Source organism: Schistocerca nitens, chromosome 7, assembly GCF_023898315.1.
Source record: "Schistocerca nitens isolate TAMUIC-IGC-003100 chromosome 7, iqSchNite1.1, whole genome shotgun sequence".
Taxonomy (NCBI): Eukaryota; Metazoa; Arthropoda; class Insecta; order Orthoptera; family Acrididae; genus Schistocerca; species Schistocerca nitens.
Window position 1 is genome coordinate 145,469,757 of NC_064620.1, and position 72,089 is coordinate 145,541,845.

The window sequence follows — 72,089 nt, forward strand, 5'->3', positions numbered from 1 at the left end:
TAGTTAGCAAATGAAAGATATTAATAGAGAACAAACAATGTATTTACCTTGATATCATGACAAATTACAAAACTCCACCATCTCTCTCCCCACATCCACCACTGCTGGCGGCTCACCTCCAACTGCCCAGCGCTATGCGCTGTTCACAGCCAGCTGCCTAACACTACAATGGTTGAGTATTACAACAATGCAAAGCAGCCACAGACTGCACACGGCACAGCCGGTGATTTTCATACTGAGGTGGCGTTATCAATAAAAAAACCTAAACAGCCTACTTACATAGCCCCCATGCTCCCCACAAAAAATTTTACAAATTTTGTTGGGCACTGGCCAATACATATTTCTTAAAATTTTTTTTTCAGAATTACAATAACAAAGAAATCAAATGCACACACTTATTGATACAATGTTGGTCAAAAGCTAAAATTTTCTCACAGTCCATAAAGACAGTCCTGATCATTCATCACATTGCAGTGTTTTTCTCAAAGTCTGAGCAGTAAAAGAAAATGCACACGGAAGTAGTGGATTTCCATGCAGTCTTGAAGAAGTATCGTTGTCCTTCCAACGGAAAGACAGTGCTGACTCTCGACATGCTGACAGGTAATGGGCCACAAGAGAGCAAACTCACAGCGGAGTCAGTCGAAGTTTTGAAGAGTATTGGTGGGTAGGTCATCACAGAGCAGACCCACTGTAGTCCTGGTAGAGATTACGGTATTGGTGGGCCACCAGAGGTGCAGACCCACTGCAGTCCTTGTAGAAATAATGGTATTGGTGAGTCATCAAAGGTGCAGACCCACTGCAGTCCTTGTAGAGATATAATGGTACTGGTGGGCCACCAGAGGCGCAGACCCACTGTAGTCCTTGTAGAGATGGCCAGCAGCCATCTGTTGTGACTGTGCAGGTACACAATCACCATTGAAGAGTCTTGCGGATAATATAACAAGTCCATAACCACCACTTGTGCACTCACAAAGTTGTTGGAATTGTCCTTAGAACAAGCAATGCTGTTATCCAGTCCCTTGCTGAATTATTAACACACGTGCAAACACTAACAGTCCCTACTTGTCACATATTGTCCATATACTATGACCAACAAAAACGTGTGCAGTGAAATGTAACTTACAAGTTGCTTAATTTGATGACCTGGTGTCAATTACAATTTTATAACATAAGAACACAATAACAAAGATACAAAACACATCATTCAAGAACATAACAATACAAATAACAGTTGCGGTAATAGGGGCTTTACAAAAGAATAGAAATAAACATATACATCAGTGTTACAAAAATAATGACATAAGTACATACATAAAGATCAGAATAACTTTTGGAACATCAACATCACACATGAGCATTAAAACAGAACAGATAAATGTCTAAACATCTTTACAAAGTAAATAACATAGTATTTGAAAAATTATACAACATAAATCTTATTAGCTAAACACATAAAGACAGGAAAAACACAAATATAAAAGAGTACACAAACACATAGTGAGATAACACAAAAGGAAAGGACAGGGTTCGTTTTCAGTGTAACTTTTGGTACTGCAGTATTTTGCGAACAAAACCTTTTTTGTTCTTGGAGATCTCCCTTCGTTCATCATTATTCCCAAAAAGTCCTATCTGTACCTCTTTTCTGTGTTCCAACCATATTTCTTTCAAAATAGTTAGTTCTTAGTGTTTTTGCCAAATCTGTTTCTTATATAGTCTACCCCTCTTACGCTAACTTAAATCTACTGAGCTCAGATGCTAAACTAAGGGACGAGGCAATGCAGCATCACATAAAACAATTAATATAAACAGCAATGAAAAAAAACGCAGATTTGCGAAGCAAGCAGCATTAAGAAATTAGCAAAGCAATTGTAATATTACAACTAATCTAAGGCAATGTGCAACAAATAATAACAAGAAATCATTAGTAAAACTGGCTTAACAGAATAATACAAAGTCAAATTCAATAACACTATGCCTGGCAAACAGCAGCAACTTATACCTAAACATGACATAGCTCAAGCAGAAAAAATATTACAGTAAAAATGGCCATGTTTAAAACTTACGTCACATCTTAACACTAGAGTGATGCATCACAAAAACTTACTCTACGAAAAAATTAACAAGTAGTTGAAAAGAAAATTATGTATGCGGTTCCTGTTATTAGTCCCTTCTTATTGGTCTTTCCATTCCAAGAGCTCCTTTTTCGAAGAATGTGGGTCATAAAATAATTATTTAATAGATCTGTTGACAGAAAGTGTCCACATTAGCAAATGAATTTTTTTTTTTTTTTATAAAACCTATGCTGCAACACAGCTGGAAACTAGATATCAAATGAAATAAGCAACTATGAAAGGCAAAGCATAAAAATATCATTCAATAGTCATGTGACATTTCATAAGTTAGTGGAAAAATCTCTCAACTAGAGAGACAGTAGTCATAATCAGGTGTATAGACATAAAAATATTTCTCGTCATTTCATTAGGCATCCAGTGTAATCATATGTTTTCAAGTTCGACGGTGTCGTTTTTGCGATGCTTTCTACAAAAGAATGTCAGAAGCGAGGTTAATGGCCTCCCTTTTTGTTTTTCTACCTGTGCCGCTGGAAGGCTAATGGCCTTTTTTTTTTTTTTTTTTTTTTTTCGGGCGGCTGTCGCCCAGGTGGGTGCCCGCGATGCATTACGTGCAGGTGGTCACTTAACTTTCGTACGGAAATATTTACGACAGCAGTTTTCGCTACAATGGCAGTCTTATATAAAAATTTCATAGGTCAAGCATTTGTGTTACAAATCTGTAGAAACAAAATCCTATAAATATAAGTGTCCAAAAAAAATATTCGTCAGCATTGTGATACATTCACGCATTTACACACATTTCATAATTCTAAAAGTACGATTCTCGGTTTCCAACATCCTTTTCCACAAAGCAGAGTTCCTATCCACTATTCATTACTCCTTACCTTATTATACATATACATATTCGTCGACACTTCAATATTTCATCGTAACATACGTATCATAATCAGATTCCTCATATAGCATCATCTCATTGATAATAAACATACCTCAACAACATAATACACATCGTCGCCGTAAAAATAACATCATAACACCTCAGTCAACTCTCAAAATCGTCGTAGCTTTCTAATTTCAAAACCTAAAAAAAATTCTCTGCTCATGTCAAAAGTGTCATCTGCCTCAAACATACTTTAAAAATCATGATTCCATACCAAACACATCATTCAAAGCTCACATAGTATCACAATGGTTCCAAAAAAATATGAACAGTTTACAAAGTACAAACAAAATACAATTTCATAAGTGTGAAGTTATTCAACTGTGTAATTACGTAAGCATCTGTCACTAATGTAGTAAAAAAAATGTTTGTCTCTCTCAGTTAAATGATCTGATAGCTGTGTAATACTGTGTTGGAGAAATATGGTACCGATGTGTAAAGTTGTATAAGCAAATACCATATTAGCTAGGGTTCCTTGTGGTTGCCACACACATGGTACACAAAGTAAGCGTGTACCCCCCTGAGGATTAATGTAATTATACCCTCAGGTGTTACAGATTACAGCAATGGAATGAAATGTATCACGGAAAACTTTCTTTGTAAAAAAAAATCTTTAATATAAATGTTTTAAGTATAAAATTAATCACTCAAATACGTGTCCTGTAGCGCTAAACTGTGCGTCATGTTGTAAGATAATTCTATGAAACTGTCGTAGTTATCGTCCTCTGTAAGCAAAGTTCTGCTAAAGTCAATGTACTTACCTCATGATACACAAAAGTGAAATGCTTTGTGTATAGATATCGTAGTTATTACGCTTATTGTTGTGATGAAGAAAGTACTGTACTGTAACGTATTGTTGTGCTACGAAAAAGGCTGTCTCATTGTAGCTATACCACAAAAGTTACTACTAAAACATGTTTTACTTTCCAGAAGAAGTCAGAAAAACTGTGCAGATATAAAACAGATACACCGCAAAAGCAACAAGGTAAATTGTGTCACACATTAGTAGCGTCGTGATATAGTCGTGTAGCTGTCAAATAAACTAACCACTGTGTCACCTGGTACCTCTCAGAAAGCACCTTGAAACCATAATGTATTTGCAAGTAAACCAAAATGTTGCATTAAAAAAAAAAACAGATTATCTTTCAATAAACGGTTTTACGTGTGAAATGTGGTGTAAACCTTTACTCTTCCTAGTACGCAGAGTTTCAACTTCAACGCAATTATCATGTGGTATACGTCGGATTCTGTAAGGTCCATTGTAAACTAGAAAGAATTTGTGACTCAAGTGTTTCTTCTTATGTGACAGTGAATGAGCTTTAATGAGAACTTTCTGACCAATATACAATTTCTTTGCATTTGCTTCACCGTGTAGTTTTCTCCTTTTATCTGCTGCATATTTTATATTTTTAAGAGCCAAATCAATTATGTCTTTGTGTCGAAGTTTACGTGTATTCGGGAAAGGTACAAGCTCTCTGATTCTGTTCGGTGGTTTTTCATTCTTCAGTACAAGAGTAGGTGGTAAAGCAGTGGAGTCATGAGGCATTTCGTTCAGGGTGGATTGCGTAACACTGTCCGACCCTGTTTTGCGGTGTGTTCAGCAGTCCTAAAACTTGTGTGGGGCCGAGCGTTATCGTATTGCAGCAAAACGTCTGTTGGGTTGCTGTGGCGCCGAAGTCGCTGGAAGTGCGTCTTGAGTTTTGTTGATGTGTTGACATGCTTCTGAATTAATGGTACCGCCTCTTGGCATCACATCAATGAGAATCACACCTTCACAGTCCCGGAACACGGTGATCATGACCTTACCGGCGGAAGCAGTTGCTTTGTGGAGTGGGAATGGCGCCATTCCATCGACTGTCGTTTTGTTTCGGACTCAAAATGGTGGAACCAGGTTTCATCACCTGTCACATTCCGGAACGAAAACGCCTCCCCCCCCCCCCCTGCTCAGCTTCAAAACGTTGCAACAAATCAAGACAATTGGTTTTTTTTTTTTGGCGATTTGTGATCCATCGTTAGACACCGCGGGAATATCCAAGAGTGCGGATAATAGCATCCACAGTTCCTTTGTTGATTGCTAGATGCTGCGCCAACTGCCGAATCGTAATGCGTCTGTCCTCGCGAATGACATCAGCTCGTTGCAACATGTGAGGTGTGACAGCCGTGGTTGGTCTCCCCGACCGCTGCATATCGTGGAGATCCGTCGAACCGCCTTCTGATGACCTCACCCTCTGTGCCCGGTGACTAACTGTACTTCTGTCGACAGCAGATGTTCCATAGGCTTTGCACAAGCGTTTGTGAATATACTCCACAGTTTATTTCTCTGCAGTGAGAAATTCTATGGAGGCACGTTGCTTGTAACGTACATCACCAACATACGCCATTTTGAAACTTTCCTGCAGCTACGCTATCTGTCGGAAGTGATGGAAACTTGGCGCACTCACTCAGGAGACTTCAAGTAATACATACGTAACGCTTCGCATTTGTAGCATCGTTTTCGGCTGAGAAAAAAATGCAGTGCATTACTTCCTAGGCAACCCTCGAACATACCTCCTTCCTGTTTAATCTACCTCTTTCCCTAGTATTCTTAGCTGTTGCGGTTTTCTCCCACAACTTGCTAAATCAGAGAGCATCTATTTTGGTACACCTGTAAATTCTTTTTATGTCTGCCTCTGTTGTGATAAGTCAGAAGACTGGTTTGATGTAGCTCTCCATGCTACTCTATCTTGTGCAAGCTCCTTCATCTCAAAAGATGCTTGCTCTATTCATCTCTTGGTCTCCTTCTAGGAATTTTACCCCCCCCCCCCCCCCCCACTGCCCTGCAGTATTAAATTGCCGTTCCCTTGATGTCCCGGAATGTGTCCTACCAACCGATCCCTTCTTTTAATCAAGTTGTGTCACTAATTTTTATCTCTATTATATCCAGTACGTCGTCATTAGTAACGTGGTCTACCCATCTAATTTTTATCATTCTTCTCTACCACCACATTTCAAAAGCTCTGTTCTTTTCTTGTCTGAACTGATTGTCGTCCATGTTTCATTTCCAGAGCAACACTCCACACAAATACCTTCAGAAAAAGCTTCCTGACACTTAAATGTATATTAGAGGTCAACAAATTTCTCTTCTTCATAAAACGCTTTTCTTGTCATACCCATTCCCCATTTTATATTGATTCTACTTCAGCCATCGTCAGTTACTTTGTAGTCCAAATAGCAGAATTTATCTACTGTTTCAAGTGTCTAGTTTCCTAATCCTTCATCGTTACCTGATTTAAATCGAATACATTCTATTTTCCTTGTTTTGCTTTCGCTGATGTTCATCTTATATCCTACTTTCAAAACACTGTCCATTCCATTCCACTGCTCTTCCAATTCCTTTGCTATCTCTGATGGCCTTACAGTGCCATCGGCAAGTCTCAAAATTTTTATTTCTTCTCCCTCAACTTCAATTCCTACTCCAAATTTTCCTTTCTCAATTTAGAGACTGAATAATAGGGAAATAAGCTACAACCCTCTTTCACTCACTTCTCAACCACTGCTTCCCTTTCATGGCCCTCGACTTTTGTAATAGCCGTCTGGTACGTATACACACTTTCGCTCCCTCCATTTTACTCCTGGTACCTTCGGAATTTCGAAGAGAATTCTCCAGTCAACATTGTCAAAAGCTTTCTCTAAGTCTACAAATGCTGTAAACGTAGATTTGCCTTTCCTTAACCTATCTTCTTAGATAAGTCGTAGAGTCAGCAATACCTCACGTGTTCCTGCATTTCTCCAGAATCCAAACTGATCTTCCCCAAGGTTAGCTTCTACCTGTTCGTCCACGTGCCATTATCATTATTCTTATGACAGTCATAGCTATTGACATTACTATTATTATTATTATTATTATTATTATTATTATTATCACAATTAGTGACAGCACCAGTAGTACAAGTACTGCCAATATTAACTTTTCAAGATCATAGTGAGTATTATTTATTCACCTTACCAATATAGACACTCAAATCATTTTAACACTATTTGTCATGTTACAACCGTCATTTGTTAGGTAACTATGATGTAAGAGAGGTATTGTACTCCTGAAACCCTGACCAAAATTGTGTTACATTTGATGTAGATGAGGGAAGTAGCAGGGAAATAGTTAAATGCCAACAAAATATTTGAAAAATCAAAACAGAGCTCTGTGCATGAACCGGAGGAATGGGAAGCCAGTAAACCGTTGGTCCATTGCCCTGGGTGGGAGTCAACAATACAGGCCCACCTTGTGCGCCTAAAAAGTACCGGGGTCAAACGAATCACAGCTATGCCTTTCAATTGTGTATTTCCTATTTATTATAAAGCTGCTTCCTAAAATCAAGACATCAAGATGAAGAATTTTAAATTTGTGGTAAGGCTCTAAGGGACAAAACTGCTGAGGTCATCGATCTTACACACTACTTAATCTAACTTAAACTAACTTACGCTATCGACAACACACACACACACACCCGAGGGAGGACTCGAACGTCTGACGGAGGGAGCGGCTTGAACCGTGAAAGACGCCTTTGACCACGCGGCTACCCTGCGCGGCTAAGTGAATACAATCAGCCTCCCACCAAGTTATCTGGACAGACTAATGTGTTCTTCAGAATCGAAATTAACATGAAATAGCACTGAAAGTCACATACTCTTTATCTCGACCACAGCATTTAATTGAGTTTATGACATCTCTTTAAGTCAACAGAATGCTGTGGTTGAGGGAAACAGATCCATCCCGGTAATTACTCCCTTTACCGCAATAGCTTCTGGGATGGGTGGCATGTCGACCTCGAATCAAATCAGTTCGGCACACTGCTTCCGTCCCAAGGGCTGAATAGAAGAATGATGACATTCGCTGTTTGGTCTAGGTAAACAATTACTCAGCAGCAGCGGCAAGACAAATAGTGTTATTAGGTCTACAACTTTGTTTCCACCGTTTTGCAATAGATGGCAGCAGCTGCAAGTGGTTGTGCAGGTGGTAGATCGTGTCATAGAATAAGCTTAGACATCTGTAAACATAACGTCATCAATATATTGGTCGATTTGTGGTCGTATCATAAAGGTATTCTCGACTGAGTGTCTCAATTGACGAGCCCAGTACTCGTCTCTCGCGAGATGTTTTAATTTTCTGCTTTAAAATAAAATAAAAAATCTCCGACACACTCAGTCGAGAATAACTTTATGATACGACCACAAATCGACTAATGTTTTGATGACGTTATGTTTACAAGTGCCTAAGCTTATTGTATGACACGATCTACCACCGTCACCACCACTTGCAGCTACTGCCATCTATTGCAAAACGGTGGAAACAAAGTTGCTGAGTAATTGTTTACGTAGACCAAACAGCGAATGTCATCATTCTTCTAATCAGGCTCTGGGACGGAAGCAGTGTGCCGAATGTGTCTACGTATAGGGTAAATGTGTTTTAAGCGTTTGCATAGCATATATCTGAGACGGAACATGGGAAACACCCCTGAATTCACCTAGCGTGATGTGTGACACCACTTCGAGGTTGGCTGGTACACCAACCACTCGTCGTTGATCCGGGATGATGATTATGATGTTGTGAAGCGCTCAACTGCGCCCTTACAAATTCCCAAACTTTGTTCAGTCCAGTCTCGCCACTTTCATGAATTATGAGGAAATCATGAGGACAACACAAACACCGAATCATCTCGAGGCAGGTGAAAATCCCTGACCCGAAAAATCTCCGACTGAGGCTAGCAAAATGGTGGGTAAGACCTACGGTGAGGCACGTATTAGTGAAAGAACGTGAAAAAAATGGTTTCAACGATTCAACAACGGTGAATATGACGTCAGACATCAGCATGGCAGTGGGAGGAAGGTTCTTGAAGCTACTGAAACCGACAAACAGTCACAGGAAACCGTTATCGAAAGCAGCTGAGCACTGAAAGACAAACTGGCACAGTGCGGAGACAGACGAGAAAACGTGATTCTTCAGCATGACAGTGCTCGACCCCATGTCGCAAAATCCGTCAAACATACTTGGCAACTTTGAAATGCTGTTCCACCAGCCGTATTATCCAGACATTGCTCCCTCTGACTTCCACCTTCTTCGATCAATAGCACACCGCCTAGCTGATCAGCACATCTGGTCATATCCAGAACTGAAGACATTCACAGAGCTCCCCAAAAGACACAATTCTTACGCAGCGGGATTCGTATGCTGCCCGAAAGATGGGAAAAGTAGCGGCTACCGAAGGCCAATTCTTTGAATAATACAGTTTTGTGTAAGTTTTTTCACAATACAGCCTAGAACCTCGAGAAAAAAACAGTGGAAGCAAGATTGTAGATCTAATATTATATTGGAACTAAGTGACTGTGACATCTCAAAAGCATTTATACAACATATATCAAAAGCGAAACTAGTGTATAAGGCATGCTCCTGATTGTTTGGTAGAAACATTAATTGTGCGATCTTGTCCTGGGACAGTGATAACCTGGAAAGCATTTTGTCTTGGGCACTCGAGAGCGGTGGACATCAAAGATTTCTTCCTCGGCATTTGCGAAGCAGCTGAATACGTCTGGCTGAAGTACGTCACAACACTGATGAGAAGTTGTGTAACGATGACGTAGTTCCATTGGTGTTAATTTTCCCTCCCCGAAAATAATTCGTGGTCTAGCCGTTTTATGAAAATAACGGTAGCGTAAGATACAAATGCTGCTCCTTCAAAGTTTATCAGAATGCAAGTGGTGGGTGACAGTTTTAACCAATACGGTTTCATCCTGACCTAACGGTGTTTATTCCTGATTGGTAACAAGATGGCGACCTGTCGTTGTTATGCTGTTCCTTCTGATGTTGGTACATATGTTGTACACTGACTGTTGGAGGCATTCGTTGTACGATAGGACACAGAGATGAAGATATACGTGGGGGCGAATAGTTTTTCAGTACTAAAAAACAGATTTCACTTCGCCGGTTTCCGTAGGACGCTGAATACGTATGCACACACAAGATAAACATAACAAGAATCTTTTAATTCCTTAGTGCATGTACCTTATACCATCGCAATATCTAATCTAGTTAAAAAAAGAAGCAATTAAAATTTTTCAGCGTAAGTAGTGTGGGAAATTTACAGCAATATAATACTAGTAAATAACCTAATTTTCGCTTAGCCTAGGACTCAAAATCCGTTTTCCAATTTCGTTCGAATTAAAATAATACGGTAATCCACGAATTGCAGTAAAATTTACATAAAAAAATCCACAATTCAGAGATGACGCAGTTGGCATAGAAATTTACAATGTTTAATTAACATAGTGACGAAAAGGATCAATTTGTAAATTAATTTCGCTGCAGTATGCTTTACTCATGTGTAAACAGCAGAAATCCCCGCATATAAAGACTGCGGTTAGTGTCGTGAAGAAGACAGCTAGCTGGTACAGCCATTATCTCGACTGGTTTCAGTGCTGAATTTACCGGACGAGCTAGAATGGAGGTCAATCGGCGCACTGGAAGGAGGTCACATTCAGGCAGATATAGTCAGAAGCTTCATTGTTCCTTCTTCTGTTATTCATAAGCTGTAACAGCAAATTTCTGTGCACAGATTTCCAGCCTGCTAGGTTCAGCATAGTAACAGCAATGGCGACAGAGTAACAACGGCTGAAATTTGCTGCTATGCGCACTCGGAAGGAACAGGACATCAAAGCCATTATAACAATCCTCCAACTATGTCGCAGCCAGCGGGAAGATGATGCTATCGAGTTCTGCCTGTGGGAATTTCATCCAGGCGGTACCCACCATGTACATATCAATCGGCATTCGTCACTGGATGGAACACATGTCACTGTATACATCAGACTGCCTGATCAGTGGAAGACATATTCAAAGATGAGTCCCTGTTTAGTTTCCAAACTGAAACAAAAACATTAAGTTTATATTTATTTTAATATAAATCCAGTCAAGGACGATAAAAGTTTAGTAATCAGGCAATTAATTTCGGTCCACAATGACCACCTTCAGACCTAAGTATATCCAGTATACTCATGTCTGAAGATGGTCATTGTTGACCGAAAGTATTTATCAGATTAATAAACTTTTGTCGTCTGTGACTGGATTTATAACAAAATAAATATTTCCTGGATCGCTGTGCAGCCTTACTGCAAATGTGTTGCAGCTGAAATTTATATGGCACATTAAAATTGTGTTCCAGCTGAGGTCCCAAATCAGGATTTCTAACATTAGCAGGCCATGGACCAGCAATTGTGTAAGGTGGCAGATTGGATGAATGTCAATTTCGCACCTTACATAAGAGATTTTATATGGCATAACAAGTAATATGTTACCTGACGTACTTTGGTGATGATGAGCATATTTTCCTATCAAAATGCACAGTATATAATTCAAAGGGATGACACTCAATCTGACGGTATTCACACACCAAACCCATATCCTGCATGTCAATGAGCAAAAGGTGAAAAAAGCGGCAGTAGGAAACATTGTAGTTGGGTGAGGAGGGGGGGGGGGGCAGACGTGAGTGGCACCGTCACGGCCCAAGTGCAATGGAACACTTCTAAATAGGGGTTGGTGACCCATGGCGAGAGGGACAACGAACGTACCAGGCGATACATTGAGGGGAGCAGGTAGCGGCGCAGCGCTGCTTGCTAAGGAGAAATTCTTTAGAAAACCGCATTGAGGAATTTCCAGATGGATGCAAACAGACCGGCAACACAGTTGAATGCTTGTGATGTGTGCGTGTAACTATTAGGCGTCAGGAACAGGTACAAAATGTCCTATTGGCTGAAATAATCTCGGAAGGAGTAGAAAGGGGCGATATTTCGATGCAGTTTACAGGTAGGCCCTTAGCGATTGGCAGGGGTAGTTTCCACAAGATGAAAGGAACGCTCCAATTGGTTTGAAAAAGCCTTGATACGAAGGACAAAAGGCTATAGGTGGGGGACAGTTTGCTACGAAAGACACAAGAATGAAAACTTCGGGGACTCTCCTCTGAACCAGCGTCAAGTGTAGAACAGGGCGCATCACGCTGTGTAAGACGCCAAATGAGGAATTTTGTGTGAACACTGGGTTCACTTTGGCTGACATTCAGCTAGAAATTAGCTGAAGAGTCGTTCAGCTCCAATAGCGGAGAAAGGAAACAGCCACGTAGCTAATTGTTCTTGCAAGAACTGAGATGGCATTGAAGTATACACACTGCACCATCTATGCACGTGTATATCGCCATATCTTCCAGACTACGGATAAGTGCATGTTTTCTCGCCTAACCACAAATATAGGATGTTTCAGCTGATAAAATCAGTAAAGATTTTGATTAGCTTTGTATAGGATTTCCAGAGGGCGAGAGCAGCCATGCAGCCGACACCACATCACAGCTAAAGGGTAATTGCCGCTGGCAGACGCGTAAACTTGTTGGTTCACCAGCTTGCGTCCACTGTAAACTCTGGCAACCTTGAGTAATCTTTTGCTCATCTTGTCACAAAAATTTACCTTCCCCCGTAGATTTGATTTTGATCCGTAATAGTACCGAACTTAGAACCGGAATCAAATGATTTGTTGTAATATTGGCCAACTTCACAGCGTAAAAGTAAGAATAATTTTGTAGAGAAGCTTCTATTTATGATTGATATTGTTGTATTCAGGGTTATTTATACCAAATAGGACGTAATGCGTTATATTGACAAATGTCCTGTAAGTGTCATGTCACAATCTATGTAAATTCGTGTACTTACTTAACAATATTTCTGAAATTAAACCTTTTGTGTACAGCTAAACACCGATGTGCTCTGTCATAGAATAAGGCTCCACTCCTAACCCCAGTCATGTATTCTACTGATGCGAACGCACTTACAGGGTGTTTTTGCTGATGTTTGACGAATGTGAAAAGGAGTGGATTGTCAGATAATGGCGACCCTGCCAGGATAACAATTAGTGTGCCAGGATGACAATTACTCAAATTAGAAAGAGTAATTAAAATTTGGTATTTAAGAATTTAAAAAAAAAAACAAAAAGTGACAAGGTTACTCAGTGTATGTGTCTGCATAGTCATCAGATTACTGTAAATGTGTGATCCACAGAGCAGAAAAGGTTGTATTAATGAGTAAAGAAAAATTTTTGTGTTTTGTGTAAAAGTAGCCTTTGCATAAAAGTAGCCTTTCTGGCGTCACGCGAAATTATTCATAGCGTTGTTGAGTTGGTTTGATTGCCCAAAAACTGTTAACGGCGATTGCTATTGATGTGTTAGTGGCATAAGAGACTTTCTATGGTATTTTGGAGACGTGTCAGGTCATATAGCTTCATGTTGACTAGTGCTCAGGCTCGCGCAAATCGTGAAAGACAGAGGTTAGTTAGACGGTCTGAGATGGAGGATGGACGTAGACCATCGCATATAGGGCAAACTGAAGGGCGTGATAGGATAGAAATTGACCTAAATCAAAATGTATCGAATGAAGGTCACGAAACTGAACGAAGTGACAATGCAGAGGGAATGGTGGCAGTTTCGCGATCGGTATCTGAGGCTGCGACCTCACAAAACCGAACAGATGACGGATCTAGTGGTTCAGAAACAGAATCAGAGGACGCGCAACTTCGGTACGTCGAAACAAATGTAATTCTCAATCAAACGGGACAGTTTCCTACGGAAAGACTGCGTGTAAGTGCGTCAGCATTATGCACAGAAGTCGGTGAGACGTCAAATGAATGACACGAACGGTAAAAGTTACACCAAAAGGTGACCCATGACTACGGCGAAGAGTTTGATAGTATATTCGCGATGTTGAAGCAACTCAGTATTGTTATCAAGCAAACAACAATCCATGACCATACTAATGTCGTGACTATTTATTACTGTCACTACTCGCTAACGTATAACTTGATACAGTACAGCCGGCCAGGGTGGCAGAGCGTTTCTAGGCGGTACAGTCTGGAACCGCGCGACCGCTACGGTCGCAGGTTCGAATCCTGCCTCGGGCATGGAAGTGTGTGATGTCCTTAGGTTAGTTAGGTTTAAGTAGTTCTAAGTTCTAGGGGACTGATGACCTCAGAAGTTAAGTCCCATAGTGCTCAGGGCCATTTGAACCATTTGATACAGTACAACATAATATCTCTTCTGTCAAAGTACAACTGACCATAAATCCTGTTGCATGGTTCTGTCTAGTTCAACTCTCACACTGTTGGCTCCGTAGTGAGACGACGATCGCAGAACGGGCTGAAAGGCACTCCAGTCTGACGTAAGTAAGCGTTCTCCAGCGGTGGCGTACGGAAACTCCTCAACGCTTGTCCACGCCGACTTTGCTCATTCGTCGTTGCGTCTGGCAACGACTGTGCTTACTTTTGTTTCCGTCACGAGGTACCAACCCTTGCTTTGGAAATCGTACTTCGGACGACACCGCAAGTTGACCATCAACATATCATCTGTCACCATTACCTACACTTTTCATCATTCTCTGCTCAGTGATGTCTGTTTATCTTTCTCGCTAAAGTTATAAAGAACAACAAGTAAAACGTGTACACACTGTAAGCCAAGTGCAGTGTTGAAGTGATTCTTTTCCCGAAATAAATTTTGTGACGTGTGTTCGATTTGTCAAAACACCACACTGCCATCCCCTAAACACGCGTAGATAAGTTCTTCCTGATAATGATGATGATGAAACAGTTAACTTCCAATGTGGAATATCAGGCTGGTGCATAAACTATAGAGTATGTGGATGTGGGTATTCCGGCTGCTACGGGTTTATTTATCAATTGTCATACTTTATTTGTACTTCTGTGTTGCTTTTTGATTTAACATATTGTCATTTTGTCATTTAGAGATGGCGAGTGGAGCTGTGGAGCCCTACCAATGGGAGAAATCGGGACATTTCCCACATATTTTTCTGTTTGAGTACATTAGTGGGATGACTACGGCGGAGGCAACCAGACACATTTGCGCCGCGTATGGGGACAAGGCCACTGGACAGTTCACAGCAAGGAAAAGGGTTCTTCCTTTTAAGGAGGGCTGTTTAGTTGGTTCATTTGAAGGAGGGGACGAAATAGCGAGGCCATCGGTCCCACTGGGTTAAGGAAAGATGGGAAAGGAAGTCGACCGTGTTCTTTCAAAGGAACCATCCTGGCATTTGGCTAAAGCAATTTAGGGAAATCACTCAAGGAGGTACGTTTTGACATTAGTAACTTTCCATGTTGAGGAAGACGTTAGTGGTTGATTAAGATCGTTTAGACACAATTATCCACAATGATGCACGTCAGTGTACTCGAGAACTGCCAATGTAATTAACTGTGATCATTTAACATTAACCCTATTATGGTCTGTCTCCCGCCGGGCATCTCCGGCTCCCTTTTTGTTAACAATTTAGCCACCTATTGCAGTTCTCCACGGACCTGTCTCACTGAGCGGCGTCTTCAGCGATGTCTTGATCGTCTTTACTCCTGGAGCATCGACAATGGCTTTCGCTTTTCCACTGACAAAACCGTCTGTATGAATGTCTGGCGACACAATTGGTTTCTCCCACCATCTCTACATCTTGAGTCTGTTGCTCTTCCATTCGTTGAAACTACGAAATTCCTGGGGCTCATGCCCGACAGCAAACTCTCTCTTGGTCCTCCCATGTGTCTTACCTGGCAGCACGCTGTACGCGGTTCCTCAATGACCTACGTGTACTTCCTGGAATTTCCTGGGGTGCCGATAGAACCACCCTCCTCCGTTTATACCGGTCCCTTGTCCGTGCAAAATTCGACTACGGGTGCTTTGTTTATGCGTCTGGGCGTCCATCCATCTTACGCCGTCTCAACACTATCCATCATCGAGGCATCCGTTTGGCCATGGGCGCCTTTTACACCAGCCCAGTTGAGAGTCTGTATGCTGAAGCTGCTAGACTACCACTGTCCTACCGCCGTGACTTTCTCCTCAGCAGGTATGCATGCCGTTTGTCTGCCATGCGTGGCCACCCATCCTGTGCCTCTTTCTTTGGTGATTCCTTTGATCGCCAGTATGGGGCGCGTCCCTTTTCTCTGTTACCTCCTGGAGTTCGATTTCGGCACTTGCTACAGCTGCTTAACTTCACACTACCTGCCCCTTTACCGATGGGCGTGAACCCTTCACCACCTTGGGTGCGTAAAGCGGCCCATGTTAACCTTGGCCTTCATTCGCTTCCCAAGGACACTACTCCAGCCTCAGTCTATCGCCTTCAGTTTCACGACCCTCGCATGGAACTTTGCGATAGTACCTTTTCAAACGTCCCCTTAGAAAAATTAATGAATTACTGTGCTGATAAACCTCTACGTTATTTGATTTTCAAACAGCTGAGCAAAACTGAACGTATTCAGACATTTCTCCCTTTACTTATTCTGATCAACACTAAACTGACACACAATATTTTTAGCGCAACGCAATCTGACTTTCAATAATCCCTACAAAAGAATAGCCCTGACTAACAATAACCTGTACCTTTCACAAATCACTTACCTCACGAAAATCTTCATTACTCGAACTACTGCAATACAGCGAGCGCCAATACTGTCAGCTAAATAAAATATTCTAACTACTGAAGTCACTAACTACTGATAGGCATTGTTAGAAAATGAAAGATTTTGATAGAGAACAAACAACGTATTTACCTTAATAGTGTTCAAAAGTCATAATATATATATATATATATATATATATATATATATATATATATATATATATATATATATATATATCAGCTCATGACATCCAGTCTTACAAATTTACTCTCTCTGATGGACACACGTCTAGATCATCCGCTCTCAAAACTCTTGCCATCTCTCTCCCCACATCCACCACTGCTGGCGGCTCACCTCCAACTGCGCAACGCTACGTGCCAACTGCCCAACACTACAATAGCAAATATTGCAACAATGCCGACCAGCCTCAAACTCCACACAGCACAGTCAGTGATTTTCATACAGAGCGCTACGTGGCGTTACCAACATAAAAACCTAAACAGCCTACTTACACTTTGTATACACTGATGGCTATTTGACTGACTGTGGGGTCGGTTGTGCCTTCGTCATTGATACCCGCGCCTTTCGATATCCGCTTCCGGCACGCTACTTATTATTTACAGCAGAGCTCTTCGCCCTGTATCAGGCCACGGAGTACAACCGGGATCGCAGCCTTTTTGATTCTGTCCTCTGCTCCCTCAGATCCCTTCAAAGTCTATGTGCGCTGTACACCACCGATCCCTTAGTGCAGTGGGTCCAGGAAAACTGTCAGTTGCTGACTCTTAGTGGAGCCACTGTGTTGTTTATGTGGGTTCCTGGTCATGTCGGTCTGCCAGGAAACGAGGCTGCTGACGCTGCTGCCAAGGCTGCAGTCCTCGTACCTCAATCCGCTAGTTCCTATATTCCCTCCGATGATCTTTGTATTGCAGTCTGTCAGGAAGTGGCATCGCCAATGGTCCTCGCATCAAGGGAATAAGCTCCGGCTTATTAAGCCTCTCCCCGTGGCTTCGGCGAGCTCCTCTCGGCCCTCCCGCTTGGAAGAGATCATTTGAAGTAGTCTGCATATTGCCTTTCTAGCCACCACTTCATACACATTGCGTACAAGTTTCAACTGTTCGCCACTTCCTGACGGTCTGCCCATTTCTTAACCGCTTACGTTCCCGCTTGGGTTTTCCGTCTCAGTTAACGGCCGTTTTGGCAAATGACGCGCGAGCTGTCGATCGCGTTTTACTTTTTATCCACCACAGAAATATGGCGAAGGCCATTTAATTTTTAGTTTTTCACCTAACTTTCTGCATTGTGTCTTTTTTAGCCCTTTCTCCACATGCTTGTTTTTAGCTGTCTTCTATTATATCAGTTGGGACTGACGCATAGTCGTTTTTTCAACTCTTCTCTGTCTTCGTGTTTTATAGTTTTAACTTCGGCCGGTATCACCCCAGTTGGTTCTGTGCCCTAAAGCAAAACAAAACAAAACCAAACAAAACCATCGTGCGACATTTCCATGTAATGCGGCAACTTCAAAAATCAGGTGTATGAGTACTGCTTCCACTAAACCAAAATCACAAAAATCAGTGGGTGGCCACACGTGCATCTGAGCTTGTTTGTATTGGCTCGTGAACAACACCGACAATTCCTATCCTGCATCATTCATGGTGACGGAAAATGGTGTTTTTACGCTAAGACAAGGAAAAGAAAGGAATGGTTGAGCCCAAACAAAGCAGCAACTCTCCGTACCAAAATCTACGTGATTCCACAAAAGACTATATTACACATCTAGTGGAACAGCGACGGTGTGGTGTACTAATATTAGCTTCCCCGAGTGTAGCCATCACCACTGCTGACATTCAATGTCAACAGCTGAGAAGTCTCGCAGACGCAGTCCATGAACAACGATCAGGAGGACTGTGTGAAGTAATTTTACTCCAGATAACGCTCGCACGTATGCTGCTAGATTGACAAGAAACAATACATATGAGTTGGGTTGAGAAGTCATTCCTCAACCACATTATTCATCTAATTTCCTCTCTCTGTCTGACAACCATCAGGCCACTTCCTTTCCGGACGAAAATGCGCTCCGAACACGGTTTAATGAGTGATTCGTCGTAAAACCACGTGATTTCTACAGTCGCGGAATCGAAATGTTATTGCAGCGTTGGCAGACTGTTGTAACTAGTAAAGAAGACCATATTATTGATGATTGAAGTCTCTGTTATGTTTATCTGTCGCATTTTACAAAACTTACTGGAAAACGCGACGAACGTATGCACTAATTCCAATACAAAATATTATGGCAATCTGTGACTTATCTGAATGTGAATGTGAAACTTTTTGCAACTATTGAAATATTCTTCTGTACAGAAAGAAAATAATTATGTGCTGTCCAAGCGCTGGAGAAATTATTTCTCATCTGAGGGAGAGTATTTTAGAAAATGAACCAAATATGAACTATTTTTGCACTACGGGAATTACTTAAAGCGTTTGCCGGCCAGAGTGGCCGAACGATTCTAGGCGCTACAGAGTGGACACTGAGTCCTGAGAAATGACGTTATATATGCGTGCCCACTCGTTTGTTACTGCGAGAATCATTAATGCAAAAATAGTTTTCCTGTGATGTAGTCATTTTCAGTATTAGGGCGTTCAAATGAATGATTTATCCATCCCAAACGACGGCGTTTGGTAAAAAAAGAACAGTAGCGCGATTTACGTGAAGTGGTACGTTAAATTAACTTCTGCTTTGGACTATTTACTTTTGATGAAGACGACTGCAATTCTTGGCGTGGACAAAAGACAGACATTGGCGTGCCGTAAGTTAAGGTGAGGTGATTACTCACCTCTGTAGCTGGCTGTCTGCACCACGGACATTTGTATCCATCTCGCAGAAGTTACGAGATGCCTCATGTCCTCGCAAACGCCAGACTTCTCATATATCCTGTATACAGGAACAGCACGCTCTATCTTGATCCAAAACTCCTCAGTCCACCATTATAATTACCTTAAATACCTGTTGGAGGTACTGGATACGCAAATAATATCTTGATTTTTATCTACAGTGCTTAAACATAATTGCTTAAAAATCATCTTTTAGTCGGCTATGGAATGACAGTTACTGCCCAAGAACTTCATTTTTGGTCTGCCGCAGTCGTAAAATATGCGGGCTCGTGTAAGCAAAAGATCTGGTAGCCTGAAGTCTTCTTCATTCGAGATGTCCCGTATCACTAGTGTGAGAGACGCTGAGAATTAGGTAGTGTGGACTAGGATCTACTCCAAAGTGTTTGGCTGATTAATGACCGACAGGAGATCGCACAGCGGTTATGAGGCTCAGAATCAGATTCTTGAATTCTTAGTGTGGTCTGTGTAGTGCTTGGTCCAGATTTATTAAACAGAATTTAGCTAGCCCTTACCAACGCGTAAGGATATATTCTCTGTCAGACAGATTATTGGAAGGATTGTTGCAAAAATATTACCTAGGAAAGTTAAGGTAAAGAGAGCAAGAACAATACTAGAATGATATAAAGGAAGGATGAATGTAGCGTCAAATCAGTGGGAAGATGTGACTATAAAGGAAGCATCTGAAATGCTTCGAAAAACTTTATTATGTGTAGATTTCCAGAAAGCTTTCGAATTTGCTTTGTTCCATCTTCAAAATCTTCTGCAGGAACAGTATTCGTAATATTTCGTTTGAATGTAAGATTTTCCAGGTCCATTATCAATGCCTGCTTCTCTGCTCAACTCTGCAGTTTGCTTATCACAAACATAGGAAATATACGATTATATCCAGTAACTGCATCTCTTCTCCGATAGCTTTTAATGTTTTCACCTGGTTTTGGTAACAGACCCTTTCAGTTAAGTAATGTAGTTGGTATCATTGAGGAAACGACATTCCTTCAGGATTGTTAACCTTGGGAGAACATACGTTGAAAAAGCGATTGCACGCGATATTAAAAATACCCTAGACATCCTAAACAATGTAATAATTGCGTTTCCAAGGAATGAGAATATTATCAGATCGTTAGTTGTACAAGCCATTGTTTCAATATAGTAACACGAATCATTTACAGAAAAATTAAAATACTGTTAGAAGCCAACCTTTGTGATAATCAGTTTGGGTACCGGAGATATGTAAGAACATGCGAGGCGATACCAATCCGACTACTCATGTTAGAAGCAACACTGAAGAAAGACCAACCTAGATTTATAGCGTTTCTTGATTTTGAGAAAGCTTTTGACAGTGTTGACTGAAATATACTCTTTGAAATTCTGTAGGTAGCAGGGATAGAGTACAAAGGCCGACAGTTTATCTACAACTTGTACAGACAACAAAACTGCAGTTCTAAAAGCCGGTAAACATGAAATGGCGGCAGTAGTTGTGAAGGAAGTGAAATATTCAAAAAATGGCTCTGAGCACTATGGGACTCAACTGCTGAGGTCATTAGTCCCCTAGAACTTAGAACTAGTTAAACCTAACTAACCTAAGGACATCACAAACATCCATGCCCGAGGCAGGATTCGAACCTGCGACCGTAGCGGTCTCGCGGTTCCAGACTGCAGCGCCTTTAACCGCACGGCCACTTCGGCCGGCCGAAGTGAAATATTCCATCTGTATACAGAACAAAGAGTGAAAGCCGTGTGGAGAACAATTAGGAAATAATTTATCAAAATTTGTACATGTTCGCCTCAGTAATTGCACGGTTAGTGCCACGGATTGCTAACCGAAGGGGCTCCGGTTGGTTTCGGGGCTGTGTAGGAGATTTTTCTCCGTTAGGGGACTGGGTTTTGTGTTGCTCTCACGTTCGTATCGTCATAACTAACATTTCGCTATTCAAATGGTTGTATGGGCAAGTCGTGAAAGCCAGCGCATTTGGAAAGAAAAGTAGTACATTTGTTTTGTTATTTGAGCAGCAAAATAACTAGAGCCGAAGTAGGGAGAACATAAAATGCAAACTAGCAGTGGCATGGTAAATTTGTTAATACTGGATACGTAGATTTAAGAATTATGATCTCGTTTCTGGAACTGTATGCTTGCACGGAAGTGTGAACTGGATGGCACACTGTTCAGAGAACAATAAAACAGCTGTCGAAACGTGTAGTTGCAGAGTTAGATAGTTAGTTAGGATTGAATAACTAATGAAGGCGTACTCAATATAATTGTGGAGAAAGAAATTTATGTCATGATGTGGCATTTACTGAGACATCTATGAACAGTTAATTTGGTGATGAAAGGAAGTGTGTGTGTGTGGGGGGGGGGGGGTGGTGAGGGGGGAGGGGGGACGTAAAAAGTGTTGAGGTAGATCTAGACTTGACTACAGTGAACCTGCATCTACATGTATACTCCACATGTCGCCATAAGGTGCGTGACGGAGGGTACCTTGCACTACTACTAGTTATTCCCTTTCCTGTTCCACTCGCAAATGGAGCGGGGAAAAAACGACTATCTACATACCCCCTACAAATCCCTAATTTCTCTTATCTTGGTTGCACTTCTGTCTTCAGTGGTCGTTGGTCCCCTGCTTGCAGGATCTTTTCCCGACCGCAGCTATGTCGGAGCTTTGATGTTTTGACGGATTCCTCATATTCACGATACGTTCGTGAAATGTACGTACGGAAAAATTCTCATCTCATCGCTACCTCGGAGATGCTGCGTCCCATCGTTGATGATGTTCCAAACTTTCAGGGATGATGGAGAGGGACAAAAGTGTCGAGGTAAGGCTCCCTGGTTCGGAAACGACTGAGTCTGACGTTATCACCATAAATCGTTCTGATACCTGTGACAGTTGGCGTCTTCCACTGCAGGCACTTTGTTTTCCATATTTTGGAAGGAGGTAGTATGAGACAAAACAAGGGAGAATTGTCTAGTAAATAAGGGTTCTGAAATGCATACCTTAAGAGCTATGAGCAATCTACTTAGTGGAGGAGATGTGTTACACCGTAGCCTAGATGAACAAGTTGGTCGGTTGTTTTGGGGAAGGAGACCAGACAGCGAGGTCATCGGTCTCATCGGATTAGGGAAGGACGGGGAAGGAAGTCGGCCGTGCCGTTTGAAAGGAACCATCCCGGCGTTTGCCTGCAGCGATTTGGGGAAAGCACGGAAAACCTAAATCAGAATGGCCGGACGCGGGACTGAACCGTCGTCCTCCCGAATGCGAGTCTAGTGTCTAACAGATGAACAAATGCTCACAGCTCTTAACGTATGCAATTTTGGGCTCACGTATGCAGGAAATTTTGTTCTTGTTTAAGCCCATACTAGAACCTCTCAAGATATAGCATGCAAAGAGCTTGCAGTAGATGGGGTCCACTGTTAGATATTTTAGAACGATTTTCGTGTGTAACTCTAGACACACGGGAATCGAACCAACAAACCTTTTCTCAATGCTAACCAAGCCTTTTTCTCTAAGAGTGAAAGTTTCACACGTATTACTAAGATAAATTACTGTTGTAAGTCTTTCTAAGGGGCTCGGTACTGTGTCGCTGTTTGAGTAGAACCCTTCGGATCAATGACCTGAATACCGTTTGGCCGTCAGAGTTATAGCCGAGTATTGCGTGAGCCTCGGGCCGCACGGAGTTATTTCGAGGCGAGCGTCATCCGTCGCTTAGGAGACAACCTTAAGAGACAGAAACGCGTCACAGCGGTATTCACACGACGCGTGCTCCGCCCCGAGCTGTCCACTACAGTAAATAAGTGAGCGGCGACGGATGGCGCGAGGTAAACCGAGCTATTGACCGCCGCCCATGAACACGCAATGCTGCGGGCCTGCTAACCAGGGCAGCCAACCTGGGACAGCTAGACAAGCGGCTCAGGTACGTGGGCATGCTCTGGGTACCTACCTGCAGTAGTTGCAACCACACCTACATCTACATACATATTCCGCAAGCCATAGTCCGGTGTGTGGTGGAGGGTAACCTGTACCACTACCAGTAATTTCCTTTCCTTTATCACTCGCAGAGAGAGCGAGGGAAAAGCGACTGTCTAAATGCCTCCTTGTGAGCCCTAATTTCTCGTATCTTATCTTCGTGGTCCTTACGCGCAACGTGTGTTGGTGGCAGTAGGATCGTTGTGCAACCAGCTTTAAATGCTGGTTCTCAAAAATTTTCCAAATAATGTTCCTAAAAAACACTCGAGCAGTGCTCAAGAATAGATTGATCGCTGTAGCATTCTATATGCAATCTCCTTTCCAGATGAACCACACTTTCATAAAATTCCTCAAATAAACCGAAGTACACTATTCGCCTTCACTTCCAAAATCCTGACATGCTTGTTCCATTTACGCCCAGATATTGAAAAGACATGACTGTGCCAAGCAGGACATTACTAATGCTGTATCGGAACATTAAGAGATTGTTTTTCCCACTCATCCGCATTAACTTACGGATTTCTATGTTCATAGCCATCTGCCATTCATCAGAGCTACTAGAAATTTTATCTTAGTCATCTTGTATTATACATATGATAATTTTGAACTTTCGCCATTGATTTACGTCGGAGCCCTCTCGCAGCCAGTATCTGTAATGTTTTGTCTTAATTCATAGTGGCTAGGCTAGAACTCGCACGGGAATCGGCGAAATGCCGCGAGTATTGAGCCTAATGGACAAGGGATACTACATTTGTAGTATTTGGATAAGTTGAGAATTTTTGTCCGACGGGAGGTGTGCGAGAGTAGTCCGTGCAGTTGCAATGACCACTGTGTCCGGACGGCTTAGTGGTCAGAGAATCTGCCTAGTAAGCAGGAGACCCCGGTTCGAATCGCGGTCCGGCACAAATTTTCAACTTTCCCCAATGATTTGCATCAATCCTTACTTGTAGCCAATGTATGTGGTTCATTTGTGTCTTCATCTTGTGTCATCCTACACTCACTAACCTTCGACACCTTACCGCACACCACAGCGTCATCAGCAAGCAATCAGAAAATGCTCCCCACCGTGCCAGCCAGATCATTTACGTCTATGCAAAAACTAGCGGTCCTATCACACTTCCCTGGAGCAGTCCTGACGATACGATTGTATCCGACTTACACCCGATGTCGAGAGTAACGTACTGCGTTCTGTTACTTGGGCCACTCCTGTTCCTGATTTACCGAGCCAGATGGCGCAGTGGCTAGACACTGGACTCGCATTCGGGAGGGTGACGGTTCAATCCCGCGTCAGGCAATCTTGATTTAGGTTTTCCGTGATTTCCCCAATTCGCTCCAGGCAAATGTCGGGATGGTTCCTTTCAAAGGGCACGGCCGACTTCCTTCCCCGTCCTTCCCTAATCCGATGAGACCGATGACCTCGCTGTCTGGTCTCCTTCCCCAAAACCAACCAACCTGTTCCTGATTTATATAAACGATATGACATCTAGTATTACGGGTAACTCCAAAATATTTCTGTTTGCTGATGACAATAGCTAGATAGTAAAGGATGTTGTGGTCAACATTGGCTCCGTTTCAAAGAGTGCTGTTCCTGACATAAGTTCATCGCTTGTAGAAAATAAACTAACGCTAAATCACAGTAATACAAAGTTTTTACAGTTCCTAACACATAATTCAACAAAATCTGACGGTTTAATTTCATAGAACGGGCATATGATTAGTGAAACTGAACAGTTCAAATTTCTGTTTGTTGAGACAGTTAGTAAACTTTCGTGGGAAACCCACATTCAGGATCTTGTTCGAAGACTTAATGCTGCCATTTTTACTGTTCGAACGGTATCTGAAGTGAGTCATTGTTCAACACGTAAATTAGTCTACTTTACTTATTTTCATTCGCTTATGTCGTATGGTATTAAATTCTCGGGTAACTCTTCCCATTCTAAAAGGATATTTTTGCTCAGAAACTGGTGGTTCAGGCAATAAGTTGTGTAAGTTCGAGAACCTCTTGTCGACCCCCGTTTACTAGTCTGGGTATTTTGACACTGGACTCTCAATATATATTCTTTACTGTCATTTCTCGTTAACAATATCAGCTTATTCCCAAGGATAAGCAGCTTTCGCTCAGCTCATACCGGCAGAAATCAAACATACATTTGGATCGTGCTTCCTTAACTCTTGTGCAGAAAGGTGTGCAGTATACTGCTGCATCCATTTTCACTAAGCCACCACAAGAATTCAAAAATCTTTGCAGTAATCCACGCGCTTTCAAATCGAAACTGAAGAGTTTCCTCATGGGTCACTCCTTCTATTCTGTCGAGGAGTTCCTTGACAAATCAAGCTGATTCATGTTGTACTTAAACTTATGGCTTGACTTTTTTCGGTTTCATAAACATTTTATTTTTATCTGTTATTACTTTTATGTTGTAATTTCATGTACTGACACGTTTCATGGCTTTGGAGATTTGCTCCTCAATTTGGTCCTACGGAGCTTTACGAGTAAATAAATAAATAAAGCCTGTAAGAGGTCCATGACTAAGGAATTTATTGTCAGTGCACTCGAGCAGATGTAACTTCTATGGATTGCTCACGCGCTGCCTGCGATATGTAAGCTACAATAGAATCGCAGACCAGAGAGCAGTGTCGGCAGCGGTAGTAGTAGCAACTCGCAGTCGGGATGTTGGGTCAGGACGCTCTTAGAGAGCAGCTGACTAGTTGTACAGCTTACAGAGAGCACTTGTATGCTGTATGAAATTACCAAGGCCGGTCGTGGAGAACGATGGCGGTGCCTGAGCGATGTAGTATAAGGTAAAAGCAAAAATTATTATTATTTATTGCCGCGCACATATGTAATTTGCATCAACTCATTTTGTACTATTGTTATATCAAAGTCACATGTAAATAATTTTCAATAATAATCTTTCTTATAAGGATAACTTTTGACAATCATTCACCTGAATGTAAAGTTTTTTACTAATTTCTCCTATCCATAGTCATGCCAATTATTGTAAATAAAATCAGTTGTTTTTCATACATACCAAAATCTAGTGGCCAGCATTGCACTGGGCTGTGCCAGAAAAATTTCGTATAGGAGCAGATATATACGTGTTATCCGGCGACATAATTGAGGTATGAATTTTCAATCTATTCAAAATGGTTTTCAGGGCCATGACGCAGCACTGCTGACGTCCAAAATTTACCATTTTAGATTCACAGCCAGTTAATTATTGAAAGGTTATATATGAGTCAAAATTTTATTGAGAGGTTAGTCACCATTTTTATTCTGAGGTTACGGATATAATCTGTTGGGAGGTTACAAGCCTTTGAGCCACTCTTATACCTGGGAACCTATTCCGTAGGCTTGTGCCTTCGTTAACGTTCTGGAATGGGATACAGTGTCAAAAGATTTTCGGAAATCTAGGAATATGGAACCTGCCTGCTGCCTTTCGTCCTTAGTTCACAGTATATCATGTGAGAAAAGGGCAAGCAGAGTTTCACACGAACGATGCTTTCTAAAACCGTGCTGATTCGTGGACATAAGCTTTATGATCTCTGGAAATTTATCGTATTCTAACTCAGAATATGTTCTAGAATTCTGTAGCAAACCGCTGTTAAGGATGATGGTCTCTAGTCCTTCGTGTTCGTTCTTTTATCCTTCTTATATTCAAGAGCTATAGAGTCCAATTCAGATATGAGAAAATTTACAAAATGTCTAATGAAAAAGTTACGTTGGGATATATCTGTACAGATACTAGAAAGGATTTTTGGTAATAACATGTATAAACACGATATTCTATAAATGGGATTTACAACAATATTAAACTGAATGAGCTGTGCGTTTCTGTGAAAAAGTACGTCAGTGTAAAGTCTCTGGCTTACCATAGGTTGCACGATCACTAAAGTCGGTGACTCGGAATGGAAATGAATGGCGGAAGAGAAGCTATGTTATTGTTTTAAAATATATTGTTTGGAATATATTGTTTAAAATATACATATGAAACCCTGAACCTATCTCCGTTGTAATGGCGGCAAAACTTCTTTAAAATAGAGTTACAGTGTTTTGCCAGTTGGAACTAGTCAAAATATGATGGCCGAGTGAACCAGCCTCATTCAAGATGCAAGATAATCAAGGTTTCGTTATTGATCACGGTTCAGACGCGGTCTCACGCACCCTATACTGACGTCTAGCACCATCTGTACGGAAAATCCGGTAAGCTAGAAACAGAATCTCAACTTACGTATTTGTTCGTACAGAAGGTTTCAGTATGCCTCAGACTCCCCGGAGAAGGAAAGAATGGTCGCTCTGCTTGCAGAGGAACGACTTAACACGCTCCTAGTGCCAAACTGACACTTAACAAATTCCATCAGTGAGTCTCTTCACTGACGCTCTACAAGCCGCATGTCGGCTCCCAGCAAAGCTGGCCAGCATGCGCGTGTGCTCACCCTGCAACGCACCGCCCCCCCCCCCCAGTCCCCCCCCCCCACCATCCACCGCAACCTTAACAAATGCAGTGCCTCCCACTATACAGGTAATGAAGCTGCCAGCCAATCGCCTGCAGTTCGTACTCCATATAGAAAACTCTTCTAAAGCTCCATCTGCGACTAAGGACACCCCCCAATCAAATTCACTTCTCTGCTTTTTGGCGGGAAATGTCGCTCGCCGTTCCTCGTGAGAATATCGGCGAAATAACAACTCCCGTCTGCCGTCCGTGACCCCTGCGAGCTCCTCCATATTAAAAGGATGCCTTCTTCTCCTGTAAGATGTTATTTCCCTCCACTCCCGGGTGCCAGCCTCTGGCTGTTTCTTTAGCGGCAGAGTGCGTCCCTCCTCAATTCACCAGCCGCATTACAGGGAGACGGGCCAGAAGGGCTATAAAACCATTGCCTCCGCACTGTTTTTCATAGAGCACTAAAACATTCCTCCAAGTAGAAGATCACTCGTGTAGTCTTGCAAAACGCCTTTGTGCCGATGGTTGCCATCTCAAGAACGCGTAACCACCACCACCCCCTACTGTCAGGGTGTCAATTCCCATGCATACAACGCCACATAAGAAAGTTAGTGTGTGGTTCTACCCAGCATCAACAAAAGAAATTACCAGTTATCCGATCACTCATCATCAATCACGATCTCATATCGAGTAAAATAAGCAAAACCAACTGGCACAATATTAAAAGCGTCGAGGCAAAATGTTGCAGCCTTAAAAGTCAGCAATAATACCTTTGTTTGCATGGCTATCTTCGCAGCTTCTTTTAAAATCAGTTATTATTGGTGTTCCCTCTTGAACTTACTGCACTTTAATTAAAGAGAATTACACGATACTCGTTTCGCTTTTACACCGAAAAGCCAAAAAAATTGGTACACCTGCCTAATACTGTGTAGGTTCCCCGAGATCTCTCAGACGTGCCGCAACGCCACCTGGTAAGGACTCGACTAATGTCTGAAGCAGTGCTGGAGGAAATTGACACCATGAATCCTGCAGGGCTGTCCATAGATTCATAAGAGTACGAGACGGTGGAGATCTCTTCTGAACAGCATGTTCCAAGGCATTCCTAATATGCTCAATAATGTTCATGTCTGGAGAGTTTGGTGGCCAGCGGAAATGTTTAAACTTAGAAGACTTCTCCTGAGCCTCTCTGTAGCATTCTGGAAGTGTGGGGTGTCGCATTGTCCTGCTGGAATTGCCCATGTCCGTCGGAATTCACAGTGGACATGAAAGGATGCAGCTGATCAGACAGGACACTTAAATACGTGTCACCTGTCAGAGTCGTATCTAGACGTATCAGGAGTGCCATATCACTCCAACTGCACACGCCCCACACCATGACAGAGTCTCCACCAGCTAGAATAGTCCCCTGATGACATGCAGAATCCGTGAATTCATGAGGCTGTCTCCATATCCGCTCGATAAAATTTGAAACGAGACTCGTCCGATCAGGCAACATCTTTCCAGTCATCAACAGTCCAATGTCGGTATTGACGGGCCCAGTCGAGGCGAAAAGCTTTGTGTCGTGCAGTCATCAAGGGTAAACAATTGGGCTTTCGGCCCAACTAACTACTAACTAACCTACGTCAAATCCGGTGCTGTCTCAGTCGATAATAGGTGTACCCCAGTCCCCCTAGCCCTGCACGTGGCGGATTCCAACTAATAAGTCGACCTGTCCACGCACAGGCGGTACAGGATTAGGGTACTAGGACACGTTCAGTGGTTGGTTCTAATCGCGAAAGTCCCTCAGGTATGCAGTCAGAACTTTTCGTGAAACCTCATTTGCCAAGTTGTTCAAGGTTTCAAAAGTCTCTTCGTGTCTTAGTAAGTCTTATGTGTTGTTGTTTGGAAGTTGTTGTCTTAATGTAGGTGCTACATCATCGAAAAGGGGGCACTCGTAAACCACATGGTCGGGAGTACCCTCCGAAGCGCCACAGTCACACTCAGGTGTAGCCCTTTTCCCAAACCGACATAGGTCTGTCGGGTAGGGCCCATGGCCAGTAAGAAAATGTATTAGCCCCCGGGTTGGTGCGAAATACCTCATGCCTAATCTTTCTTTAACATTTGGCAAGAGTCTGAAGGTTCTTCTGCCAGATTCATCCATTTCCCAAGATTCCTGCCCTAAGTCCTCACCCCTTCTTCGTATCTCTCCCTTGTCTCTAGCCAGAGCTCCCAGTATATTCTCTATTTTCATGTCGTTCCCTTTCTCAACCCAGTACCATGCTGCTTGCTCTCGAATTTTGATATCTAGAGGACAGAGCCGCATTATCACTAACAGGGCACTTCCTGGGAATGTTCTGTAAGCCCCCATAGATCTTAACAGCATGTTCCTTTGTACTCTTCTCACTGTCACGGCAGGCACCACCCTTGTGAGACTGTCCGTCCAGACTCCCGATCCGTAACCCACCTATTGAAGTTAATATACTGTTATGACACAACTTTATTAGGTGTGGTGGAAGGTGAAATCTTTTGTGTCCTATGGAGATGAGGTTATTGAGTACTTGTAATGCTCTTTGGGTTACAGACTCAATGTGCCTTCCGAAGTTCCTCCTTTCATCGATGATGACACCCAAGTAGCGAGTCTCTTGTCGTCGGAGAACTGGTGAGCCCCCAATTCTCACTGTAGGGTTTCTTACTAGCTGTCCTTTCAGCAATAGGTATGTTGATTTGGTGGGTGAAATTGACATTTTAGTATTAGTACACCATAGTTGCAATTTTGCCATAGCTCTTTCTATTTTTGGTTCTATGTCTTCGCGGCTCCGGCCGCTGACCTGCAGCAGGAGGTCATCTGCGTAGGCTATCACCTCTAGCACCTCTTCGATCTGTTGCAAACTGTCTTTCCCTGGTTTGCGTATCGCGACCACTTCCGCGTGTCTCCAGTAAGCTGGGAATCTGCGGGTGCGAGTAATCTCGTTGAAGACGTTCGCGAGGTGTTCGATAGCTGAGGGCGGGAGGTTTTTAACTAGCTGGTTTGGTGACACGGTCGTGTTCAGGCACCTTTTTTGTAGGAAGGGACCTAATTACTTTTGCCGCGTCTTCGGGGACGAGATGTGGTGGTTCGTCCTCTCGGTCATCCTCAACATTGAAGAAGACTGCCAGTTGACGACGGACTACCTCTTCGTGTTCTTCATCCTGGAGTTCTGCCGCTTGAAACAACTTCTCCAAGGTGTCGGCAAGGGCGTTGGGCTTTTCAGCATGACTGGAGGCCAGACCCCACTCGCTGTGCTGTGGCGGCATCCTAACGCGTCATTTTGTGAATTTCTTGATTTGTTGCCATAGCGTGTGATCGTCCACTATGAGGGCTGTGAGGCGGTTTTGCCATTGCTGGGTCCTGTGCTCACTGAGCGCTGCCTTCAGCTCTTTCTGTAGACGATTGAGCAGCCTCCTGGTGGCCTGATTTCTGTGATCTTCCACTTTTTTGCACACTTTGTTGTTAGGTCTGATTTGAGCTATCAAATGCTCCTGCAGTTGTACTTGCGGGGGCGGGGCGTCCCTTTGTGGGGGAGTGGTATCTTCTGCTGCCTGCAAAATGGTACCTGTTAGGTCTTGTAGGGCTTCTTCTACTGTTTCGGCTGTAGGTGGCGGAGCACGAGCGATATCAGAGGCGACAGTTTCTCGGTATCGCTCCCAGTTTGTACGTTTGTAAGACGTCTGGTACCGTGGGAGTGCTACCCATTCTCCCACATCGATCTCTAGAATTGTGGTCGGAGGACATTCTGTTGCGGCCGCAAGCCCCTCGATTCTCCTAGTGAGGGCTATGTCTAACACGTTGGGCCTGCCTCCATTTTTTGGAACATGTGTGGGCTCGACTGGACCCCATGTTTCGAAGTGGTGCGTTCGCGCTAGTTGTTGCAGTTTGGCGCCTGCTCTGGAGGTTACTCTAGAGATCCAATCGGGGTGTTCGGCATTGAAGTCGCCTCCTATTACGCGTTTGCCTTGAATTTGCCCTAGAGAAGCTATGTCTCCGTCGTCTATTTCGTCTTGTGGGGGTCGGTAGATTGCAACAATAGTTAGGGGTCTGGTGGCAGTGGTTACTTCCACCCCCATTGCTTCGATTTTATAGGTAGCTGGTAAGAATACATGGTGGTGAGGGATCCCTCTTTTTACATATATGGCCACTCCTCCGCCTTGGGTTGGCCTGTCTTTACGGTATCTAACGTAGTTCAGAATGACGCTTTTATTCCCGGTTTTAGGTGGGTTTCCCCAATCATGCATAGGTCGATGGAGGTTTCATGAGCTCTCTGAACTCGACCTCTTGATTAACAATGCCGTCTGCGTTAAAGACGCACATTGTCAGGCCTTGAATATTTGGTCGTCTATCCATGACGGGGTTTTGAAACTATTGATGAAGTCGCAGAGGTGAGCGACTGCTGGACTGCTGCCTAAAGGATAACGTGGATTATGAGTGTTCCGCTTCTGGGCCTCCTTGAATCCCTTCATCATTTCCATAACAAGGTTCCTGGTGTGGACCATAATGCCTAATAACTGATCCGAGGGGGTGGACTGAGTGGGGGTTCCCTAGAGCTTCCTGTGTCTTGGTGGACCTGTCGGTGTCATTTATGTCAGTCAGTTTGGCTTCGATTTCCTGCGCCGACGCTTCGATTGCTGCCGCCGACATTCCGTTTGCGGGCACCGACCCAGATCCGCGCCGTCCCCGGCGTCGCTCCGGGTGGTGGAAGGTGTAGAATCCCGTGGACTGCCCCGGCGGCCGTCGTGGAAGTGTCTTGTGCCCGCTTGGAGGGTCCTTGAACGAGCTAAGTAATGGTTTCCTTGGCTTGTTGAGTTGGAAACCTGTGTCTCAGTTTATGAGATAGTCCGTTACGCGAATTACCATAACCTCGTTGAAGATGCTGTCTCAGTAGAGGCTGGTGGGGGCCAGAGTGTAGTTTGTCAACTGTATATTTCGTTGTGTGGAGGACGTCCTCTGTTGCTGCTTCAGAAAATCAGCTTGATACCTGCTCGGCAGAGAATTTTACCCACACGTTTTGTGACACGTTGTACATGTGACAATAGAGCGATATTTTGTGCTTCCTTTTGCTCTCCTCTATTGCCTTCATTCTTTGTCGCCGTAGTTATATCTATTACTTTCATTCCGTAACCAATTGCACAAAAAATGGACTTGAGGTTTTGCAGTTAACCCGTTATCACTGTTAGTGTGAGCCCTCTTGGTTAAAGTGTGCAGGGCACATTTCTTCTGCGTAGGGTGATGATGGGAGGAGGCATGCAGGTACCTGTCAGTACTGGTTGGCTTCCTACATACTCTATAGCCCAGTTTACCATCAGATTTTCTGTAAACTTCCACGTCGAGAAAAGACAGCACCCCATTCTTTCATGTCTCATGTGGCTGGAGTGTACTAAATCAGGTGCGAATGTGGATTAGTGTATGTAGGCGAGACGGATAGATCCATCAGCACACGGATATCTGAACACGAAAAATATATCCGACTAAGACAGCACACCAAGTCAGCGATGGCAGAACACCAGGATGAGTGCGGAAAACATATTGATTTTGGTGAAGCTCGCGTACTGGCGAAACGGCCTCTTACTTTCAGGAGGAAGATTAGAGAAGCAATAGAAATAGCCAAGCGATCGGCTGACATTAACAGAGAAGACGGGTACCGACTTCCGACGTCTTGGCTGCCAGCAATAACAGCACTACGGGATGATACAGCTCACGAGAAGCAACGCATACAGGCGTGCGGGAGACCACAGCGGCTGCAGGAACATGAGTACTGGCGCGTCTCGGCCGGCTCTAGAAAGCAGGAAAACAACGCCACGTCACAGTTGCCGCCCAGTTTTCCATTCGCCAATTTCCACCAATCACAAGCAGTAATACAAACACCAATCAAAAATTCGGGTTTCCGTCAATGAAAGGAAATGATAAAAACACCAATAAAGACTTCTAACATCCCTCCCCTTCATCTATAACAGACTATCAGAATTCGATAGCAGCCATGTTTGCAGGTACATAAGAAACAAAGTTTTCTCATTCACCAATAAACAAAAACATCCTGAAGAAGGTCGCTTGCAACGGAGACCGAAACGTCGGTAGTTTTATATGTATTGACAACGTTGTCACAAAATTTTTTTATCGAATTAAACAAAAATAATTTCATTTACAAAAATGTTTATGTATTAGAAAGTCGAGTAAGTGTAATAAAGGGCGAATCATTGGACTCCATGAAAATTTTTAAGTGTCAAGGAAAGCGCCTATGACAATAACAGAGAACAACAGAAATACATGCTTCTCATGAATGAAATAAGCGTTTGTATTCTGCTGCTTTCGTGGGAATAAGCTAAGATATAGACGTATTTGGAAGTATTTCTTCATGAATGAGTTGCAGCTTATGTCACTGAATCAGTGTGATTCGGCTGTTTTTACATGTATTTCACAATAGTTAATGTCTCTTCGTAAGTTACTAACGCACGGAAAGCACTCCAAAATTAAAGCAACAAACTGTTATTTCCCCGTCCTGTGTCTAATTCACGATATAATCACACAAACTGTCAACAGATGTTACGATCGTGTTCTGAACGGAAAACAGCATCCGATCAACGGACAACCACGCCAGCAATGTCGTCAGGGCACCTATCAAACTGGGTAGTGTCTTAAGGTTAGGCCTACAGCCCACAATCGCTGTGTGTACAGTCACAGACGGTGCAGTATGACACAGAAAAGACTCTCTGCTGTGGAGGGCCATAGGAAGAACGGAAGCAGGAGAGTTGCAAACTGATGTGGCCTGTTGGCTTAATGTGAATCGTTCTGTTGTTTCTCGTGTGAGGCGACAGTTAGGAACTGCATTCCGGAGACCAGGACAATGCCGACAACGTGTGACATCAGAAAGAGAGGAACGTTATTTGGCTGCGAGGTCACGACGGAACCACCTTACAAGGGAACCTCCCCATCGCACCCCCCTCAGATTTAGTTATAAGTTGGCACAGTGGATAGGCCTTGAAAAACTGAACACAGATCAATCGAGAAAACGGGAAGAAGTTGTGTGGAACTATGAAAAAATAAGCAAAATATATATAGTCCATGTGCAAGATAGGCAACGTCTAGGACGATCTGCGTTCAGGAGCGCCGTGGTCCAGTGGTTAGCGTGAGCAACTGCGGAACGAGAGGTTCCTGCTTCAAATCTTCCCAAGAGTGAAAATTTTTCTTTCTTTATTTTCGCAAAGTTATGATCTGTCCGTTCGTTCATTGACGTCTCTGTTCACTGTAATAAGTTTAGTGTCTGTGTTTTGCGACCGCACCGCAAACCCGTGCGATTAGTAGCCGAAAGGACGTGCCTGTCCAATGGAAACCGAAAACATTTGATTGCAAGGTCATAGGTCAACCGATTCCTCCACAGGAAAACACGTCTGATATATTCTATACGACACTGGTGATGGCATGTGCTTCACATGACAGGAATATGTTGTCGACCCACCTAACTTGTACACTTGGTGCATGGGTAAAAAGATTTCTACCTTGCCCAATTTAGGTTTTCTTGTGGATGTGATAATCACTTCCGAAAAAGTGTGAAAACATAAGTTTGTCACATAAACTGCAACAAATGAATGCAACAGTTTCACAGTCGCACAGTTTTGTCTGTGTTCTGTCAAAACATATATTTTTAACGTTTTCAAATTTTTCCGTGTGTAAACCGTCAAATCCTGCATATGTCCAAGCAAATCTGAACATGTCCTGGAATTTTGGAGAGCGAAGATGATTATATGTGAGTGCCTGAACTTTGATAATTGTCTGAAAATAAAAATTAAAATTTTCTCCCGAGGGAAGACTTGAACCAACGACCTATCGCTGCGCAGCTGCACACGTTAACCACGGGACCACGGCGCTCATGTGTTTACTCTACCTGGATGTTGCCTATCTTACACATGGACTACTCAGTTTGTATATTTTGCTTATTTTTTCATAGTTCCATACAACTTCTCCCTGTTTTCTCGATTGATGTGTGTTCAGTTTTTCAAGGCCTATCCGCTGTGCCAACTTATAACTAATTCTGAGGGGGGTGCGATGGGGAGGTTCCCTTGTTAGTACTGCATTCCAACTTGCATCTGACGTCGCAGCGTGCCCTGCACGTGTTGTATCGAGACAAACGGTGTAGAGAAGGCTTCAGCAGAGCGGCCTTATTGTTGGAGACTTGCTGTCTGTTTACCTCCGGCATGTCTCCACAGAAGGGAACGTATAGAGTGGAGTCGTCAACATGCAACATGGACGGTCGAACTTTGGGCCAATGTTCTTTTCACAGATGTGTCCCGATTAGATCTGGAGAGTGATTCTCGACGGATTCGCATCTGGAGGGCACGTGGAACAAAATTACAGGACCCCAATGGTGTGCGCAGGGATTATGATGACCACTCGAACACGTCTTCATGGAGTTGTGCAGGTCAACCCGCATGGTGTGGCCTCCTCGATCTCCCGATGTGAATCCCATAGAGCATGCCTGGGATGCACTAGGGAGACGGGCTGCATCGCGTTAGCATCCACCAACCACTCTTCAAGTCTTGGGAGCAGTTCTGCAGGAAGAACGGGCGTTGTTGCCTCAACATGAGATTGATGATATCATTCACAGCAAGTCCCGTCGTTGTCATTGTATTGGTGCCAGAGGTAGTCACACACCCCTGAACACATTAACCAGTTGTCAGAATGTATGTGCAAATCCGTTAAGTTGTAAAAAAATTGAAGAACACTTTTGTCTAACGTTATACATGTTTCAGTTGATTACGTTCTGTATTTTTTACAATGTTCCTACTTTACTATCACCTGTTTATACTGTTTCGTGGCAAAATAAATGCTACCTTGCGAACTTTCCGATTGTTGCTTTAATTTTGGACACCAGTGTCTAAATAAATTAAAAACAAAAATTGTCCTTAAGACGCGTGTGACTGTCTGCTTTTTCACCACTTGGAGCGCTAGTGTCGTTCCAGCCGTCAAACGGTAATAGTGAGGCGCAGCGCCGTACACCGATCCTGCCTTGGAGGCGGTGAAGTGGGAGATGTGTCTCAGAGCTAGATACAGACAGATGGTGACGCGAGACTGGCCGCGCACGTAGTTTATGTATCAGCCGATAGAGGACAGTATTGGATTGGGGACTGTGATTTAGTTTCGATTGTGCCCACTATAGTGCACTAAAGAAATAGAATGTTCTGCATAAACTGTTCTAGTATTTTCATAAAGTGTTATTATGTCTTTTAGTGTATGCAAAATGCTATAAATGTGTTTTAGCAGTATGAATGATGCGTGAGTGTGGTTTAAGGTTAATAAGAAGATAATTTTTTAACGAGTTATGTAGTGAGATTTAGTGTGGGAACATTTCGAAGAAGTATGGATGTGGACAAAGCGGATTTTTGTACAATAGATTTGTAAAGTAAGTTTATGGTAAAGGGAAAGTTAATTAAGCTATAAATAACAATAGTAAATAACTTTATTCATAAACAAAACTTCATTTCGATGATTACCTCGGTAAAAGTGCAGTCGCTAGGTTTACTATTTTGGGATTGGTTATTGATGAAAAGCGCGGACTGACGCGGGAGAATGTTGTTTTGCTATTGACTGTTGAGTAAACTGACCAATGGTAAAGCAATATTCTTCGCGCTCCTTTCTCTGCTGGTAGAGAAAAATGGTTCAAATGGCTCTGAGCACTATGGGACTTAACATCTATGGTCATCAGTCCCCTAGAACTTAGAACTACTTAAACCTAACTAACCTAAGGACATCACACAACACCCAGTCATCATGAGGCAGAGAAAATCCCTGACCCCGCCGGGAATCGAACCCGGGAACCCGGGCGCGGGAAGCGAGAACGCTACCGCACGACCACGAGGCTGGTAGACAAGACAGAGTATTCTAGAGAGGAGTCGGACAGAACCTAGCCATGAAACAGTTCGGACGTGTGTAGTAGTAGTTCCGATGGAGATGATAAGTTGCCGGATCTAGCAGTGTTTCATACAGTAAGTAGGCTGTTTAGGTTTTTTTATTCGTAACGCCACGTAGCGCGCTGTATGAAAATCACTGGCTGTGCTGTGTGCAGTCTGTGGCTAGTTTGCATTGTTGTCTGCCATTGTAGTGTTGGGCAGCTGGATGTTAACAGCGCGTAGCGTTGCCTGTTGGAGGTGAGCCGCCAGCAGTGGTGGATGTGGGGAAGTGAGATGGCGGATTTTTGAGAGCGGATGACCTGGACGTGTGTCCATCAGAAACAGTACATTTGTAAGAATGGATGTCATGAACTGCTTTATATATTATGATTTTAGAACACTATTAAGGTAAATACATTGTTTGTTCTCTATCAAAATCTTTCATTTGCTAACTATGCCTATCAGTAGTTAGTGCCTTCAGTAGTTTGAATCTTTTATTTAGCTGGCAGTAGTGGCGCTCGCCGTATTGCAGTAGTTCGAGTAACGAAGATTTTTGTGAGGTAAGTGATTTGTGAAAGGTATAGGTTAAAGTCAGTCAGGGCCATTCTTTTGTAGGGATTATTAAAAGTCAGATTGCGTTGCGCTAAAAATATTGTGTGTCAGTTTAAGCAGTCATTGTATAAATTTTTCTAAGTGGACGTTTCATATGGTGACCCTGTGTAATTAGTGTAGCTATTGTTTATTGCTAGCGCGTAATTATAGAGAGAATTTCCTTTGTAGTTGTAGTTTTTCATTGTTGTACAGTAAAACAGTTGTGGCATGCATGTAAATTTGCACCAAGTATTGCGCAGCTGCACTAGCAATTAGATTTCATTTTCAGTGCTATGTTAATGTGTTTTTTCTTTGTTTTGCTCTTCAAATTGTGCTTTTCTTTGTTGTCGTGTGAAATATTGTGACAATAATGGCGTGTGAAAAACGTAATACTAGGCTCCAAAGTAAACCGAGAAATGACAGTGAAGACGAAAGCAGTGTGTTAGCGCCACCGTGTAATGAATTAACTAATGTTCAAACTAGTAATTTCGTAATTGTTCATAGGGAAATGGAGCAGGCTGCAAATAATGGTGTAGGCAGTGAAACTATCAGTGAACAGGGAAGCATTATCGATCGATCGGTCGGCAACAGTTCGCCTCAGGAATCCGAAATGACAGGACACAATCTTGCAAATACTGTAGATTCAGGTTTAGCGTCTTCACCGTTTTCTCAAATAAGTCAAGACACATTTTCTGCTCGTCAAAATGTGAAGGTTGCCGGTGCAAATGCACTGCCGAAACGCATAGAGGAACAGATTCCAGACACTAATACATTATTATTGCAATTAATGCAACAAATGAAACAAAATCAGAGACGAACACAGCAACAGTAAGACACAATGGAACAAAATCTTCAAAAGTTAGACAAAATGGAAAAACACCAGAGACAAACACAGAAACAGTTAGACGCAATGGAACAAAATCTTCACACCACGCTTGAACAAACACGTGATGATTTAACTACTGAGTTACATAAAATCGAATCGAAATGTCAAAAAGTCTGTAATGACGTAAAAACACAAATTTGTGAGCATTTCCAACCTATTTTTTCGCGGCATGAAAATACATTACAGAATCACGAAGCAGCCATAAAAGAACTGCAAACCATTGTTCATGAAAATCATGACACGTTGCAAGCTAAAATTTACTCAGTTGCATCTACCGATTCGGTTACGCAACTTGTAAAAACTCAGGAAAACTTAAAGGACACAGTAGATACGATTTCAACACAAATGGACACTCTGAAACTTGGTTCAGAAAACACACTGAGGAAATAAGTTCACTATTGCAGAAAGTAGCCGAACTTTCGGATCAGTTCACTAACTTATCTACAAAGGTAGATGATGATCTGAGTGACACAAGACCTGTACCCTTCACTGACATAGAAGAGTATGAACAAATTAAGAAATTCAAACAAAATCAGAATCAAATTAATACGCAACCCAAAAGAGATATCCATGAAGTACAAGATCAGTTGGCACAAGTAATACAAGAATTACATATTTCAGAGGACACTCGCACTCCAATATGGGAATAGGGACATAGAAATACGGAACTGCCACAAATTAATAACGCAGCGCATTTCGGAAATTTTGAAAGAAATTAGGAAGGTGCACCGAATTTTGAAATGGAACCGCCGAACCGACTTAACAATGACCGATATGCGACTCGCCGACACGACGATTTTGACTATAAGCTGTTCATTACTACACGTAAATTCAAAACATTTAAGAATTCTGGCTACGACATTCATCCACAAGCGTGGCTTCATCAATTAGCCCATTTTTTTCCTCCCAACTGGTCATTAGAGCACAGATTAGAATTTATGTGTGGCTATTTAGAGAATGAACCAGCTATAAGAATGCGATCGGTCATTCACGATTGCCACAGTGAAGGAGAATTTTATCATGCCTTCATCAGTACCTGTCAAACCCATACAGCCCCTCAGAACTCATCCGCATTTGCTTAATAAAATTGCCTGAACATTTACGACATATTATTTTAGCAGGACGTTGCAAAGACGACATTGAAGCTTTTCAGGGACTGTTGCAAGAATTGGAAATTGACACTGACAATCGCGGAACTCGAAAACAGGAGCACAACAACTACAGGTCACATACGTCACAATTCCGCAATGACAGAAATAATAAATGGACACGACAAGGCTATTCTTACAACGTAAATCGTGATCAAAACAGACACCACCCGTATGACAACCGTTGGCAGAGTAGTCATAATTACAGGGAAGGATTACCTCTCCGCAGTAATGACTATCACAGAGACAATCAGAGAAACAGACAATATGGGAACCAAAATAATTATTATCAAGGGAGACAGAATAACTTCAGACGCAACGGTCCAGCGCGCAGTTACGATTCAGGGAGAAATTCTCCACCACGTGAGCGACAAGAAAGAAACTATGGAATCTACCGACATGACGACAGACGATATGATAGTAACGACAGACCTGAATTGCATCAGAACTGGCGGGATTCAAACAAGGCAGGGCCCTCTCGACACGGTGAATTTGTAGAAATTAAGTCTCCAAATCCCAATAACGACGCGCGCCAACAAAGAGACAATAGGCCATGACCCATACCGCTGGCAGCCACAAAACGTACTTATGAAACTGACGACGCAGCTGCCGTAGCTAGTAATTACGTAAAAATAGAAGACATTAGGAATATCTTACTCCAGGAATACGACGTAAAACATAACAACATTGCATATCCTGTGATTCACGTTACAGTAAATGACGTAAAATTTACGGCAGTACCTGACTCTGGCAGTCCCATTTCAGTAATTAGTGAAACAGCCTTTAGCAAATGCAACAAATCGAACGATTGCCCCACACTTCCGTTACGTAAGATTAAATTACAAGGTGCAATCGTTGGAAAAAGTGTAGATGTACGCCAACAAACTAATTTAGAATTCTTGTGTCAAAGCCACAGCTTCTCTATGAACTTCCTTATTGTTCCATTATTGTCGACGGAAATTATATTGGGAGTAGACTTTTTGTATGAATACAAAGCAATCTTAAACTTTCACAATGCTGAAATAAGTTTAGAGAAAGAAGGTAAGTCAAAAGCTTTGAAATTTGACGATTGGCTCTCAAATCATGACGAGGAAATAAATCGGCTTTACCTTCTGTTAGTCAACAGTTCGTAATTTTCTACGGAACTATACACTAACAATCACTCTGCAAGTACTGACAGGGATGAAATCGACAACATATTTAAAACTAATGAGTTAATTCAGAATAAAATCCAAACCATTGAAAATTGTAATGACACTGATAGGCAGGACCATTTTGAGATTGTACAAGCACATTCCACAGTATTTACTCACAAAACAGGAACAATCAAGGGATTTGAATACCAATTTCGTGTTCGTGAGCATACTAAATTTTGTGTTAGACCATACGTAATTCCAGCACATTATAGGGACCATGTTAGAACAGAAATACAATCTATGCTTGACGATGGCATTATTGAGCCTGCAGTAAGCTCATACAACAATCCATTACATGCTGTTGAGAAGAAAAATGGATCGATTAGACTTGTCTTAGATTCGAGACAAATCAATACTATCATTACTCCTGAAACAGACAGGCCGCAAACGATGGAAGAACTTCTTCAAAATTTTAATGGTATAAAAGTGTTGTTTCTATTGATATCAGATCCAGCTTTTATCAGATCGAACTTCATCCAGAATGTAGAAAATACATAGCTTTTCTTTTTTTCGGCGATTGTTATCAATTTCGGAAACTTCCCTTTGGTTTGAACATTTCTTCGGCAGTGTTCATTCGCGGACTAAATTCCATATTACCTGATTTCTTAAAACGTCACATCACCTTATATGTGGATGATATTCTAATAGCAGAAGCCTCATGGGAACAACACAATCGCATCCTCAGCAGTTTGTTACGTATTTTTGCAGAATTTGGAATTACAGTTAACTTGGAAAAGTCTGAATTCGGTAGGACAAAGGTGAGGTTTTTGGGACATATTATATCTTCTGAAGGCATTCAGCCGGATCCTGAAAAGTTAGAAACAATCAGAGCCATTCCAGTTCCATCCACAAAAAGACAAGTCCGCAGTTTTCTAGGTCTCGTAAATTTTTACCGTCGTTTTCTGAATATGCAAATTCTAGTTACACCAAAACTTTGTTCTCTCACTGGAAAAAATACTATTTGGAACTGGGACGAACAAGCACAGTTGGAATTCAATTCTTTGAAAGAATCGCTACTTAACGCGCCAATACTAACTCATCCAGATCTGTCACAAGATTTCTGCCTTAGCACGGATACTTCTAAAGTCGGTCTTGGTGCCCATTTATTTCAAGAAGCCATAGAAAATGACACTACTGTTCAGAAAACCATTGCTTTTGCTAGCTGAGTGCTAACAAAATCTGAAAAAAATTATTCCGTTACTGAATTAGAAGCTTTAGCTATCGTTTGGGCATTTAACAAATCCCGTTTCTTTCTTTCTGGCAAGCACGTAAAAGTATACAGTGATCATCGTGCATTACAATTTCTTAAGTCTTCAAAATTAAATCATGACAGGTTAATACGTTGGGCATTGTTTCAGCAAGAATTCCACTTCACAATAGTCTACATTCCCGGCAAGGAGAACATTGTTGCGGACGCACTGTCACGCGCACCGGCTGGGCTTGAGAAAAGTAACACAGAAGGAAACCTCGAGAAAAACTTCAGTATTCTTTACATTCAGAAAGTCGCCTTTGAAAACTTCATCACCACATCTTTAAAGGACATTGCTCATGAACAAGATAAAGATCCGATTTGGAAAGACATCAAAAGTAAATGGCATGAAAAGACGCACACTCAGATTTGGTATTATTATCTGGTTAGAAACAACATACTCTTCAAACGCTGCACTGTTGATGACAAGCTATGGGTACTTTGCATTCCAGACGATTTTGTTAATAAGCTCATTTGGTACATTCATTTCAGCTACGCACATTTTGGTCCATGAAAATGTTATCATGTTCTTCGAACGACTTGTTATTTTATATGGAAAAGAGAATCCGAAGAGTCTTGTCTATTTGTAAACTTTGTCTAAAGGCGAAACCATCTACTATCTCACATCGTGCTCCGTTGTTTCCTATCATTCCTTCTAAATTAAAAGAATTTGCTGCTGTTGATCTCTTGGGACCCCTTGTCAGAACATCGAATGGATTTTCGTACCCTCTAGTCGCTGTTGAACTTACTTCAAAATTTGTTTCTTTCACACCATTACGTAAAGCCACTGGACTGTCGGTATCCAACACGTTTGTTAAAAATTTCTTACGTGAAGTTGGACACGTTAGTAAAGTCATTTCAGATAACGGACCGCAATTCAGATCTGCTGTTTGGTCACGCATGCTTCGGAACCATAAAACCAAACCTGTTTTTATTTTATTGTACTCACCACATTGTAACCCATCTGAACGGATTATGAAAGAAATCAATGAGCTTCTCAGACTTTATTGTCACAGAAAGCATCAGCATTGGGACAGATATTTACACTTATTTCAAAACGTTCTGAATGAAATGCCTCATGACTCCAATGCTTTACCACCTATTCTTGTACTGAAGAATGAAGAACCACCGAACACAATCAGAGAGCTTGTACCTTTCCCGAATACACGTAAACTTTGATACAAAGACATAATGGATTTGGCTATTAAAAATATAAAATCTGCAGCAGACAAAAGGAGAAAACTACACGGTAAAGCAAATGCAAAGAAATTATATATTGGTCAGAGAGTTCTCATTAAAGCTCATTCATTGTCACATAAGAAGAAACACTTGAGTCACAAATTCTTTCTGATTTACAATGGACCTTACAGAATCTGACGTATACCACATGTTGAAGTCGAAACTCTGCGTACTAGGAAGAGTAAAGGATTGCACCACATTTCACATGTAAAACCGTTTATTGAAAGATAATCTGCTTTTTAACTTTGTCTTTGCCATAAAACTTTTCACTTCACATTTCTAGTATGCTTTGTCAGACTTAAGAAACTGTTAACATGCAACAAAGTTTGAAGTTAACCCTTTGTTTCCTGACATAAGAAAAAATTTACTTTTTAAAATTTTCTTTGCAGAATTTATGCTATTGTGGCCTCAAATGACGGTAGGATTTTTTGTAAAATTTTATTTTATTTTTCACAACTTTTTTCTCTCCTGGTACTCAGAAGTACCGTCAGACTCCATGGACAGAATCACAACATGCGCAGAAAAATGCTCCAATTTTTATAACTTGTACTTTATTCCACATAAATATTACATATTTTTACATTAGAAAATTAATTAACAGAAATATGATATTTCTGAATTATTTTTTTAAATTTCGCATAAATTTATTCTAGAGTTACTTCACAATATATAGTAACTTAGCTATACATTTTTGACAGTATATACATATCACATATTTAGTGATACCTCATGAAAGTGTAGGAAACAGTTCTTTTTCTCATTGCAGCACACATACACCTTACTTGTACTACATTGTGAATGTGGTCTCGACTGAATTTTATTTTTCGCACACATTTCGCATCGTCCTCTTTTACAACTGAACACTACATAATGGTTTCCTCGGTTGCCAAGACGTACATCCTTCGGAACAGAAAAGTTATCCTTCCTTCTCTTTGGGAGAGTTATTTCATCTTTACCAGAGTTTCTCTTTTTGAGATTTGGCACTTGCTGTTCATTCATTAGCCCTAGTGCCACAGCACGCCTGAATTCCAGCAGTGGCAGTGCCCCATGTAGATCACTGAAAATGACGTAAGCATTGACAAAAGCAATTTGTATTGCTCCCCAGAAGAGACGGTGCCACCATTTCTTTGATCACTTGTCAAGACCATAAGTTGAACATAATCTGTCTGCATGATCCACACCACCCATGTTTTTATTGTAATCACATACAATAACTGGACATGATATAGTCACACTAGTTCCATCTTTCTGTTTACTTGTCACTACGCTCTGTTCAGTGCCATGGAAGTTTGACGCAAAATACACGAATTTATTTTCCTTCCATTGAAATACTGTTAGGTCTAAAGATGACTCTCTGTGATTTGATTTAGACATTTTCCTTTAGGTAAATTCCCTAGCAAACCTTTCCTGTTTGTTCTAATTGTTCCACAGGCAAATGTATTTACCGATTTCTGTGTGAGGAAAAGTGGAGAGTACAACTAGTGAGAGGTAACGCTTTGTTGCTACAATAAAGTGTTCGCACAACCTGACGGTACTAATAAGTCCGCCTTATATTTTCCACTTTATCTCATTCACTTGTAACGTAATGCTTCAAACTATTATAAGAAAACAAAGAAGGTAAGTACGTACAATGGAAAACTTAACGGAAGTTTCAATAAATTGCGCACAAATTCAGGCAACACCATGGAAACAAGCACATACAATCTTCTGTTATCACAGCAGCGCGAGAAAAACAATTTCAAGCTCTGACCGCCAGAGAGGTCTATGTATTGCACAATAACATCTATGAAACAGTAGAGCAGAGTTACTGTTACGTACCGACAGGCTCTCAGATCACGAAACTGCACCACAAGAAAATAATGAGAGTCAAAACTTACTGGTACTTTTAAGTACCGTCAGGCAACAAAGGGTTAAATATCAAGCCAAGAACCAAGAGAACTTATTTAAAAAGAAATTAGGAATGCATTGTTATAGTGAACAGACAACACAATTTTATTGTGTGTGTACATTCTTGCTTGTTAGTTGCATGATTACGTAACGACCATAAGGCTCACCTACTTAGAACATATACAGGTACTGCTAATGAGATTTTAATGTAACATTTTGGCTTACTTGAAAATACATTCTGGATTTAAAGTACTTTCTGAGAGATACCAGATGACACAGTGGTTAGTTTATATGACAGCTACACGATTATATCACGACGCTACTAATGAGTGACAATTTACATTGATGCTTTTGCGGTGTATCTGTTTTATATCTGCACAGTTTTTCTGTATTATTCTGGAAAGTAAAAAATGTTTTAGTAGTAACTTTTGTGGTATAGCTACAATGAGAGAGCCTTTTCTGTAGCACAACAATATGTTACAGTGCAGCACTTTCTTCGTCATGGCAATAAGCGTAATAACTAAGATATCTATACGCAAAGCATTTCACTTTTGTTTATGAGGAGGTGAGTACATTGACTTCAGCAGAACTTTGATTACAGAGGACGATAACTACGACAGTTCCACAGAATTATCTTACAGCAAGAGGCACATTTAGCACTACCTGACACGCATTTGAGTGATTAATTTTGTACTTAAAACATTTATTTTTAAAGAATTTTGAATTACAATGATACAAAGGTTTTCCCTGATACATAATTGCTGTAATCTGTAACACCTGAGGGTATAATTACGTTAATCCTCAGGGGGGTACACGCTTACTTTGTGTACCATGTGTTTGGCAAGCACAAGGAGCCCTAGCTAATATGGTATTTGTTTATACAACTTTACACATCGGTACCATATTTCTCTAACACATAATTACACAGCTATCTGATCATTTAACTGAGAGAGACAAACATTATTTTTACTACGTCAGTGACAGATATTTACGCAATTACACACTTGGATAACTTCACACTTATGAAATTGTATTTCGTCTGTACTTTGTGAACTGTTCATATTTTTTCGGAACCATTGTGATACTATGAGAGCTTTGAATGCCGCATTTGGTACGGGGTCATGATTTTTAAAGTATGTTTGAGGTAGATGACACTATTGAAATGAGCAGAGAATTTTTTTTAGGTTTTGAAATTATTGCAGAAAACTACAACGTTTTTTATTTTTGGCTGTGGTGTTATGGTGTTATTATTACGACGACGATGTGTATTATGCTTTTGAGGTATGTTTATGATCAATAAGCTGATGCTATATGAGGAATTTGATTATGCTATGTATTTATTATGATGAAATATTGAAGTGTCGCCGCAAGATTGACGTGTCGACGAATATGTACATGTGTAATAAGGTAAGGAATAAGCAGTAGTGGTTAGGGACTCTGATTTATGAAAAGGATGTTGGAAACCAAGAATCGTACTTTAAGAGTTATGAAATGTGTGTATATGCGTGAATGTACCACAATGCCGCTGAAAATTTTTTGGATACTGTTATATTTACAGGATTGTGTTTCTACACATTTGTAACTCAAATTTTCGACCTGTGAAATTTTTATATGAGACTGTCACTGTAGTGGAAACTGCTGTCGTAAATATTTCGGTAAGAAAGGTAAGTGACCGTGACGTAATGCGTTGTGAGCGGCCAGGTGTGCCCGCCGCCTTGAGAAAAAGCCATTATGTGGAGAAGAAAGAGGCCATTATCCTCGCTATTAACATTTCTTTATAGAAAGCATCGCAAATATGACACACTCAAACTTGAAAACATGATTACACTGTAGAGTTCTTAATTTATGATATTTACTGAAATGAAATGATGAGAAACATTTCACATCAATTGTCTTGCTAGTTGAAAGATTGTTTACTGCATTATGAAATGCCATATGACTAGTGAATGACGTTTCATGCCTTGCTTTGCCTATTTTGTTTAATATCTAGTTTCTAGCTGCGCTGTAGCATTGGTTAAAATAAAATTTTATAGATGTACTAATATAAATATTTTCTGTCTACAGATCAAGTAAATAATAATTTTGTGATATACTTCCAAAAAAATGAGGGAGCACAAAAAGACATTTCCCCTTCACAGGACTTGCATACATAATTTTCTTTGCAACTAGTTGGTAATATTTCTCGTAGAATAAGATGTGGTGCACCACTTTAATTATGTAGACATTAAGATGTGAATAGACATCTCCCTTATCTGCATTGTTGTCTTTAGTGTACTATTTTTTTCTGCTTGAGCTTTGTCATGTTTAGATATTAGTTATTGCATTTGCTGCTGCTGTTTGCAGGCATAGTGCTACTAAATTTCACTTTGTATTACTCTGTTAAGCCAGTTTTACTACTGATTTATTTTTCTTGTTGCTGCACATTGGCTCATATTAGTTGTAATGTTGCATTTTTTCTGTTAATTTAGATTTACTGTAGCTTGCTTTGCTAATTTGCATTTTTTTGTAATTGCTGTTTGTATTAATTGTTTTGTGCTGCTGCATTGCCTCGTCCCTTAGTTTAGCATCTGAGCTCAGTAGATTTAAGTTAGCTTAAGAGGGGTAGACTATATAAGAGAATGAGTTGCGATGAATTGGAAGAAATGCATTGAGAAGTCTTACGAAAAAAGTACAGAAAGCAAGTATAGATAGCACTTTTTGAAATAATGAAGAATGAAGGGAGATCTCCTAGAAGTAAAGAAAGTTTTGTTTGCAAGGTACTGCAGTAAAACAAACCCCGCCCTTTCCCATTCTGTTATTCCGCTATGTGTTTGTGTACTCTTGTATATTTGTGTTCTTCCTGTCTTTATGTGTTTAGCTAATACGATTTATGTTGTAGAATTTTTCTAGTACTAAGGTACATTCACTATGATGAGGAATACTGTTATCCTCAAATATAATTTGCATTAATAATATGTTATTCACTTTGTAAATATGTTTAGACATTATTAATTCTGTTCTGCTTCAATGCTCAAGTGTGAAATTAATGTTTCGAAAACTATTCTCATTATTTTATATATTTACTTACGTCATAATTCCTGTAACACTGATGTACGTGTTTATTTCTATTCTTTTGTGAAGCCTGTTTTACTACAAATGTTATATGTATTGTTATGTTCTTTAATGATGTATTTTGTACCTTTGTTATTGTATTCTCTTGTTATAAAATTGTAATTGACACCAGTTCATCAAATTAAGTTACATTTCACTGCACACGTTTCTGTTGGTCATAGTATATGCACAATATATGAAAAAAAGGGACTCTTAGTGCTCACACGTGTGTTAATAATTCAGCAAGCGACTGGATAACAGCATTGCTGGTTCTAAGGACATTTCAAACAAGTCTTTTGTGAGTGGACACGTGGTGGTTTATGGACTTGCTATATTCTCCGCAAGACTATTCGATGGTGATTCCGCACCTGCACAGTCGCAACAGATGGCTTCTGGCCGTCTCTACAAGGACTACAGTGGGTCTGCACCTTTGATGACCCACCAATACCATTATTTCTACAAGGACTGCAGTGGGTCTGCACCTTTGATGACCCACCAATACCATTATTTATACAAGGACTGCAGTGGGTCTGCATCTCTGGTGGACCAACAATACCATACTCTCTACCAGGACTACAGTGGGTCTGCTCTGTGATGACCTACCTACCAATATTCTTCAAAACTTCGAATGACTCTGCTGTGGGTTTGCTCTGTTGTGGCCCATTACCTGTCTGCATGTCAACAGTCAGCAGTCTTTCCATTGTAAGGACAACACTACTTCTTCAAGACTGCATGGAAATCCACTACTTCCGTGTGCATTTTCTTTTACTGCTCAGACTTTGAGGAAAAAAAAAACACTGCAATTTTACTGAGATGAATGATCAGAACTGTCTTTATGGACTGTGAGAAAATTTTAGCTTTTGACCAACATTGTATCAATAAGTGTGTTCATTTGATTTCTTTGTTATTGTAATTAAGAAAAATTTTTTCAAATCTGTATTGGCAGTGGCCCAAAACAATTTGTAAAATATTTTTGTGGGGAGCATGGGGCTATGTAAGTAGGCTGTTTAGGTTTTTTATTCGTAACGCCACGTAGCGCTCTGAATGAAAATCACTGGCTGTGCTGTGTGCAGTCTGTGGCTAGTTTGCATTGTTGTCTGCCATTGTAGTGTTGGGCAGCTGGATGTTAACAGCGCGTAGCGTTGCGCAGTTGGAGGTGAGCCGCCAGCAGTGGTGGATGTGGGGAAGTGAGATGGCGGATTTTTGAGAGCGGATGACCTGGACGTGTGTCCATCAGAAACAGTACATTTGTAAGAATGGATGTTATGAACTGCTTTATATATTATGATTTTAGAACACTATTAAGGTAAATACATTGTTTGTTCTCTATCAAAATCTTTCATTTGCTAACTATGCCTATCAGTAGTTAGTGCCTTCAGTAATTTGAATCTTTTATTTAGCTGGCAGTAGTGGCGCTCGCCGTATTGCAGTAGTTCGAATAATGAAGATTTTTGTGAGGTAAGTGATTTGTGAAAGGTATAGGTTAAAATTAGTCAGGGCCATTCTTTTGTAGAGATTATTAAAAGTCAGATTGAGTTGCGCCAAAAATATTGCACAGTCATTGTATAAATTTTTCTAAAGGGATGTTTCAATACATCAAAAGTGTTGTAAAGTGACGGCATAATTATTCCAATGGGTGCGTAGAAATTTCGGAATTTTTAAGTGAATTTTGTGACGAGAAAAGACATAAATTTCACGTGGCGTATTGAGCAGGTCGGTGGCTAAAAGCTTTAACTGCATTAGTACCGACAGACGTAATATTTATCGAGCATTCTCAATCAAAAACAATCCGTATTTTTGTAGCTATTATGTTTTCGGGAAACGCAACACCATAAACTTGCTAACGTGAGTGAAAGGGATAGTGAGTGACTGTGTTAAGACTAGCACGGGCTTGGCAGTGATACTTGTTTACCTAAGTTTCAGAATATATTAATTAAGGACAAAAGTTCCAACCTTTCATTTCGTGTGAAAACTTTCCCCCAAAAATAGATGTAGTGACTTTAATTGCAGCCTGGTTCACGTCGAAGTACAGTAGGTTTCGCTCAGCTTCCCTACCGATGATCTTCTGACAAGGGGAAGGCCTCAGACACGGCCAATCGATTCGGCTGAAATTTGGCAGGTCGCTTGTATAAAACCTAAAATGAAGGAATCTAAGATATTTTGGGTTAACACCTCCGTAATTTTGAGAAAATCACCCCAAAAGTTATGACGAGCAATCGACTCAAAATTGGAGGGATCGATAGATAAATGTAAATAGAGCATTTTTCATCATCAGGTATTGGGTCCGCAAACGCAAACTTTTCCAGAAATCGAGGAAAGAAACTTTTACAACTGCCTCTTCTGTACCCATATGGTAAATGGTTTTCGCCGACAGCACCGCAACGAACGAGGTAAGTGGCTGGCAATCGGAAAACCCGGGTTCGAATCTCGAAGAAACCTAGCAGATGTCATTCCTTTCGTTTGTATTTTTCTATATCTCAATTGATAGAGATAGGAGGGTTAATAAGGTAAGTAAATCAATAAGGAATGATAATAATAAGGTAGGCAAACTAATTTCCCAAACGCCGTGAGTTAGTAAAGTATGAAACTTTCAAGCCTTGTCACATGAAAACAACTCCGAGTAAGAGTGCTGCGAATTCCTCACGAGGGACCGCAGATAGCCAACCGCGCTACACTTGCTTACAGCGAGGCACGGGACGGAATGCACGCGGGGAGAGTTATGTTGTCCCGGTTGTAAAATGGTTCAAATGGTTCTGAGCACTATGGGACTCAACTGCTGAGGTCATTAGTCCCCTAGAACTTAGAACTAGTTAAACCTAACTAACCTAAGGACATCACACACATCCATGCCCGAGGCAGGATTCGAACCTGCGACCGTAGCGGTCTTGCGGTTCCAGACTGCAGCGCCTTTAACCGCACGGCCACTTCGGCCGGCTTCCCGGTTGCCTCTTCGACATATTGTAGTTGTGAACCTGGAAGAGTGAAGGTATCCAGCATGAGCCTTATAAAAGTCAATCGGAAAGAGTTGTTTTCCGTCATCAGGCTGCCGCGAACCTCGCGGATACATGTCGTGATTTTTCCGTCGTTAAAGCGCCGAATGAAATACGTTTTGTGAATGAATACAGTTTCTTCGAGATTCGAACCCGGGTTCTCCGATTCTCAGGCAGTTACCTTGGCCGTTGGGTTATCGGTGCTGGCGGCGAAAATCGTTTACCATGTGGGTACAGAAGGGACAGTTGTAAAAGTTCCTTACCTCGATTTCTGGAAAAAGTGTACGTTTTCGGGTCCCTCACCTGATGGTGAAAAATGCTCTATTTACAATTAGCTATCGATCCCGCCAATTTTGAGTCGATTCCTCGTCATTACCTTTATGGGTGATTTTCTGAAAAACACGGGGTTGTTGACCCAAAATATCTTAGATTACTTCGTTTTAGGTTGTACACAAGCGACCTGTCAAATTTGAGCCGAATCGGTCGGCCATGTCTGAGGCCTTCCCCTTGTGAGACAATGTTCACAGGTAGTTGCAGCTTCGTCGTAAAGGGACGGAAGGAACCGCGCCGCCGCAACAGCTTTCGCAACAGTGTGTGTGGTGACTGTATTTATTAGAATATAATTACATGAAGGCTACTGACAGTCTCTGCGACCAGCATTTGTGAGGGGCGGACGACGCAGAGATGTTATCGATTACGCGCTGCGTCGCAGATGACATTGCGCACTGTCTGAGAATCAAAATAGGCGCGATTCCCGTCTGTATATCCAAGCAACACCCCTTTCACCGCTTGTGAGTGATTCGCGAGCTGTGCCTGGGTATCGAGAGACCGTTGTCCTCTGTGTGACCTCGTGAACTTATACTGTGTTCCATATCGATAGTTACACGATTCGAGTCTAGTCGCTCTCCGAATGCTCTCTCCAGTGCCATTAGCGCGTGGACGGACGCCGTTAGGTTATAGAGGCTAGTCTTGGCCCGCGGGCCCTGTGGGGGCCGTGTAGCGTGAGGAGCAGGCAGGGCGCCTGTGATTGGACGCGCTCACCGCGACAAATGAGCATCGGCTGGCCGTGTCGGGGCGCGCGTTGACCGGTCCCAGCGATGCATATGCAAATGCGGCCTTCTTGTCGCACGCCGCCGCGGCTGTTATGGTAATGGCGAGCAGCGGTAATTGGCCGTTCCGCGGTAATACACGCCGCTAAACAAATACTCGCCGCCGGCGCGACTCGCAACTGCCGGAGGAGAACACCGGCGCGGCCGTGGACGCCGTCTCGGTAGGCGCCGCTGGTCCTTAGCAGTACCCCGTGTGTCGGACGGTACCGCGCTAAAGAGGCAATCGTCTTATTCAACCACTAGCTGCTAAGCGTCGTCGATTCACATCATGGCAATGCGAGAATGAGAGTGGAACATATACAGGGCGAAAAGTATTTAAACCGTCAAACTCTGGGAGGTTGTAGGGGATATAAAAACAAACACTTTTCCCTAATGTCATTTTTTCCTATGAGGATTATTTAAACCGGTGGAGGCCGTATTACGCTCTTCAGTCTTTAGAGGCCGTATTACGATCTTCAGTTGTTAGAGGGCGTATTACGCTCTTCAGTTGCAGTCAACTGCTGTCCACCAGTGTAGTAGTGCTTTGTCTCTGTTTACTAATGGAGCGATACACCTGGAGTGAATACACTGACATGGTTGGTGCGTACTACGTAGCGCACCACAACGGACGAGCTGCACAGCGGGTTTATCAACAACAATATCCTAATCGTCGTATCCCGCATCATACGACAACCTTTGCTGCAGTGTACCAACGTCTGCGTGAGACCGGGTCATTTAGCAGATTACCTGGACAGGGACGCCGTCGCACGGTTAAGAACGCTGCGATTTGAGGAAGCATGTGGAGGGGGATCCTTCAGTTAGCACTCGTGCAACTGCACGTAACATGGGGACGAATCAGACGAATGTAAGAACAGTCCTTCGAGAGCAATTGTTACTCCCATTTCACTTACAGCGTGTCCACAACCTGGAACCAGTTGATTATCCACCCAGAGCACAGTTTTCGCAGTGGTACCTAGAACAGTGTGAAATGCATCCCACATTTCCATCCTCTGTGTTGTTTACCGATGAAGCAAAGTTTGGGCGTGATGGAGTCTTCAACATGCACAATTCGCATGTCTGGAGTGAGGATAACCCATATGCCACCGTTACTAGCGCTCAAGTGCGGTTCTTCGATAATGTGTGGGTCGGTGTTGTTGGGGACTGCTTAATTGGGCCGTATCTGCTACCTAGGCCATTAAATGGCAGGCACTATTACAATTTTCTCGCCAGAGCATTGCCAGCATTGCTGGAAGATGTCCCGCTTGCTACAAGACAACGCATGTGGTTCCAAAATGACGGGGCGACATCACATTTCAGTCGTCGTGTGCGTCGATTCCTGGACCGACAGTTCCCAGAAACGTGGACAGGCAGACGTGGTTCTATACCATGGCCTGCTCGATCCCCAGATATGTCCCCTCTGGACGTTTTTGTGTGAGAGAGATGCGAACCTTGTTTACGCTACTCCTGTTGCATCAGAAGAGGATCTGTTTGCCTGGATAGTAGCAGCAGCAGGGACAATTCAGGATACTCCTGGAGTTTTTACCCGTGACAGGCAGAACATGATCCGACGGTGTAACCTTTGTTTACGTGTCAATGGAGGCATTTTTGAAAATCTACTGTAACTGAAATTGGGTTGTGTTAATGTCTCTTGGTCATAAAAAATGGAAAAGTGTTTGTTGCTTTAATTAATTTGCCGCCAGAGAAATCTCCTTCCACCGGTTTAAATAATCGTCATAGGAAAAAATGACACTAGGGAAAAAGTTTTGTTTTGATGTCCCCTTCAACCTCCCAGAGTTTGTCGGTTTAAATACTTTTCACCCTTGTAGATCACAGCGGCGTTACGGTACATTTCTTATCCCACGCACTTGAACCGCGTGAGTCTGGCACACACACACTTGCATGCACATGCGGGGAGAGAGGTTCCCCAGAACACGCTGTCTTCTTCTGTGGACAATACGTGAACAACAGATACACACTACACTTCGACTACGCAGAAACAGACATACAGATGTAAGTCTGCAGGCTTTCGTGGCCGTTGTCACTTTTTAAAGAGGACATTGAAGGCAAATGGGTATGATAGTTATTCAATCGACAGGGCGTTTAGGTGGAATATTTTTGCCGCTAATAAGAATGACGAGGAACCGCCTTCTCACTCCGTCAGGTTACCGTTCGTTTCTGGGGTCACTGACCACATAAGCAGAATTTTAAAGAAAAATGGTATTCAGACATCTTTCTTTAGTCAAAACAAAATAAAATACTTTTTCGACGGAGAACGGATGCACCTGATTACCTCCACAATGCAGGCGTCTATCAAGTGTCATGTGGCAGCGGCAAAGTGTATATAGTTGGAAACGGGAAGAACTGTTAAAGAACGCATTAAGGAACATGAACGGCACATGCGGCGAAAACAAAGTGCAAAATCGGCAGCAGCGGAACATCACGATAACTGCGGCTCTGATATCGACTTTAATAACGTACGTGTACTGGCTAAAGAAACAAACATTTATAGAGGAAAAGTCCGAGCGCGGTTAAAATTTCTAAGAATGCATCTAATTTCAATAGAGAGGACGCCTATAGGCTTCCGGCATCGTGGCTCCCCGCCATCAAGGAAGTACACTGCTGGCCACCGTAAATGCAACACCCTGAACGAAGCATCCGAATCAAGTGAAATTTACACCATGGGTTTTCAGCGATGAGATATGCAACTGATTAGAATTTCAGCGCAGACGCACATCACGCGCGCCTGTGGCGCCACCTTATAGCGACATTTAAGGCTTGGCGATTTCGACGAGTGTACGTTCGGCACGTGTGTTTACCTTGTGGTTGTTTCACAAGACGATCAGTTATGCCTCGTACACAACAGCGAACATCTTTTGATCAAGTATCCGAGTTCGACAGAGGAAGGATAGTGGCTTACCGAGATTGTGGATTATCATGTAGAGAAATCGCTAGTCGTGTTGGACGAAACCAAACAACTGTAATGCGGATATGTGACCGATGGATGCAGGAGGGTACGACGGACCGACGTGGTCGATCGCATTCACCTCGGTGCACCACTGCACGTGCTGATAGGCAAATTGTGCGCATGGCAGTGACGGATCGCTCAGTGACATCCCGAACCATAGCACAGCACATTGCGTCTGTAACGCATCATCCAGTGTCTGCGCGTACCATTCGACGCCGTTTACAGCAGGGTGGTCTGTCCGCAAGACGTCCATTGCTTCGTCTACCATTGACGCAGAACCACAGACGTCTCCGTCGCCAATGGTGTGATGACAGACGTATGTGGACGGCAGAATGGAATGACGTTGTCTTTACTGACGAGGCACGCTTCTGTCTGCAGCACCACGATGGTCGGATTCGAGTGTGGAGAAACCGTGGAGAGAGGATGCTGGACAGCTGCATTATGCACCGCCACACTGGTCTTGCACCGGGTATTATGGTATGGGGCGGTATTGGATATTACTCTCGCACGCCTCTAGTACGCATTGCCGGTACTTTAAATAGCCGGCGCTACATATCCGAGGTGCTGGAGCCAGTTGTCCTTCCTTACCTTCAGGGCTCGGCCACAGCCATATTTCAACAGGATAATGCGCGACCACACGTGGCAAGGATTGTCCAAAGGTTCTTCGTCAATAACCAGTTTGAATTGCTTCCCTGGCCGGCTCGCTCTCCGGATCTTTCGCCGATAGAAAACATGTGGTCCATGGTTGCTCAACGAGTGACCCAGATTACATCCCCAGCTGCCACACCAGATGATCTTTGGCAACGTGTGGAAGCTGCTTGGGCTGCTGTACCCCAGGAACCCATCCAACGTCTCTTTGACTCAATGCCGAGACGTGTGTCAGCAGTGATCTCCAACAATGGCGGCTACTCTGGCTACTGATTCTGGCAGGAACCACATGTCACAGACGTCTGCAAACGCAATCATTTGATACTTGGTCAACATGTTATCTACAAAATAAATCTTGTTGTGCTACCTCTTATCTTTCTTGGTGTTGCATGTACGGTGGCCAGCAGTGTAAATACGCGGCCGCGGTGTGTGAGCGGCATAAATAACGCGCTGCAAGTCACCTCAGCGGACAATAATATTTTCGGTAAACATTCCCCCTCCCTTGCTCTGTCCTTTTCGAATCTAGCCACTGATGACGACCAACCAATAGCGGTAGCAGCCATTTCAACCAACAACCCTTCTCTAACATAAGTGTGGAATAGTACCTTTCTGTCCAATGACGATGACCGCCAATGGTATCCACAGGAAATGAGGTACCAACTCCCCTTCCTCTGTATTAGCCTATGACTATGGACCACCAATGGTAGCCATATGAATGTTAACCAATACTATCACTTCTCCAGCACGAACGTCAGAAAACTCCCCCTTTATAAGTTGTAAGTAGGCTGTTTAGGTTTTTTTATTGGTAACGTCACCTCTGTATGAAAATCACTAGCTGTGCTGTGTGCAGTCTGTGGCTGCTTTGCATTGTTGTAATACTCGCCATTGTAGTGTTAGGCAGCTGGCTCTGAACAGCGCGTAGCGTTGCGCAATTGGAGGTGAGCCAACAGCAGTGGTGGATGTGGGGAGAGAGTTGGCGGAGTTTTGAAATTTGTCATGAACTACTATATATATTATGACTATTGAGGTACTCACTCACCAATACCACAATCTCTACCAGGACTACAGTGGGTCTACGCCTCAGGTGGCCCACCAATACCACAATCTCTACCAGGACTACAGTGGGTCTACTCTGTGATGACCTACCTACCAATGTTCTTCAAAACGTCGACTGACTCTGCTGTGGGTTTACTCTGTTGTGGCCCATTACCTGTCTGCATGTCGAGTCAGCACTGTCTTTCCGTTGGAAGGACAACACTACTTCTTCAAGACTGCATGGAAATCCACTACGTCCGTGTGCATTGTCTTCTACTGCTCAGACTTTGAGAAAAACACGGCAATTTTAGTGTGATCAACGATCAGGACTGTCTTTATGGACTGCGAGAAAATTTTAGCTTTTCACCATCATTGTATCAATAAGTGTGTGCATTTGATTTCATTGTAATTGTGAAAAAAAATTTTAGCAAATATGTATTGCCCAGTCCAGAAAAAAAATTTGTAAAATTTTTTGTGGGTTGCATGGGGGCTATGTAAGTAGGCTGTTTAGGTTTTCTTATTGGTAACGCCACCTCTGTATGAAAATCACTGGCTGTGCTGTGTGCAGTCTGTGGCTGCTTTGCATTGTTGTAATACTCGCCATTGTAGTGTTAGGCAGCTGGCTCTGAACAGCGCGTAGCGTTGCGCAGTTGGAGGTGAGCCGCCAGCAGTGGTGGATGTGCAGAGAGAGATGGCGGAGTTTTGAAATTTGTCATGAACTGCTATATATATTATGACTATTGAGGTAAATACATTGGTTGTTCTCTATCAAAATCTTTCATTTGCTAACTATGCCTATCAGTAGTTAGTGCCTTCAGTACTTTGAATCTTTTATTTAGCTGGCAGTAGTGGCGCTCGCTGTATTGCAGTAGCTTGAGTAGCGAAGATTTTTGTGAGGTAAGTGATTTGTGAAAGGTATTGTTTATTGTTAGTCAGGGCCATTCTTTTGTAGGGATATTTCTGAAAGTCAGATTGCGTTGCGCTAACAAAATATTGTGTATCAGTTTAAGCACAGTCTTGTAAAATTTTTCTAAGGGGACGTTTCATACCATATGAAACTTCCCCTTTAAACAATTATACACGACTGTCCTTAAACTGATACACAATATTTTTTTAGCGCAACGCAATCTGACTTTCAAAAATCCCTACAAAAGAATGGGCCCTGACTAATATTAAACTATACCTTTCACAAATCACTAACCTCACAAAAATCTTCGCTACTCAAGCTACTGCAATACAGCGAGCGCCACTACTGCCAGCTAAATAAAAGATCCAAAGTACTGAAGGCACTAACTACTGATAGGCATAGTTAGCAAATGAAAGATTTTGATAGAGAACAACCAATGTATTTACCTCAATAGTCATAATATATATAGCAGTTCATGACAAATTTCAAAACTCCGCCATCTCTCTCCCCACATCCACCACTGCTGGCGGCTCACCTCCAACTGTGCAACGCTACGCGCTGTTCAGAGCCAGCTGCCTAACACTACAATGGCGAGTATTACAACAATGCAAAGCAGCCACAGACTGCACACAGCACAGCCAGTGATTTTCATACAGAGGTGACGTTACCAATAAAAAAACCTAAACAGCCTACTTACATAGCCCCCATGCAACCCACAAAAAATTTTACAAATTGTTTTGGGCACTGGGCAAGACATATTTGTTAAAATTTTTCATAATCGTAATTACAATAACAAAGAAATCAAATGCACACACTTATTGATACAATGTTGGTCAAAAGCTAAAATTTTCTCACAGTCCATAAAGATAGTTCTGATCATTCATCATAATAGTAATTACAGTTTTCTTTTTTTTCACAAAGTCTCATTAGTAAAAGAATTTGCACACAGAGGTAGTGGATTTCCATGCAGTCTTGAAGAAGTAGTGTTGTCCTTCCAACGGAAAGACAGTGCTGACTCTTGACATGCTGACAGGTAATGGGCCACAACAGAGCAAACCCACAGCTATGTAAGTATGCTGTTAACGTTTTTTTTATTGGTAACGTCACCTCTGTATGAAAATCACTGGCTGTGCTGCGTGCAGTCTGTGGCTGCTTTGCATTGTTGTAATACTCGCCATTGTAGTGTTTGGCAGCTGGCTCCGAACAGCGCGTAGCGTTGCGCAGTTGGAGGTGAGCCGCCAGCAGTGGTGGATGTGGGGAGAGAGATGGCAGAGTTTTGAAAATTGTCATGAACTGCTATATATATTATGACTATTGAGGTAAATACATTGGTTGTTCTCTATCAAAATCTTTCATTTGCTAACTATGCCTATCAGTAGTTAGTGCCTTCAGTACTTTGAATCTTTTATTTAGCTGGCAGTAGTGGCGCTCGCTGTATTGCAGTAGCTTGAGTAGCGAAGATTTTTGTGAGGTAAGTGATTTGCGAAAGGTATAGTTTAATGTTAGTCAGGGCCCATTCTTTTGTAGGGATTTTTGAAAGTCAGATTGCGTTGCGCTACAAAAATATTGTGTATCGGTTTAAGGACAGTCGTGTATAATGGTTTAAAGGGGAAGTTTCATATGGATCCTGGCAGGGTCGCCATATGAAACTTCCCCTTTAAACAATTATACACGACTGTCATTAAACTGATACACAATATTTTTGTAGCGCAACGCAATCTGACTTTCAAAAATCCCTACAAAAGAATGGGCCCTGACTAACATTAAACTATACCTTTCGCAAATCACTAGCCTCACAAAAATCTTCGCTACTCAAGCTACTGCAATACAGCGAGCGCCACTACTGCCAGCTAAATAAAAGATTCAAAGTACTGAAGGCACTAACTACTGATAGGCATAGTTAGCAAATGAAAGATTTTGATAGAGAACAACCAATGTATTTACCTCAATAGTCATAATATATATAGCAGTTCATGACAAATTTCAAAACTCCGCCATCTCTCTCCCCACATCCACCACTGCTGGCGGCTCACCTCCAACTGCGCCACGCTACGCGCTGTTCAGAGCCAGCTGCCTAACACTACAATGGCGAGTATTACAACTATGCAAAGCAGCCACAGACTGCACACAGCACAGCCAGTGATTTTCATACAGAGGTGACGTTACCAATAAAAAAAACCTAAACAGCCTACTTACAAAGTGGACGCGACACTCGTCTCTGACAGTGTTCTAGCAGTAGTAGACAGCTAAAGATCCTGCGGAAGATCCCAGCAGAGGGGTCGAAACGTCAAACATTTTAGAAGTAACATGACGTGGCCTAATAACCCAGAAAATTTTAACTTGTTCAAATGGCTCTGAGCACTATGGGACTTAACATCTATGGTCATCAGTCCCCTAGAACTTAGAACTACTTAAACCTAACTAACCTAAGGACAGCACACAACACCAAGATTTCAACTTCAGACATACATATATCCGCAGCAATAACTGACAACTTGTACAGAAACGAGACGGTAGTTATAAGAGTTGAAGTGGCATGAAAGGAAGCAGTGGCTGAGAAGGGCATGAGATTAGACTGTAGCCTGTCCCCAACGTTATCCAATCTGTACATTAAGCAGGCAGTAAAGAAAAATAAAATAAAAATTGGAGTAGGAATAAAAGTTCAGGAAGAAGAAATAAAATCTTCGAGATTTTCCGATGACGCTGTAATTCTGTCAGAGATAGCAAAGGATCTGGAAGAGCAGTTGAGCGGAATGGACAGTCTCTTGAAAGGAGGATATAAAAATAACATCGAAAACATCAAAACGATGGTAATGGAATGTAGTCGAATTCAGTAACGTGATGCTAAGGGAATTAGACAAGAAAACAAGACACTTAAGGTTGTACATAGGTTTTGCTATTTGGGTAGCAAAATAGCTAATGATGACTGAAGTAGAGGATATAAAATGTAGGCTGGCAATGGCAAGAAAAGTGTTTCTGGAAAAGACAAATTAATTAACATCGAGTGTAGATTTACATGTCGGGAAGTCCTTTCTGGAAGTATGTGTGTGGAGTATAGCCACGTATGGATGTTAAGCAAGGAAGGCAAACAGTTTAGACAAAAACAGAATAGAAACTCTTTAAATGTGGTGTTACAGAAGAGTGGAGGAGATTAGATAGGTAGACGAAATAACTACCGAGGAGTTACTGAAAGGAACTGGTGAGAAAACAAATTTGTGGTACAACCTGACTAAAGAAGGGATCGGTTGATAAGATACAATCTGAGACTCACCAGTTTAGTACTGCAGTTAAGTGTGGGGGCAAAAATCGTAGAGAGAGACAAAGAGATCTGTGCTCCCCGTTATATTTTGTTTCTGTATGAAACAACGTCACCTCCCACCCTATAAAATCTACGCATTACCAAAAACTATGTCTCCACAAACTGTTACCCAACTTAAACTTGTATGCTAAACTTTGACTAAACAGAGTATAATATGAACTGAACTGTAATTGATCTGTATGCAGCTTACCTTTATGTTAAATGCACAACTGAAGTAAAATGATTATCTGGCTCTAATCAAAAGTTTCACTTACCTCGCATCTTGATAACGTTGCTGCAGATTTTTCGAAAGCACAGCGGCAAACAGCAAGCAGGTAGCGGCCAAGCTAGATTCCTATTTCTACATACATATTCGAACTGTACCATGTGGTAACGCGTAGTGACAAACAGTGAGATGGGCAGAGTAACTATGCCTATGAAATAGTATGCCAAGACAACGGCTTTAGAATGAAGTATATATTCAAAAACACAGAGTTATGCTTACACATAACATATGTCTGCAAAATACTGTGCTTAACAAAGAGAATAATGATTTGGAAAGGGTACCGTGTTAACAGATAATTTCTATAAAAAAACAAACAGCTTAATCAGTTAATATGTCAATGCATGTGGTCTTTCTCTCAGCTGTGAGCAAGTTAACTAGCTGACAATAATCAGTTCTAGCTGATCAATGCAGCACTCTTACCTCAAACTTCTTCTCTTCAAAAATAATAACGTTACTCACAATTTATATTCTCCTCAATCTCTAGTATATCCATCATATTTATCCTTGCTGTCCTTCACAATATTCTCCATCTAACGGATACAATCATAAGTCCACACAGACTACTGAGTACGTCCATCAATTAACACACTTTAACTAACAAACCACCAGACTGAGCAGAGGCAAAGACTTTGCCACGAGAAGACCAAAGAATTTTAACAGTAACGTAACTTGCTCTCTCTCTCTCTCTCTGATGTGCATATTGACGACATGCAAAAGCCAAGATGAATACGCACAAGAATGTAGGTTGCAGTAGCTACTCGGAGATGGAGAAGCTTGCACAAGTAGCATGGAGAGCTGCATCGAAAGTCTTTGGACAGAAGACCACAACAACAACAAGAGACCAAAAACAATTGGCACAATTAACACATTAACAGACAGTATTTCAAAAAGCAACACATGAAGAATACCTGCGGACACGTCACAACAGAAAAGCCAATATGTAACGTAACAACTACACTATGTGATCAAAACTATCCGAACACCTGGCTGAAAATGACTTACAAGTTCGTAGCAACCTCGATCGGTAATGCTGAAATTCAGTATGATGATAGCCTACCCTCAGCTTTGATGACAGTTTCCACTCCCGCAGGCATACGTTCAATCAAGTGCTGGAAGGTTTCTTGACGAATAGCAGCCCATTCTTCGCGGAGTGCTGCACAGAGGAGAGGTATCGATGTCGGTCAGTGAAGTTTGGCACGAAGTCGGCGATACAGAACATCCAAAAGGTGTACTATAGGTTTCAGTTCAGGACTCTGTGCAGGTCAGTCCATTACAGGGATGTTATCATTGTGTAACAACTCCGCCACAGGCCGAGCATTATGAACAAATGCTCGATCGTGTTGAAAGATGCAATTGCCATCGCCGGATTGCTCTTCAACAGTGGAAAGCAAGAAGGTGCTTAAAACATTAATGTAGGCCTGTGCTGTGATAGTGCCACGCAAAACAACAAGGAGTGCAAGCCCCCTCCATGAAAAACACGACCATACCATAACACCACCGCCTCCTAATTTTACTGTTGGCACTACACATGCTGGCAGATGACATTCACCGAGCATTTGCCATACCCACACCCTGCCATCGGATTGCCACTTTGTGTACCGTGATTCGTCACTCCACACAACGTTTTTCCACTGTTCAGTCGTCCTATGTATACGCTCCTTACACCAAGCGAGGCGTCGTTTAGCATTTACCGGCGTGATGTGTGGCTTACGAGCAGCCCCTCGTCCATGAAATTCAAGTTTTATCACCGCCCGCCTAACTGCCATAGTACTTGCAGTGGATCCTGATGCAGTTTAGAATTCCTGTGTGATGGTTTGCATAGATGTCTGCCTATTACACATTACGACCCTCTTCAACTGCCGGCGGTCTCTGTCAGTCAACAGACGAGGTCAGCCTGTACGCTTTTGTGCTGTACGTGTTCCTTCACGTTTCCACTTCGCTATCACATCGGAAACAGTGGACGTAGTTATGTTCAGGAGTGTGGTAATCTTGCGTACAGACGTATGATACAAGTGACACCCAGTCATCTGACCACGTTCAAAGTCCGTGAGATCTGTGGAGCGTCCCATTCTGCTCTCTCACTATGTCTAATTACTACTGAGGTGGCTGATATGGAGTACCTGGCAGCACAATGCACCTAATATGAAGTTTGGTTTTGGGGGTGTCCGGATACTTTTGATAATATAGTGTACCTCCAGAGTGTGGACAGTGAGACCCACAGTGACAGCGGTAACAGAGACGCTGAAGATGGACAGAAGGAGGAGGAAGACAAGGTTTAAGAGTAAATAAGACACCTACAATTATGAATTAGACAAAACATGCCAAAATACACTGACAAATTCTATACATCAGTCAAATAATAGTTAAAGATAGCCAACACTAGAGCAAATGTAATATAAGGTGCTGGCAGTCTAGCCAAGAAAGCACCCAATGTTTTACATGGACGAATAACTAACGTTAATACATAGTGTTCTGGCGTAACCACAAGCGCCGAAACGAAGGTAAAGAACGCAAGAGAAGAGAAGGCGGTGAAACGACGTCGGCCAATGGTGCGCTGATTAGGAACGCAGAACGACAGAAGCGGCCTCTACAAGAGGAGAATGTAAGCGCAGCTCCAGCCGGCCTCGGCCGCCATAGGTGGAAGCATAAGCGGCCAAAGACACTACTAGCTAGGGCATAACCATCTGTGGCAAGCTAACATACACCAACAAGCCACAAACGTCGGAAAACACCTTCATATTAGCAACGTTGACTGGCAGCCAACAGGCTACAGCAGGGAAACCGACGAGCTCGCTCACTGATGCACAAACAAATCGCAAACATTACCCAACACTGTGCATCTAATATATGACCTATCGGACACAAAACAATGATGAACGTAACTGTTACAGTTATGCTGACGCTGACCGAGAGATCAACATCGGCAACTAGCGGCAGCCGCCGAGTGACTGCACCGCACGACGTCAAAGGTATCGATATGCATGATACCCGCTATTAACAAAGCCTACCCTTGCGTGACGAGTCGCAGGCAGCAATACATCCGCTACTGCTCTTCCTAGCCGACCTAACCATCGGAGATGTTATTTTCCATTGGCTCTTGCCTTGGCATTTTTTTTCCACTGCCCTTCAAACCGCTACAACTAGTTCGACTTTCGACCCAGTCTATCTCCAGATGAGCGCGTATTATTGGTTAACCTTAACGAGACGTAAGCAAACATCGCAGTACCCACATCCTGCGACACCTCACTTTAGTGAAAGCTAACCCTTGTGCAGAGATGGCAGTAGACCTTTTGAGTTGGCCATCATGACAGTGTGGGCGTGGAGGGGCTCCACCTCTTAAAAAAAAAAAAAAAAAAAAGAAAAAAAGAAAAAGAAAAAGCCTCGGCCGCTAAGGATCAGGAGTTTACGGACAGGCCCAGCAGAGAGTGCTACGATAGCAGTTATTACTTATTCACAAACTGTGTGACAAACTTGTATGAACTTTGTATATAGCAAAGGACTCTGATTTATGCTGCATGTCGCCCATCGCTTGCCACGCAGTTGTAAATTGAAAGTTAAGTATTGTCAATCTTCCTATTTGTAATACAAACTACTAATAGTATGTGCTTGAATTGTTGCATAGCATTCCGAGAACGCAGCATCCTTTAGGCAGCCTGTAAGAGACGAGTGGGTAGGACCCCACACATTGGATTTTCAATGCCGTTTCTCTCTACTAACTGAAACTATTTTGTTGCAATTGATGGTCAAAAGCTGGAAGAAACCAAGCAGAGGTATTCACCGCCAGTCAGAATTGGTGATGGCACCAACAAATCCTCTATCCTATCATCTTTTTACGTTGTTCTTAACAAAAAAAATTATTTCTATTTCAACCTCAAATTACTGTTATTTAAAAAAGTATTTATCTATGTTAAGCGTTGCAGATAAAAACAAAACGAAAACCTACAAAATAAGGTGACAAAAGGAAACTGTAATATGCACAACCTACTTTAAAATACCGGGTAACTGGTCTTTAAATTCGAAATACCAAAATGGTAAATAGCACTGCGACGCTAATAAAGGGGAGGTTAATTGTTTTGTTTGCCAGTGACGATACGTGCAGACTCTACACTAAGCTAACAACGCCCCTGACATGCGCTTCCGCCTCCTGAATATTCTGGGTACTTCTACAGTGGCTTGCTTCCCGCGCCTTTGTTCACGACTGACACACGCGATAAGTTATCATTGTTGGGACGGTTACAGCTAGATAGAGAGGTAAGCTAAGTTGTGAAAATTACTAGGGGCGTCCGGTAAGTAATGTAACATATTTTTTTCCTCGACCACTTCCTGTTGAAAAAATGTAGAAATTTGTTGTGAGACTTCATAAAAAATGGCTCTGAGCACTATGGGACTCAACTGCTGCGGTCATAAGTCCCCTAGAACTTAGAACTACTTAAACCTAACTAACCTAAGGACATCACACACATCCATGCCCGAGGCAGGATTCGAACCTGCGACCGTAACGGTCTGAGACTTCATAGAATACATCCCGCTTCAGCCCCGATAGTTTTATGAAGTTCTGATAGGTGGCGGCGCTGCACATAGCCTTGAAAATGGAGTCCGTAATGGAGGTCCATTCCAAGAAGAGACCACTGTCATTTAGGAAAACCGGGGCGTCGCAGATATTCACAGATGCTTGCAGAATGTCTAAGGAGACATGGCTGGCCGAGCGGTTCTAGGCCCTTCTGTCCGGAACCGCGCTGCTGCTACGGTCGCAGGTTCGAATCCTGCCTCGGGAATGGATGTGTGTGATGTCCTTAGGTTAGCTAGGTTTAAGCAGTTCTAAGTTCTAGGGGACTGATGACCTCAGATGTTCAGTCCCATAGTGCTCACAGCCATTTGAACCATTTTTTGAGACGTGGCAGTGAACGAAAGCACGGTGAGTCGTTGGTCGAGTCGTCCGTCATCATTGCAACACGATCACAAAAACGTGTCTCATCTCCCACTTTCCAGCCTGCCGCACACACCTGTCAGTCCTGCAACGTTGGAACGTGTGGACCCCCTCATTAGAGGTGATCGACGGATCGCAAGCAGTGATCTCCCCTCTATGACAACGCAAGGCCACGCACATGTGGGGCACCCGAGAGAAGCTCACAAAACTTCCTTGGAGTGCTCTTCTTCATCCACCCTACAGCCTGGATCTCGCACCTTCCGACTTCCATCTGCTTCTCTCCGTCAAGGACGCATTCCGCGGCAAGTAGTACGTGAATGATGGGGAGTTTATTGATGCAGCAAGACGTTGGATCAGACGTTGACCAGTGGAGTGGTACCATGCCGTTATACAGGCCCTCCCACTAAGGTGGAGTACGTCCGTCGCATTGAACGAAGATTATGTCGAACAACAGTATTTTGTAGCCAGAGGAGTGGCGATTTAATATGATGCATTGCAATCCTGAATAAAATCAATCTGCTTTCAGGGAAAAAAATGTTGCAGTATTTATTGGACGCCCCAGGTATTGGTTTGTTGTATAGTGTCTCTGAGGTGATGTAAATCACATTCTGACGTAATAAACTAGTTGTACGTGACTGTGAATTCAATAATATTGTTTGTGTAAAACACACACATTAGGCGTTTGTGTATTTTCGTGGGCACGTGCAAGAAATGAGACCAAGTGCATTGAAAGAAAATATTTTGGTTGATCTGTAGCACTAGAGCACTTCATTGACCAGTTGTGTTCCTTATTTACGTGTTCATTTTGTGCCTTAATGTATTACAGGTTTCCAATACTTGGTATGATCATCCAAGACTCAACACCGTTGCGACTGATTAAATGTCACTTTTACTGTAATCAGGAAATTATAATGATATGCTAATACGCTGGAGCTTTTATTTCATTAGCAGTGGATCCCAGAGGTCTTACGCACTACGAAATGCAAACCGAGATTTCAAAGCTCGTGTATCACTTGCAGAGAAGGGCTGTGACACTTTCAAAATTCCCTGTCATAAACCAAATGATCAACTATAATGCAAAACCAGACTCCGAGAGCCTCTCTGCAAGCAGGAAAAAGACACGAAAAATAAAAGAGAGATAGGGTTACAGCCAGAACTACTATGCATGACCCTTCGGAGCCCAACAAAACGGGTTTCACAAGTCTACCAGAATTGATGGAGTATGTCATTGGCCTCAGATTGCAGACACAAGGAAATGATGTAAAAGACCAAATTGTGAACGACAGTCTAAACAAGAGAACAAACTTTTTCCGAGAATTTCACAAATTAGGCTATAATATATTATATATAACTGTTTAAAATGTATGCCAGCCTGTATTTTTCATTATTGATTGTGTAAATCCCATCAATGTGTCACCAAAATGTGGAACAGAATTTTCTTACCAAATGCTTTATCAAATATGCAACGTACCAAATTGTACCTGGCAGGCATAACGTTATAGATTTTACCTTGTGTACTGCATAAGACTGCATTAATGGTTACAATAGGATTTTTAATCTTTTCGCCGGAGTAGTAATTTATTCAGGTTTTAAAAATGGCTCTGAGCACTATGCGACTTAACTTCTGAGGGCATCAGTCGCCTAGAACTTAGAACTAATTAAACCTAACTAACCTAAGGACATCACACACATCCATGCCCGAGGCAGGATTCGAACCTGCGACCGTTGCGGTCGCTCGGTTCCAGACTGTAGCGCCTAGAACCGCACGGCCACTCCGGCCGGCTTTTACTCAGGTATTAAGGGGTTAATGTGTAACATGTCTGATAATTCAGTTATTAATTTTTACTGGCGGTTACTTGTTCCTGTTTCGACTGATTTTATCGTAGATAATAACTGCTAATAAAAGTGGAGACTCAAGAAGGCAAACAATAAAGTTTATTTTAATGAAACATTCACGTAACCTATTATTGGCTACGACGCTTTCCAACGACTAGTCGCTGTCAAAAGACCACAAACACTCGTTGGCCGATTGCTAAGTCAGTACCTCTAGAAGCCAATATTTCCAAGTGGCACTTACAAGAAGTGGACATCATCCGCCAGGAGATCTCATCTGTGGTTGTTCGGCCGCCTCTTGCTGTTCTTTATATACGACGTCACTTCAGTGATTTTCGAGTCTTCGCGATCAAGGTGAGACGAAACCATTACACCTATACAAACGTGAAGTCTCCGAGCGAAGAAATATCCGACCCACGTGGGAACTGAACTTGAGTTCATGCGACATGGAGGCAGCGACACGAGCCACTAATCCACAAGCCGAAGCCCAAGAGAAGTATTTAAGACCAATTGAAAACAACTAGTATAACGTTATCATCAGTAACGGTCTGTTCACTATAGGATTTAGAGATGTGGGCAGCAGTCTCTTAAATTACAATTTTCGTTTCGTGATTTTTGAGACATTGGTGATGGCTCATCTCATTTATAATTCAGTGAGTGGAAAGAATTCAGTGGTCACGTGCACTGATCCGTCTTTAACTCTGGTATAGTCCCGAATCCAGTGTATGATAACTACTTTCACTTGCTGAACGTCAAGTTCAGCTCTGTTTGGCGGCGATTGCAGTTGAGTCCTGACACTCGCGAAGACACGATTCTGATCCTGTGTTGATGTACTGTTGGTGATACGTTGTGATACTGTCCTCATACTGACAAAGTGGAACCGTGTGACTGCATATATCCACGCTTGTCGGATGGATATCCATTAGCGGACTATTTGGTTGAAGTAAGGCGGAAGCATAAATAGACTCTGTCTTCTTGCCGAATCTATTGGAAGCTCACTAGGTAACGTACCGTTCGTCAACGTACAACAGCGTTCTGTATCTTCCGAAGAACACAGCAAGTTCCACGACTATACCATATATACTGCTTTATTTCAGGGTAGTGCAATGAAATTCCCGATTTCTCTTTCTTCTCATACACTTACTTCTCTATAAAAAGGCTTACCGGTAATAAAAGTGTTCCATGACGAACATAAGCATTTTCACACACATTATTGCTGCACACCGAAGTCAACATAATAAAGAGGGTTAAACAGAATGTCTACAGGCGTTAGTAAAACATTTTAACCCCTCAGTCCAAAAAGTTTCGAGAGTGGGCTACTAAACAGTGGAAAAACATTAGGATGGTGTTTTAATGTTTCAGGTGTTATGCATAGTCTTCCACCACGTGAGTCCAACGCAGAGCACGTTCATACATCCCTGTGAAACTTTCAGACAAGTCCTTTGGGGTGTTAGTCAACGCACGCATCACACTGCTTGAACGTCAGTTATGTCGTCAAAGCGTTGATCGTTCAAGCGAATTTCAGCACCTGGACCTTCTGCGATAAGTTCTTATAGGTAGCACCAAGACTCATTACCCGTTATGATTTTTTTCCCGAAAAACAGTGTTGCGGTAGAAGTCCACGCGCTGTTGTTTTCGTTCGGTAGCCAAGGTTTGCGGGACGAACTTTGAACACACTTTTCTCTTCTGCAAAACCTCCTGGAGAATTTTTTGGGCACTTGATGTAGAGACGTTACTTCGTTGCGATTTGTTAGACAGCAATGTTGACACACTATGGACGGACGTATCCTACTTACAGGTTGACAATTATTGAGCTATATGAAAAAAAACGTAAATTAGTTACAAACTATTGAGTGCACACTCTTTATTCAGCATCTAAAAGTCACTGCAGATATTTATATTTAGGTTATGACATGTTCGATATGCCTGCTATCATTGGCCATGATGAGGCGCAAACGAATAGCGGAATTCTGCCTGACCCGCTGAAGTGTCGGAACATCCATGCTGTCGACGATGGTTTTAAGATCAGTGATGGTTCTGGTGTTATTGCTGTACACCTTGCCTTTAATATATCCCCACAAAAAGGAGTCGCACGTGTTCAGATCCGGAGAATATGGCAGCCTATCGAGGCTGTTGGCAGTGGCTTCTGGGTGCCGCAGATCAGAATGCGGTCCCCAAAGTGCTTCTCCAGGACATAAAACACTCTGCTGCTTCGATGGGGTCGTGCTCCGTCTTGCATGAATTACATATTGTCGAAATGAGGGTCACTCTGGATAATGTGGATGAAATCATCTTCCAAAACCTTCACGTACCATTCGGAATTCACCGTGCCATCAAAGAATATCGCACCGATTATTCAGTGGCTGGACACTGCACACCACACATTCACCTGTTGCCGGTGAAGAAACTTCTCGATCGCGAAACGAGGATTCTAAGTCCCCCAAACGTACCAATTTTGCTTGTTGACGAACCCATCCAAAAGGAAACGGGCCCGTCGTTATACCAACATACTAATTCCAATCATGCTCCGGGGCCAACCGTGCAGTTTGAACGTCCTAACACAAACCGCTCAGAAATTATTACGATTTTATTACATGTTGTTGTTGTGGTCTTCAGTCCTGAGACTGGTTTGACGCAGCTCTCCATGCTACTCTATCCTGTGCAAGCTTCTTCACCTCCCAGTACCTACTGCAACCTACATCCTTCTGAATCTGTTTAGTGTATTCATCTCTTGGTCTCCCTCTACGATTTTTACCCAGCACGCTGCCCTCCAATACTAAATTTGTGATCCCTTGATGCCCCAGAATATGCCCTACCAACATATCCCTTCTTCTAGTCAAGTTGTGCCAAAAATTTCTCTTCTCCCCAATTCTGTTCAATACCTCCTCTTTAGTTATGTAATCTACCCATCTAATCTTCAGCATTCTTCTGTAGCACCACACTTCGAAAGCTTCTATTCTCTTCTTGTCTAAACTATTTATCGTCCATGTTTCACTTCCATACATGGCTACACTCCATACAAATACTTTCAGAAATGACTTCCTGACACTTAAATCTATACTCGATGTTAACAAATTTCTCTTCTTCAGAAACGCTTTCCTTGCCATTGCCAGTCTACATTTTATATCCTCTCTACTTCGACCATCATCAGTTATTTTGCTCCCCAAATATCAA